This window comes from Camellia sinensis, unplaced genomic scaffold, assembly GCF_055761805.1.
Source record: "Camellia sinensis isolate YWXY unplaced genomic scaffold, ASM5576180v1 Unanchor1, whole genome shotgun sequence".
NCBI classification, from domain to species: domain Eukaryota; kingdom Viridiplantae; phylum Streptophyta; class Magnoliopsida; order Ericales; family Theaceae; genus Camellia; species Camellia sinensis.
The window spans coordinates 12,615,577-12,687,665 of record NW_028128987.1 but is presented as its reverse complement, the minus strand read 5'-3'; the positions used below and the strand labels follow the sequence as shown (position 1 = coordinate 12,687,665).

The window sequence follows — 72,089 nt, the reverse complement described above, 5'->3', positions numbered from 1 at the left end:
ATATTATCATTGTTTTAATAGTAATTATTTGCTCTATTTACATAGATAGTAATATTTGCTCTATTTACATAGATAGTGATCATGGTAATGAGAGTTCGACTATCAATAAAAAGTAAAAAATATGAATAAAAAAATGAAAATATTTTATATATACTTTTAAATATTTTCATAAATTTTTAAATATTTTTATACGTCTATCAAAACTAATAGCATCTTTAATAGTAATTATTGCATATCTCTAGAAAAATATTATGGTGCATTCACTTTAAGTAGTGTGTATCATATATACTTTATAATTAAAAATAAAAATGATAGAATTTCAATTTTCTAAGTTATAACTAAATATATATATATATATCATAACTAAACACAACATGAGACATAACTTAAAAATTCATGAGTCATAATTAAAATAATGTTATAACTAAAAAAGAAAATTAATTATAACTAATAAAAAAATAATATAATTAAAAGTACATATGATATATCTTGTTTAAAAGGGTATATATTAAAAAATTTTATATTTCTAAGGGTAACTTGGCCTTTTTTTTTTTTTCTTTCTTTTCTTTTTTTTCTTCATTTTGATGGAAGAGAGAGTTTGTGAGAAAAGTCTACGACTCCAATCTGACCATCTGTCATGTTATGAACATAGGGACCTCTTCCTCTGTAGACCATCTCTCATAAATAAAAGGAAGTGTTTTGACAAAAGAATTGTGACCCATTCTCATAATTAAATTGATAGTGCTCTTTTGTTTTTTTTTCTTTTCCATCTTTTGTGAGTCTATCTACCACTAAGTGTTGCATGGTAAGGTTTGAAATCTAAAACATTATTCTCATACTTAAATTTTCCAATTCTTTTGATTCTTGTATTAATTTTATGTTAATCTGTGGCATTAAAGATTGAGAATAATTATTTTCTGGTAAATGCTCCTCATCCCTATCCCTCATCCTTCTCCTTAAACTTTTCTCTTGTTATAAAGGCAACTGGGGTGTTTGGCAAGAAAAAAAATAGCCTAGTTTAGGCTAAAACTCACAAAAAGACAATATAGGTTAAAACAGTTAATAAGACGAAATATCACATCAAACTCAAAATCATTTCACTTTTTCTCTCACAAACATCACATCCAACCACAAAAAAATCCAATCATCTTCTCAAACACAAAAATTTTAGCCTACTAAAATAGCCAAAAACTAAAATAGTCTACTAAAATAGCAACTTCCCAAACGAAACCTATGTAGTGGCAAATTATTATTTTCTTACTCTATGAGAATCATTTAAGTGTAAAATTTAAGTAATTGTTGCCTTGTAAGAACAACATATTGAACTAGAATTTTTTTTAAAAAGTGGATGAATAGTTAAAAACATATTTGATTATATACTGAAAAAGTTTAGAGGTCAGCCTATACATATGGGCGGTGATCACTCGTACTTACCACCCTAGTTTCATTTTTAGTAATTTAAGTCAAAAAAATAAGGGGTATTTTTTTTAAGGTCCCTGATATTATGATTTTATAGTAAAAAGGACATCAAATATTTTCATGATGTCTAAGGTCCCTCAACATCAATCCAGAGAAATTTCAGTCCCAGAGAAAATTGGTCCAGAGAAATTCTGGGAAGAATTTCTCTGGACCAACCCAGAGAAAATTTAGTTCAAAAACCAGAGAATTTCTCTGGTTTTAACCCAGAGAAAATTCAGTTAAAAACCAGAGAAATTTGAAAAATCCATAGAATGAGGTTCAAAGCAAATTCAATACATCCAACTCTACAAAGCCCATGAATGTACGTGTTGTATGTTACAATAGTTGGGCAATTAATAGTTCTTCTATGAGTTTGTGATAGATTTTCTTTAAACTTAATGGTATGAATTTCTCTGGGTTGAATCCAGAGAAAATTCAAATTTCTCTGGATCACTTTCTCTGGGTTGAATTTCTCTGGGTTGAATCCAGAGAAAATTCAAATTTCTCTGGATCACTTTCTCTGGGTTGAATTTCTCTTGGTTGAATCCAGAGAAAATTCAAATTTCTCTGGATCACTTTCTCTGGGTTGAATTTCTCTGGGTTGAATCCAGAGAAAATTCAAATTTCTCTGAACCTGAAGATATTATATTCAACACTGGATATATATATATATATATATATATGTGCTGACATTGTATATATATATGTATGTATCATATATATATATATATATATGTATATATATATATACGTTTGCAACCATAGATAAGATAACTAAGAGTGACTGTTTGATTATGGTTGAAAAACCACCACAAAACCCTAGACAACAACAACAATCACATCATCAATGTGGAGACAAGAACCCAAATACCCTGTTCAACAAGTGACGAAGGCACCTTAGATCTGGTTTCGAGAAATTGAAGTCTCCTACTGACTGTTTGTTTCTCGGCGACGCCATTGAAGGCCGGATACGGTGAAGCTGGAGCTCAATCGGTTGGAGAATGAAGTTAGGGGTGAGGAACAAGAGTTGATCTGGACAGGTATGAGAATGGAGAAGTTTAGAGAGAGAGAGAGAGAGATGAGTTTTGATTTGGTAAGGTCAAATTTCTCTGTGATATGTTTAGGGACCTTAGACATTAAAAAATAATTTTGTGGATCTCTTCCATTATGAAAAGTGGGAGAGGGACCCTAGACCAATTTTCCCAAAAAATAATTAATTCAATCATAATCAAATAATTTTATCATTTTTTTAAATGAACAACAAATATGATTTTAAAAATAAATCATTTATTTTCTTTAAAAAAATTGATGAAATTATGTAACTAAAATTATTAAATCAAACCAATGTTTTAAACATGTGAATCCCGTCAAGCATTTCATATTCAACTATGGCATTTACATATTTGGCATGTTGTATAGTCATGTTCTTTATTCTTGTAATTTGATACTAGTGGGTATTTGGGGACAACAAAAGTGACATTTTTTTTTTATAACTTTTTTATCATTTTGACTCTTAAATTTTAAATTTTATTAATTTCATCTCCAAAAATCATGTAAAACTATGTTTTGATTATCAGAAGGGAATGAGAATCTCATTCTAGGAATTTAATACCTAGTAATATTCTAATACCCAAGATAATTCCATCCAAAAATTCCTCATAATTTAAGAGTCATATCTTTTAATTTCTTCTAAAAGAAAAATCTATTCAAGGATTTGGTTTAAACAATTAAAAATAGAAGATGGTACAAATTAAAACTTATTGAAAAGAGTAATGTTAAGGATCATGAAAAAAATATCATGAAAGATTCTCTACCCTTAGATTATAAATACAATAAAATATCATACACTAATCAAAAGATAAAAAAAATTTATGAAACATTTTATAATTTTTTTTCATGATCACTATCTATTTATTTATAATTATGGAACTAGCTAGGGACAAAAATTAAAGAGAAAGACACCTGTGGTATTGCGTTAAGATCCTTTAGAGTGAAAAAGGTAGAGTGATCTCCTACAGTAATTAATGTGGGCGCGACACTTGTCCCAATAATGGAACCAAGGGTTGAGATCAATCCCTCATCAAAACGACGTCGTTTTGATGTGGGCATTAAAAAAAAGAAAAAAAAAATGAATTCTCTCTCTCTCTCTCTCGCTCTCTCTCATGGAGGACTCTGTTGAAGAACAATCTACAGTCACTGGTACCAAAACCTATGCTCTAATCTCTCTCTTTTTCTCTATTTCTCTCTACATATTGATATATGTGTGTATTTCTAATGTTTTTGACCTTGATTTTGCAGCGAACGCAGGGAAATCAAGTTCCAAACTCCGATATCTGCAGCGATCGACGACTAAATCCAAGGAGGAAAAGGTCTAAATCTCCTGTTTTGCAGTTTTTGCAATTTCTATGGGTTTGAGTACTGTAGTACAACTGGTGTGGAGAATAAAAAATTGGAAATTTTAGGTTGTTATGGTCAAAGATTTCCGATTCGGTACGGGTTTTATATTAGATCAGATTATAAATTTTCTTAAAAAGGGGGGAAATGTTGGGAGAATATCATTTAGGTTCCAGGTTTTCAATAAAATTTTCATCAGTCTTGTTAGTAGGACAATGTTGAGTGGGTTTACATTTTCTCCAAATCATTTGAGTAGTGCTTGACACATTTGATCAAGATGCTATCCGTCTTTGATTGTGATGACTTACGGTAATTGATGAGGAAGTAATTAAGGTGTAAAGAAGATGGGTGGGTTTGAGATTGAAACAAACAAATAAATTACACAATATGTGATGTATACAGATGGACTGAAGCCACCGGAGTGAAGGAGAATGCGCCGGAGATGGAGAAGAACTCCGGTTGTGTGTCCTCTCTCTCTCTCTTCGTTTCTCTTATCACGTTTTTTGTTTTTTTTTTTTTAAATTTCCTCACCAAAACGAGGGATTGATCTCAACCCTTGGTTCCATTAGTGAAACAGGTGTCGCGCCCTCATAAATTACTGTAGGAGATCACTCTACCTTTTTCACTCTAGAGGATCTCGACGCTGTGGTATGTGTCTGAAATGGTGTGTCAAGTTGTCAACACCAATTTCTATTTTAATAAAAAATAATAATATCAAAATATATGTAAATAAACAAATTTTTTTTTTTTTTGGGGTATCAATGTTATGTTAAAACCACCAGCGTTGGTGGCCTGGTCGAGAATGCAACACATTCCTCAGCACTGAGCCAGGGTTGATTCTTGGGGGGAAGGGCAATGTGATTTTTGCTAACAGCTTACCCTGTATTCTGCTCGACACCTGTCCTTAAGCTGTGGCATGTAGTTGAGTTCCATTGATGTCTTGATGGTGGGTTCCTTCCTATGGGTTGGGTTAAATCTGGTTGGCAATCGGCTACCCCAGGGCCAGGGCCTGCGGAGGCTGTGATGACATTACAGAGCTTCCTTTTTGTTGTTCAAAAAAAAAAATGTTAAGTTAAAAATAATATGTTTTTTCATATATTAAGGCAACTATATGTAGTGACAAATTATTATTTTCTTACTCTATGAACATCATTTAAAAGAAAAATTTAAGTAATTGTTGCCTTGTAAGAACTACATATTGAACTAGAAATATTAAAATAAGATGATGAATATTTAAAAACACATTTGATTATGTATTGAAAAAGTTTAGAGGTCAGCCTATATATATGGGCAGGGACGGATCTAGGATTACAATTTTGGGAGGTTATTTTATAGTTTAAAAAATTGGAAGGCTACTCTATATAATTTTGAAATTAAAAAAAAAATTAGAAATGCAAATTTTTATAATTTTAAATTATTTTAAAATTTCTAATATAATATATAATATTTTTCAAATTTTTTGGGATGGACCGCCCCCTAACCCATATGGGCGGTGATCACTCCTACTTACAACCCTAGCTTAATTCTTAGTAATCTAAGTAGTTCATTTTAAAAGTTTCATGTATTAATCATCCAAAAAAATAATTAATTCAATCATAACCAAATAATTTTATATTTTTTTTAAATGAACAATAAATTTAATTTTAAAAATAAATCATTTATTTTCTTTAAAAAAAAAATTGATAAGATTATTAAATCAAATTAATTTTTTAAACATGTGAATCCCGTCACCATTTCATATTCAACTACGACATTTACATATTTGGCATGTTGTATAAAAGTGACATTTTTTTATAATTTTTTTTATCATTTTGACTCTTAAATTTTAAATTTTATTAATTTCATCTCCAAATCTTGTAAAACTATGTCTTGATTAACAGATTCTAAAAGGGGATGAGAATCTCATTCTAAGAATTTAATACCTAGGCCAAGTTTGGCGACGATTGAAAAATTCAAAAAGACAAAAAATTAAAAAGTTAATACTATTCACTAAAAAAATATTAAAAAAATAATATACACATATTAATACAAATCAAAAAATAAACTCATGGATTGATACTGACGAGATGGTGAAGTCAGTGACCGGGGGGAGGGGAGGGTGGAAAAAATTATAGTAAAATATTCACTAAATTGGATGGTAGAGCTGGGCCCGTAGGGGCCCACCATGGGTCCTGTTTTGATAATCTGAACCGTCAATAAGTAGAACTCGTCTAATACTATATTCCTGTACAAAATTACGTCTATCGGATATCGCTAAATACATGATCAAATCAGTTTGTACAAAAATTGATGGTGTTATAGTTAACAGATAACAAAAAAAACTAACACGATCAGATAGCTATCAATATACAATCAACGTGATTTTTTACAAGCATATAGTGCTCGACGAGTTCTACATATTGAACGATTCCGATTAGTAAAACGGAACCCGTGGTGGGCCCCCATGGGCCGAACAGAACCGACCAATTTATGCCCGAAAAGTAGAGAATCAATCTCCTACACTGCCCTCTGTCGCGCTGCCCTTTAGGCTTCTATCCGGACGGCCTATTCCATCGCTTTATTCCCCTATACATTTATTTATACAATTTTTTAATACACATTTTTTCATAAAAAGTCAAATAATTAACCCAAACATCCATATTTTTTTTCTCAACTTTTTAGTCTAAAAAGACAAAAAACACACTTATTTAGGACATCCCAAACAATCCGTAATATTCTAATGCCCAAGATAATTCCATCCAAAAATTCCTGATAATTTAAGAGTTATATCTTTTAATTCAAAAATGTTTTGAAGTTCTAATTTGTAACTTCTGATAGCTCTAATGTATATGTGGGATTCATCTGATATGATGTTTTGGCCTTTTTTTTATTATTTTTGACTTTCCACCTCACTAGAGTTACAGGGATATATCATTGTTGCTTTTAATTTCTTCTTAAAGAAAAATCTATTCAAGTACCTGGTTTAAACAATTAAAAATAGAAGATGATACAAATTAAACCTTATTGAAAAGAGTAATGTTAGGAATCATGAAAAAAAATATATAATAAAAGATTTTCCACTCTTGAATTACAACTGCAATAAAACACCATGTACTAAGTAAAAGATAAAAAAAAATTCATGAAACATGTCATAATATTTTTTTATGATCCTTATCTATTTATTTATAATTATGGCACTAGTTAGGGGTAGGGATGGCAATTTAAACATGGCCCGACGAGGACCCGGTCCCCCGACCCTGATGAGAATGGTTTTTTCCCGAAAAATACCCTCGTGGGGACGGGGATGGTATTCAAAATTAAAACCCCGATCAGTTTCGGGGCGGGGACGGTGATCAGTGTACAAGCCCCAGTCCATACCCGTCCCCGGTCCCGAATTTTCCCTGAAGCAAAATTACCATTTTGCCCCTATATATATATATATATAAATCAAACCTTCCACTCACACACACAGGCTGAACCTCACACACTCACTCATCCTCATCGCCTCTCATCTCTCTTGGTCTCCCTCTCTCAATCTCCCACCGCCGATCTCCCTCCTCCCACAGTCGATCTCCATCCTCCCACAACTCCACCGTCTCTCCCACCGCCACCATCACCGACCGAGCTTCGCCGATCCGCCACCATCACCGACCAAGCTTTGCCAACCCGGCACCATCACCGACCAAGCTTCACAGATCTGGAATATTCTCTCTCTCTCTTTCGATTTGTTATATATATATATATATATATATATTATGTTGTTGTTGAATCTGATTTTTGGAACTGATTTGAGCTCAAACTTTGAATCTGATGTTGAATCTGCTGTTGTTGTTGAATCTGATTTTGGAACTGATTTGAGTCAAACTTTGAATTTGATGTTGAATCTGATGTTGTTGTTGAATCTGATTTTTTTTTTCTTTTGGTCGGGGACTTTTCGGGGTCGAGAAAACCCGATCCCCGTTAAGAGACGGGGGCGAGGGCAGTAATGAGCTCCCCGTCGGGGTCGGGACCGGGGACGGGAGGAATTTCCACCATCGGGGATCGGGGACGAGGAGGGTGATCCCCGGCCCCACCCCACCCCGTTGCGATTCCTAGTTAGGGGCAAAATTAAAGAGAAAGACACGTGTGGTATGTGTCTGAGATGGCGTGTCAAGTTGTCAACACCAATTTGGCAAATAATTTACACTTGCAATAAACTTATTGGACTACCACCAACATGGGACCTTTTTATAGCTTGGTTTTGTGTCGTATTGTAAAATATCTTTTCTTAGATTTTCTATCCAGACTAGTTTGTCATTTGCAAACAAGTCACATTCATACATGCGTCGGATTTTTTTTTTTAAATTAAGCGAATTTTTTGAGTTTATAAGGAATATCATGTTATGAATTTTTTATTTTATAAAAAGGTATGACTTCTATCTAGTCCGGGATCAAACTAGATCGTGTTGTTGGGTCCGTGGAGACTCACCACAGGTCTTGTTTCGATAATCTGAACCGTTCAATATGTAGAAATCGTTGAGTAATATATGCCTGTAAAAAATTACGTTGATTGGATATCGACAGCTATGTGATCAAAACAGTTTTTTGTCAACCGTTAATTTATTCACCGTCCAATTTTTTTAATACGAAACTGATTTGATCATATAGCTATCGATATCCGATCAATGTGATTTTTTACAAGCATATAGTACTCGACGAGTTCTGCACATTAAACGGTTCAGATTATCAAAATGGAACCCGTGGTGAGCCCCCACGGGCCCAACAGCACAGTCCAGCCTGATCCCGGACTAGACAGAAGCCATACCCTTTATAAAAAAACTTTTGGACAAAAGTCCTTAAAAAATTTTTTTTTTTCTTAAGGACACATTTCTTGCTTTTTTTTTTTTTTTTTTGGTAGGTAACACATTTCTTGCTTGTGTCATAATTATAGACAATTTTACCCTTTTATATATATTCAATTTCATTTTCTTCACGGGTTGAAACCATTGTGCTTTTTGATATTTTTCATGCTCTGTGAGAGGGTAATTTATGTGAAAATTGGGGCGAACTGGGAAATGGGTCATTATGGCCCACAATACGAAGGGCTGAGTAAAAAGGTCGTAAAGTTACTTCGGCCCGAGAGAGGAACAAAGTTACTCTGGCCCGAGAGAAATGTAATGTTACTCTAGTCCGGAAGCGACCTGGAGTTAGGCTGGTTGGAAGACGCTTTGAAGTTAGATCGGTCTCAGAGTTAGCCCGGTCATGACGTATTGTGGTTAGACCGGTTAGAGCCTTGCTACTCGGTAGCTCGGTCTAACCACGCCATTCTTTGTACATGAGGAACCGAGATAAGGAGTAGTAAAAAGGAGAACCGAACTAAAGACAGTTCGGTCTACTCTGTGGCTCGGCGTGATCATAATTACTTCGGTTATATCGGAGTTCAGCCATGATAAAAACCATCTCACCTGGTTTAAGCAGTGAGAGGGGTGTTGAAGGATAAGTATTGTCTTTCAGGAGTATGAATCCTAAGAGGACTCTGCATGGAGAAGTAAAAGTCCTACTAGGATTGTGCCACACGAAACCTATAAAAGCTCACAAACATCACCTTTGGAGAGGTAACACAACTTTGCTTTCTGAATACACAGAGCTTTTGTTTATTGGTCAAGCTTACTGACTTAGGCATCGGAGAGGTTTCCGGCACACACCCGCCGGCTAGCTCACGTTTGTGTTTTCAAGTGATAAAGCGACGACGTACAGAGAAGTGCAGACTTGATCAACAGGATTATACGAGAAGGTTTATTTCTTTCCCGTACAATTGGCGCCATTTGTGGGAAGTACAGACAGGACAAAACCTCTTGATCAAGCTTTACCTCTTTAGGAACAATGACGCACATTGAAGAATTACCACAGTCCGCCATCGACGGACAAACACCAGATGGGGGTGCAAGGCGTGGGGGATTACCTTCTATCCCTCCCATGGCGGACTTGGAGTCCCAACGACATAACTCCAGAAGAGATACTAGGGGGAGGCGGACTCACAGCCCCGTCACTCTCATTCACAAAGTCCTGACAGGCAAAGGCGGAGGGTTGATCCTCAAGTTTTGGAGGACCACGTGAAGGAGCAAGACGAATTAATAAGGAAAATGGTAGCGGACATGGAAGCCTTAAAACGCCAGATGAAAGGAAAAGGAGTGGCGACAGGAGAGGGGCGCAAAAACAAGACGCCCCCTCGCCACTCAGAAGACCATGGAAAACATTCCACACCATCACAAGCAGAGAGTAGAAGTTTCAGGATAGGTGATACTCAGTCTAGAACCTCCAGAACTCGTTACTTCAGGTCTGAGAGAACGAGATCATTGAGGTCTTACACAGAGGGAAGTACCTACCGACCCTCGCACTTAGGGGTGAGCATGGTTCGGATTGGACCGGATTGGGGTAAAACCAGGACCAATCCGTTATCTACGGTTCCTGAAAAATTGGAACCAATCCAATCCGTTTAAATTATGGAACCAATCCGAACCAATCCATTTAAATACGGATTGGATCGGTTTAGGACCACGGATTCACATAATTAAATAACAAAAAAATATATATAATACTTTAATTTCATAAAAATATAAATATAGCACTATATTAATTTCACAATAGCAACATCTATTTCTATAATAGCAACATACTGTGCTAGAATTTAAACAACCATAAGAAAACGGGTTTCACCATAAGTATTTAGACCATTACAAATTAAAACTAAAAACTAACAAACAAAAGTAATAAAAGAAGATATTATACGGTTTTCGGTTTGAGTTTAGATTTTATATAGAATAAGAGAAGATACTATGAGAGAGGATGTATAATAAAAATATATACTATTTGTATACGGTTCGGATCGGTTCCAATCCGGAACCGTGGGGTTCAATCCGGAACCAATCCGTGTACTACGGATTTTTAATTTTTCAATCCGGAACCGAACCACGGATTCAAAAAACCAATCCAAACCTATCGGATTGGACTAGACTGGATCGGATTACGGATTTCACAGATTCCTTGCTCAGCCCTACTCGCACTCGCACCAAACATCATCCAAACAGACGGAGTTGCCCAGATCATCCGATCTACGGATCATGCTGGAAGAAAAGGCACGATGGAATGAGGACACCAGGGCGCGCAACCCTCGCAGAGTTTCTGCCCTTCAACGATTGGCTCCTCGATCGCATGGAAGCGTCGAGGTTGGAATGCCGTTATCGCGCCCTGCCTACGAACCGACAGACAAAGCATTAGCAAGGCTGCAGACCTCGCCGTTCGTTCCGGCAATTGAAAACGCGCCCCTACCTACAGGCTTCCTTCAGCCCAAATTCACTACGTACGAGGGGAAGACAGACCCCTACATTCACCTAAGCCACTTCCGCCAGGTTATGGCGGTATATCGGCAAAACGAGGCTCTAATGTGCATCCTCTTCCCATCAAGCCTTGGCGATCTAGGCTTGACTTGGTTTGAAAAACTTCCAGAAGGTAGCATAGCCTCCTGGGCGCAATTGACAGAGGCGTTTGTCACAAGATTCAGAACAAACACCAAAACCCCGGTGAAGATTGACTAACTACTCTCCATCGACATGGGCGAAAAGGAGACGCTAAGATCCTACAATAGTCGATACTGGGAGACATTCAACCAGATTGGGGACTGCCCCACCAATCTCGCCATTGCACAGTACAAAAGAGGCCTTCCATTCGGGAATAGACTAAAGGACTCAATCACAATGACGCCACCCCTCACCATGGAAGCCTTGATGGAAAGAGTGCATCAGCACATCAGGGTAGAAGAGGATGGCGCACGTGCCAAAACAAAATCTGGCACGACCACAGTACCAGAAAAGAAGACCTCAGCAAAGGTCAGTGCGGTAGATCGTCAGAACAGAAACGGACGTGGCAGGCGAGACAACGGAGAGGACCCGGATAAAAGATGGTTGAGGGTCCGTATGGCCATAACCACGGTATTCAAGAAACTAATCTACCGAATTCTAAGTGAAATAAGAGATGAGCCTTTCGTCAGATGGCCAGCCAAACTAGGGGAAGCGCAGAAGGACTATGACGAAAGATCACGGTGCACCTTCCATAAAGAAAAGGGGCACCGCACTAAAAATTGCACGCCATTGAGACAGTACCTGGAGGAGTTGGTGGCAGCAGGTCACCTGGATAAATACATTAAATGAGGGGCCCAACCAGCCCCCCAGGACCATAACAACCCCAATGGAATGCCAACCGACGCCCCACCTCAAGGCGTTATCAATGTGATACATGGAGTCTTTGAACCGAAACGTGTATGCGAGCTCAGGGGATCAATCAAAAAGGCTGAACACTTAAGAGAGGTGCTAAGTGCCCAACCTGCCATCAAGAAGGGGAAGACAGAGGCCACAAACGTCATGTCTTTTTCAGATAAAGACTTGGAACGGATATATTGCCCTCACAATGATGCCCTGGTCGTCACTCTCCGAGTCAAGGATTTTGACGTCAAGCGGATTCTGATTGACCAGGGCAGTTCATGTGAAATCATGTACTACAAAACATTTAAACAATTGAAGCTACAAGACAAAGACTTGGCGCCAGCCGTATCTCCCCTAATTGGATTCAACTCCATGCCAGAATGGCCCGTCGGCAAAATAATTCTTCCAGTCAGAGCAGGAAGCGTGACGAAACAAGTAGAGTTCTGGGTATTGAAGGTCCCCTCCACTTATGGGTAGAACATGGCTGCATGCCATGCGATCGGTGGTGTCATCCTACCACCAAGTAATGTGGTTCCCCAACGATACCGGGGTAATTGAAGAATTCTATGGAGATCAGATCATATCGAAGCAATGCTTCGTCACGGTGAATGGCAGCCGTGCTGCCAAAGGATACGTTCATTCGGTAGAAGAACCTGAGAGCAACGAGCTATTCGCAGATGTCGGCAAAACGGCTGATCAGAAAGCAGTGGAGGACTTGGTAGAGGTAAGAATAGATGAAAAGAACTCGGATAAGTTCTTTTTGCTCGGTTCGTCATTGTCCAGCACTGAGAGATTAGAGGTCTTGGAATTCTTAACCTCTAACATCGAAGTGTTCGCCTGGACGCCCTACGACATGCCAGGCATTGATCCAAACTTCATCTGTCACCAATTCAATGTCCACCAATCCGCCAGACCAATCATCCAACGCACACGCAGATCAGCACTCCACCATGCCGAGATAGTGGCAGAAGAAGTAGGTAACCTGCTGGAGGCAGAAGCAATTAGAGAAGTGCACTACCCAAGATGGATCTCCAACACAGTCGTAGTGCCAAAAAAGAATGGCAAGTGGCGTGTCTGCGTCAACTATAAAACAGTCAACAAGGCATGTCCAAAAGACAGCTTTCCTCTACCGCGGATAGATCAACTAGTAGACCTAACGGCGGGGCACAGCCGACTCAGCTTTCTGGATGCATACAGAGGCTACCATCAAATCGCCATGCATGAACCAGACCAAGAGGTCACATCCTTTACAACTCCAAGAGGACTATACTGTTACAAGGTCATGCCCTTTGGCCTAAAGAACGCAGGGGCAACATTCCAACGGATGGTCACCAAGATGTTTGAACCATTGTTAGGCAGAACAATGGAGGCTTACATCGACGACATGGTGGTCAAGAGCAAGGATGAGAATGACCATCTCAAGGACCTAGACGAGATGTTTGAGATCCTGAAGAAGCACAAGTTGCGCCTCAATGCATCCAAGTGTGCATTCGGAGTAAGATCTGGCAAATTCCTAGGCTTCCTTGTGACCAACCGGGGTATAGAAGCGGACCCCTCCCAGATCAAAGCAATTCAGGATTTGGAGAGACCAAACTCAGTGAAAGAAGTACAGCATCTCACCGGCATGCAGCCGCGCTCAATCAGTTCATAAGCCGATCGTCAGACAGACTACGACCATTCTTTCAAGCTTTAAAAGCCAAGTTCGAATGGGACGAAGAATGCGACCAAGCTCTGGAAAGCTTGAAAGAATACATGTCTTCTCCACCATTGCTGGTCACCCCAATACTTGGAGAAGAACTCTTCCTGTACCTGGCAGTCTCTCAGCACGCAACTAGCGCAGTGTTGGTCCGTGTAGAAGGAATTCAACATCTGCCCATCTATTATGTCAGCAAGACATTGCTGGGAGCCGAAACAAGGTATTTGCCACTAGAAAAACTAGCATTAGCCTTAATGATGGCCTCCAGGAAATTGGCACACTACTTTCACGCCCACACCATAGTCATCCTCACAGCTTTCCCACTAAAAGCTTTGTTTGAGAGGGCGAACTTTTCTGGGCGAATCTTGAAGTGGGCAGTAGAGTTGGGACAATTCGATGTCAAGTTCCAACCTAGAACCGCAGTAAAGGCCCAATCTTTGGCAGACTTCGTCGCAGAGCTTACTCCTGGAAGTCATCATATCTGCCCAGTCGACCTAACTGACACAGCCGAACTAGGGATGGAAGTTGACGCCGGAATAGCGCAACCCCTAGCAGAAGGTGCTCAGTCAGACTCCAAGGCAGACCAGACTAAAGACAGCAAGGAAGAAGCAAACCAAGACTCACCAACAAATAAAGACGTGGTACAATCAGATAGCGAGGGGCAGACAGCAAGCATGGACCTCGAAGAAAACACCAGCAACATTTTTGACCCCACGACATCATCCGACCCCTCTACTTGCTGGAAGTTGTTCGTTGGAGAGATGTGGAAGCTCTTTGTGGATGGAGCATCCAACCGACATGGTGCAGGACTTGGCATAGTCCTCATCTCACCAGACGGCCTGGTTGTGGGGCAAACAATCAACCTTGGCTTCCCAGCATCAAACAACGAAGCGGAATATGAAGCACTTCTTGCAAGACTCAAATTAGCATACTATATGAAGGCCACCGAATTAATGGTCTACCGCGACTCACAGCTGGTGGTAAACCAAATTTCTAGCGACTATGAAGCAAAGAATGATAGGATGGCCAAGTACCAAGAATTGGTCAGAACAGAGATCAAGAAATTTGAAGTAGTGAGGATAGAACAGATTGGCAGGGAGGAAAACAGCAGAGCAGACAAACTAGCAAGCTTCGCTTCAATGGCAGATACTTCCATCCCTCATCCGTTGCTCATCGACTTCTTACCAAGACCAAGCATTGAAGACCCCGAAGCAGAAGAGGTATGTTGCGCTGAATTAGGCTCCTCATGGATGGATCCTATTATACTGTTCTTAAAAGACGGCATCTTACCGGAAGAAAAGAAAGAAGCCAACAAAATTCGAGCAAAGTCGTAGCGATTTTGGCTCTCTCCATCCATGGCATTATACAAAAAATTGTTCTCAGGACCCTATCTCAAGTGCGTTCACCCCAGCAAGGTGGAAGCATTCTTGTTTGAAATACATGAAGGGGTATGCGGAAGCCACCAAGGTGGAAGATCGTTAGCTTACAGAGCCATTTCACAAGGATACTGGTGGCCATACATGCAAGCTGACTCAGAGAAGTATGTAAAGAAGTGCGAAAAATGTCAGAAGTTCGCACATCAAATACATCAGCCGGCCAGAGAACTCCTACCATTGACCAGCCCATAGCCCTTTGCAATGTGGGGCTTGGACATAGTAGGACCACTTCCAACGGCACCCGGAAACAGAAAGTTTTTTCTCGCAGCAACAGACTACTTCACAAAGTGGGTGGAAGCAGAAGCATTAGCATCAATCAAGGAAAAAGATGTGAAGAAATTCGTCTGGCAAAATATCATTACATGATTCGGCATACTTAAAGCCCTCATATCAGACAATGGCACTCAGTTCGACGGCAAAATTTTTAGAGGCTTTTGTGAAGAATATAAGATAGAGTTCTACAATTCCACACCGGCGTATCTCCAAGCAAATGGTCAGGAAGAAGCATCAAACAAGGTAGTATTGGATGGACTGAAGAAACGGTTAGAAAAAGCCAAAGGCAAGTGGGCGGAGGAACCCCCTCATGTTTTATGGGCTTACCGCACCACACCACGACGGTCAACAGGAGAAACTCCATTCTCCTTAGCCTATGGTATGGAAGCAGTAATCCCACTCGAAGTTGGCCTCCCCACAATTAGAAGCGAAAATTTTGATCCAGACTTGAATGGAGAAGCCATAGCATTGGAGCTCGACCTTGCGGAAGAAAGAAGAGAAAGAGCACTGGTTCACATTGTCTCATACCAACAAGAGTTATGTAGGAAATACAACAAAACAGTGCATCCAAGACAATTCAAGATCGGAGATTTGGTACTGCGCAAAGTGATGGGAAACACCTTGATACCAGGAGATGGCAAGTTAGGGCCAAATTGGGAAGGACTTTACAAAGTGGTCGGATTAGCTGGCAAAGGGGCATACCACCTGGAAGATAAGGACGACAAAGCCATTCCAAGGCCATGGAACACTGCCAATCTCAAACTATTTTATTTTTAGCTTTTTTTACGAGTATGTGTAATTTTCCTTTCTCTCAATAAAACAAATCAATTCTTTTCAGCATAGTTGTTTGTTGTATGAGATTATATTAGTGAGTTAGGGACATCAAAAGTAAGGTTGGCTGGAAAAACGAATCTATAGGTTGGCTGGAGAAACCAACACCCCTCCTAAGCCCAAGATAAGGATCCAGGCTGCAGGACGTTTGGTCAGAATAACCAAACATTCTATTCTAAGTTGGCCGGAAAAACTAACTTAGAGGTTGGCTAGATTAAACCAACACCCCTCCTAAGCCCAGGATAAGGATCCAGGCTGCAGGACATTTGGTCGGAATAACCAAAAATTTCTTCTAAGTTGGTTGGAAAAACTAACTTAGAAGGTTGGCTGGATTAAAACCAACTCTTATTACTCTTCAGCCGAAGTAAGGGTATGACTGAAGAATGGTTGGCTGGATTAAAACCAACTTTTAATACTCTTTAGCCGAAGTAAGGACATTGGCTAAAAGAGTAGTTGACTGGATTAAACCAACACCCCTCCTAAGCCCAGGATAAGGATCCAGGCTGCAGGACGTTTGGTCGGAATAACCAAAAATTTCTTCTAAGTTGGCTGGAAAAACTAACTTAGAAGGTTGGCTGGATTAAAACCAACTCTTATTACTCTTCAGCCGAAGTAAGGGTATGGCTGAAGAGTGGTTGGCTGGATTAAAACCAACTCTTAGTACTCTTTAGCCGAAGTAAGGACATCGGCTAAAAGAGTGGTTGGCTGGATTGAATTCTTATTACTCTTCAGTCGAAGTAAGGGTATAGGCTGAAGGAAAGTTGACTGGATTAAACCACTCTTGGTACTCTTCAGCCGAAGTACGTATTTCGGCTAAAAAGTGGTTGGCTAGTAAACTCAGTCAGATTGATCAGTTAAAACCAGAATAAAGTATCTCGGCCACACTACTATTAGAAAGCAAGGTCAAACAGGAATTTAAACCGAGATAACAGTTGGAAGTGAAAAGATCATGGAAAAGTCATTACAAGTACAAACATGTAGATCAACCAAAGTAAGAGTTCAAAACAAGAAAATTTTCATTCATCAAAGAGCAAATACAAAGGAGGAGCCGCAGCCCGGTTACAAGTCCAAAACAAAAGGCAAAACAAAAATACAGGAATCAGTTGAACAAATCATCTATCTCGGCATCCAGACCAGCATCACCATCATCTCGGAGCGCGGTCTCTGGCTGGAGCTCGGTCTCGGTCGCAAGTATGGTCTTGGTGGGAAGCACGATCTCGGTTGGTTGCTCAATGATCAGGTCTTCTACCGTGTGCTCCGCCCGAGCTGATTGATTTGTTAGAACATTGCCAACCGAGGTATCAGTTGGCTCTTCTTCATCGTCGTCAGAACTCTCAAGGAACTGCTGCTGAACGGATGCAGCATACTGAGTTAGTGAGGCCGGAATAAAATACTGCAGAGCATTGTAGACCTCGGTTTCGGACCCACAACCGAGCTGCTCCATAGCACTTCTCCAGCCGCACTTGAAAAATAAGTCCTTTGCTGCCTTACATTGTTGGATATAAGCAGCCTCGCCTTCTCTATAGCCCTTTTGCTCGGCGTCATCAGTCTTCTTCTTCAATTCATTTATTTCGGCGTCTTTGGTACTTTCAAGCTTTGCGAGCTCCCACAGATGCTTGTCTTTCATTTTGGTTAGAGCTCTTTGTTTGTCAGAATTAGCCGAGGTAACCAGTCCGGTTAAGCGAGTTACCTCGGTCTCCAGCTCGGCCATCTTTGCTTGTGATTGTTTAAGCTCAGTGGTCTTGGCTTCAGCTTCTGCCATGGCCTCCCTTGTAGTTCTCCTGAGCTCCAACACTCACTTGTGTGCGATGTCGTTTTTCTGAATGGCCTGCAATAGTGTAGAAACTTTCTTTTTTAACCGAACTAAAAGATGGAAAAAATGATAAAGATGAAAAAGCAAAGAAGAGAATTGCCTACCAGGATCATGGATTTTGTTGAAGATCGGATGGCCTTCAACTCGGTGTTCAATTGATTGTGGTGCTCCATGTCTTTTGGAAGGCACACACTTTTGGCAAGGTTGAAAGCCAGTATGTGATCCTTCTCAGCAACCACCGAGTCAGTATCTTGGATATCTCGGTTTTGAAACGTGAGCTTGGGAACCCACTTGGAGGTAGATCGGTCAGATGGCTCCGGTTGAGGGTTTGGTGGGGGGCTTGGCAGAAGGATGGTTTCATCCTCATCTACTAAGCGTGGCTCGGTTTGGTTAGTCCGGGCACGCTTCTTTGACCGAGATGAAGAAGGTTGTTGCGTTGGCAGCGCCACCACGGTCTCTTGGGTTTGGCTCGGTGGCGGTACTTCGGGTCTGTTGGTTTTGGTCAAGAGAGCCCTGACTCTATTTCTCTTGGCCATTTCTTGTTCGGCTGTGAGTGGGATTAGTCTAATTTCTGGCAAGGTTGGGTCCGGTTCTGGGGCCTCCTCTAGCAGAAAGTCGGTCACTCTCGCTTTTCGGCGGCCGCTATATCTATAGGTCGGTTCGAACTTTAGCAGCTTGGCCCAACTACGTTCTGGATACCGTAGTGCGGCGCGTAAGGTCGCTAGATTTGGGTAGCTGTATAGAGACTGGAGGTGGGCAGAATCTACGAAAGAAGACAAATGTTAGTTCGGCTGAAAAATTGAAAACCGAAATATAGTAAAGCACGCAAGAAAACCGAAGTAATTATACCAGGTGTTCCTTTTTTCCAATTAATGCTTCGGCCAGGAATCTGGGCTTGGTGATCCTCAAAGTTCCCAGACACTCAGAAAAAATCGTCGTCATTCAAGTCTTTATCCGGTGTGTTTTTTATTATTTTCTTATGTCGACGGCGTATTCTAAGATAGTACACCCAGCCGTCTTCCTTCGAACCTATGGAATACTGGTGGAAGATTTCAGCTAGACCGTGGTTGATGCCTGCTTGGCGGTTTAGTTCGGCTATACCCATTATTATACGGTAGGAGTTGGTGGAAAGCTAGGTTGGGCATAGTCTGGTTTGCCTAAGGAATTCACAAATAAGGGGTTGGACTGGAAATCTTAGCCCGGTTTCTATTATTGAAAGAAGGGTAAAGGGTACAAAGCCCTGGTTTCCCCAAGGTATGACATCTTTTTCGGCTAAGATTAGGTGGACGTCGTCGGGTATATTGTAATCTTTTCGGAATTTGGCTAGACCACCTGGAGTATTTACTAAAAATCTATACTTTCCTATTTATTTTATAAGTTATGAATAAGTTAGATCGGTGGCAAAATTGTGCTCAGTAGCTCGGTATGGCGCGCAATGGAGTGCTTGGGCAACCTAAGTCTGCAAAGTGGAAAACAATGGGGTTAAGCACAGATCATTGGACCGTGCTACAAAATAAAAGCAAAAATAGGAGTCCTACTTCGGCTATGTGGATGCTACAGGTTCTGTCTCGGTTTCAACAAGATGCTTAGTAGCTCAGATTGAGCAGGGGGTTCGATATCTCGGTCTTGGCAAGCGATTCGTTATCTCGGTTAAATAAAAGGCTCAGTCAGACCAGTTGAGCCTCTAGGGGCAGTTTTCTAAGTTCGGTCTAAAACTTAGAAAGCTGGCTTAGCCCCAAAAGTCCTAGCTCGGTCGAAAGATAAGGTTTCAGTATGCTACGTTGGGACTTAGTTCGGCTCGTTTACCTCGGCTAAGGTCTATCAAAAGTAGCTGACTTATTGAAACTACTGGTACCAACATAGAGTACTAGTTCGGTTAAAGTCTGATAGAAGGACATTGACTACAAACTACTTTCTCGTTCGGTTATATGATAATTATGGATCAAACACTATTTTATAGATTACTTCATGAAGTTCATGAGGTTTTTATGAAGTTTTTCCTAAAAAAACACATGATAGAGCAAGAAAAAGTGTTTTGCAAAAACACCCAAAACAAAGTACGAAAACAAGGAAAGCAAGATAAAGGTGCAGTGCTTACCAGACGAAGAGGCAAGAAATGGAGATGAGAGCAGCAGCAATGGAGAACACGAGCTCAAAGGTTGAAGAAGTAATGGAGGTTCAGAGAGAGAAGTTGAAGAATGAATGGCGTAAGCGATTCTCTAGCCAAGGGTTGTTTTGTGGAAAGAGAAGGGGCAAAAGGCGGGAACTGTTCAAATTGTGCGAAGTACGAGGGCGGCGTAACAGCTGCGATAGGCCAGTAAGGGCGTGCCACGTGTCCTGGGAAGGAGAAACGATTCAGTTGCTATGATTGAAGAGACGTTTTGACCTGACAAGCAGAGCCCGGTGTGAAATTAGCTCGGCTGGAAAGGCTTATGAGTTTTAGCTCAGCTGGAAAGGCTAAAGGGTTTTTAGCTCGGCAGGAAAGGCTTAAAACTTTAAGCTCGGCTGATAGACAGGTAATCCCTACCATCCTGCGCAGATGGAATTAAGGGGCAACTGAGAGGGTAATTTATGTGAAAATTGGGCAGAGTTGGGAAATGGGTCATTATGGCCCACAATACGAAGGGCTGAGTAAAAAGGCCGTAAAGTTACTTCGGTCCGAGAGAGGAACAAAGTTACTCCGGCCCGAGAGAAATGTAATGTTACTCCGGTCCGAAAGCGATCTGGAGTTAGGCCGGTTGGAAGACGCTTTGAAGTTAGATCGGTCTCAGAGTTAGCCCGGTCGTGACGTATTGTGGTTAGACCGGTTAGAGCCTTGCTACTCGGTAGCTCGGTCTAACCACGCCATTCTTTGTACATGAGGAACCGAGATAAGGAGTAGTAAAAAGGAGAACCGAACTAAAGACGGTTCGGTCTACTCTGTGGTTCGGCGTGATCATAATTACTTCGGTTATATCGGAGTTCGGCTATGATAAAGACCATCTCACCTGATTTAAGCAGTGAGGGGGTTGTTGAAGGATAAGCATTGTCCTTCAGGAGTATGAATCCTAGGAGGACTCTGCATGGAGAAGTAAAAGTCCTACTAGGATTGTGCCACACGAAACCTATAAAAGCTCACAAACATCACATTTGGAGAGGTAACACTACTTTGCTTTCTAAATACACAGAGCTTTTGTCTATTGGTCAAGCTTACTGACTTAGGCATCGGAGAGGTTTCCGGCACACACCCGCCGGCTAGTTCACGTTTGTGTTTTCAGGTGATAAAGCGACGACGTACAGAGAAGTGCAGACTTAATCAACAGAATTATACGAGAATGTTTATTTCTTTCCTGTACACTCTGGATCTCAAAACAGAGAAGGTGTTGGGTAATGTGTTTAATGTTGTATCTTGGAGATTAGTAATTGATTCAATAATATAACTCCGTGTTTTGTAATGGACTTCTTTATCAAAAATACTGTGGATAATGTAAATTTATCAAAAAAAATTATTTTAAAAATGAGTGTATGGTGTAAACTTAAAGTTAGAAGGATGTGGGTCACACCCATAATAATGTAGACCATTGATTTCTTTTTTTTTAAAAAAAATATATTTTTTGAGTTTATAGGATTGCTATTTATTTATTAGATTATTACTACCATCCGGTTTGGAGTGCAAAAACATGTGAACGGATGCTAAGGTCTAAAAAAATGCACACGTCAACACAGTGGTGATGTTGGAACTTTATTTTTTAAATATTAAAACTAGATAATTAAGTTTTTTTTTTGTTCAAATTAACATTAACAAACAAAAATTTTGGTGTTAATGCTATTATTTTATTTTATTTCAACAGTGATAGTGACAATGATAAGGAGTGTTGTGGTGGATAGTGGTGATAGTTGAATCTTAGGGCCTGTTTGTTTTGGGGTTAAATAGATAGGAGATGATTAAGATGGAGTTGGAATTATTTAGTGTTAATACTATTATTTTATTTTATTTCAACGGTGATGGGGATAATGATAATTAGTGTTGTGGTGGATAGTGGTGATAGTTGAATCTTAGGGCCTGTTTGTTTGTAGAGTTGGGGAAGGGATTAGGATAGGAGAGGTGAGGTGATATAGATGAAGGTTGAATGGAGATTAAGATGGAAGAGGTGGAGATGGTATTAGAAAAATAGTGAGAGGATTAGAATTTTTTTTATTTTTATATATTAGGAATTTTTTTTAAAATATTAACGTTTAATTTTTTATATTTTTTTATTTGTTTTATTATTTTATATAAAAATAATTTAACAATTCATACACTAACAAGTATCATCAAAACAAATACAATTTTACTTAATCCCCTCACTATCAATCATTTCCATTCTACCTCTGAAAACAAACGGGGCCTTAGGGGTTGTTTGGGGTGTCCTAAATAAGTGCAGTTTTTATCTTTTTAGACTAAAAACTTGAGGGAAAAAAAAAGGATATTTGGGTTAATTTTTGACTTTTTTCGAAAAAAATGTGTACTAAAAAATTTTATAAATAAGTGTATGGGAGAAGTTATTGAGTAGTAGGCAGTGTAGTCGGCTAGTTATTAGATGGAAAATGGTTGCCTCATTTTCAGACTTGAATTGGACGGTGTTGTTCGGCCGTGTAGGCCCACCACGGGTTCTGTTTTTCTAATTGGAACCGTTCAATATGTAGAACTCGTCGAGTGCTATATATTTGTAAAAAAATCACGTTAATTGGATATTGATAGCTATCTGTTCGTGTTAGGTTTTTGTCAACCGTTAACTATAACATCATCTATTTTTTATACAAAATTGATTTAATCATGTAGCTATCCATCTCCGATTAACGTGGTTTTTTTTAGACATATAGTACTCGACGAGTTTTACACATTGAACAGTTCGGATTATCAAAATGGGACCTGTGGTGGGCCCCCACTGGCCCAAATTACCCTCAAATTTAATAAATATATATACCTATTTTTTTTTCCCCGCTTTGACAGCTTTTCCATCAATTCTCAGTACCAGTCACGTCTTTGTATTAAAATATGTAATAAATTAATTTTTTATATTTTTAATTTGTGAATAGTGATACCTTTTTAACTTTTTTAGTAATTTTTTGGCTTTTTAAATTTTTTTAGAGATGCCAAACTAGGCCTTACTTGTTAAATTTAAACGGTAAAATTTTACTGTCAAAGCTAATGTTAACATAGTGAATTTTTAATGTGTTAACATTTATTTCTTTTAATATTTCTATCAGTCACGTTAACTGTAAAGAAAAATTAGTGAAACATCTCTCTTTAACTTTGTGTAATAGGAGAAGTCTTAAATTTTTTAATTAGTTAAGATCCCTCGATAAAATTTCTCCGTGTTAGAGTTGAAATTTCTCTTAATTAAGTCGAAATTTCTCTAAATCAAATTTTCTCTGTAAAAATGTTAAGAGACCCTAATTACTATGAAAATATTTTATATTCTTTATTTTATAAAATTTTAATATCAGGAACCTTAAAAAAATTTCCCTAGGGTATGCCCATTGATTGTACAATTTAGTTTGGAAAATTACAAACTTAGTTTGGGAAATTAAAATAAAAATAAAAATAAATTTGACCTTTGTAACAAAATAAATTTTAAGCTTTTAATTTTATCAATTTAAATCCTAATTTTTTTTTATTTAATTTCAATTTAAACCATCTATCTATTTTTGTTAAGTAAAATTAACCAAAAAAATATATTCTCACCAGTAAACACATTGAAATAAAGATATTTTAGACATCTTATATATATCTCAATTGAGTTTAACAACATATCTTTTTTTCACCGGTTTTACTTAATAAAAAAAAATGATTTAGATTAAAAATAATTGATAAAATAAAAAATTCATAATTTATTTTGTTATATTTTTTGTAATTTTTCCTTCTACTTTTTAAATATTAAAATTGACAGTAAAATTTTAAAATAAACAAATGATATTGTGGTCAAACATATTGGTCCTTTTGGTAATGAACTTTCATAATTGAGGAGTTCTCACCAAATCTCCTTTGGTGGAACCTCATATACTATTTACTAGTTTACTTTCTGTTTTTTTTTTTTTTTTTGGCGTGTGGATTAAAAAAAAAAATGCCAGTGCTGTTTTCAAGCATAAAAATTCATTGACATTGTTTGGCTTCATTAATGAAATTGAGTATGGCTAAGTATTTATAAAATCCGTAAATTAAATTAGTCTAGTTTAATCTGGTAGATTTGGATTGGATTTTTGAATTTGTGGTCTAATTCTAAATTGAAAAATTGAAGAGTTGTTCTACATGGATCGATTCCGAATTTCACTTCACAGTTTCGGATCAAAATCCATCTGAATCATATGTATTACAGTTCTGATACATACTATCCTACCTCTTGTATATAAAACCAAAGCTACTGTTGTATTTTTTCCACTCAAAGTTTGTTTACCTTTCTACTCAAAGCCGCTGTTGTTGTGGAATGATGGACTGTTACTAGAGCTGCAAACGAGTCAAACGAAGCCGAATTTTATTGAGTTTGAGTTTAGCTCGTTCGCTTATTAAGCTCGAGCTTAGCTTGATAAGTATCTGGGTTCAAGTTCGGCTTGGCTTGACTCGATAAGATTTTTTAAAATATTATTTATCTTATTTAAATAAAAATATTATTTAATATATAAATAATATATTTATTATAAAATTTAAATAAAGATAAATGAACCGAGCTTAACGAGTCGAGTTTATTCGAGTTTGAGTTTGGCTCATTTAAATGAACCAACCCGAGTCAAGTTTATTCATAAATAGTAGCTCGATTCATTTGCAACCCTAACTGTTACTATGAAGCTATTTCTGTGAAGTAGTGTTGTTTTTTGTTGCTATTGTTGTGTTATTTTTTAATTTTAGTTTTGGAATGGTATAATGATGGAACCAATTATAGTATTTTTTTTTTTTTGGAATTTGTTAATGGTTGCTGCTATTGTTGCAGTGAAACTAGCTATTACATTTCTTTAAATGAATGGTAGGACAATGTGCACGTTTATATTTTGAAAAATTTTGGACAAATTAATGTAGAAATGAAAACATTATGTGATTTTTTTTATTAATAAATTATGTAAATCCGTGATTTCAAACCATGCCCAACTATATTTAAATGTTTGGTTTGTAATTAATGAATTGAGTTTAATTTTATCCCAAACTAAATTAATTCAGATCATGTTCACCCTAAAATTGATAATTAAATTTTGAGTAGGGTAGCGATTTTTTCCACCAAAAAACTACTAGATTTAAATATCATTGACCGGTCATAAGACCTGCCCGTAACTGTCCCATGATTTAAAACAAACCAAACTTTATCAAATGGGCCTAAAGTGGCCCAAGAATTTTAGCTAATAGGCCCAACATAGTCATGGGCTTTCTTGATTGATAACACTTAGGTTTTTAATTTTTTTGTTTATATTTACAAAAATTTTAAAAATTCAAATAAAAACTTGTTTGGTAAATTTTTGAGTTATAAATCAGTGGTCTCAGTTTATAAATTTGGCCAAAAAATGTAAACTCAAAAAAGGTGTTTCCATTTTGAGTTTTCAGTTTTTTTTTTTTTTTACCATCCAACACTAGCTACCACCCGCCATCATTTTCCACAACCGTCTTTCGCCACCACCACACACCACCCGCCACCCGCCACCACCACCCACCCCTCGCCACCACCACCACCCACCTGTCATCCACCCACCACTACCATCCACCGCCTGCCACTACCACTCACCACCCACCTGCCACCACCATCCACTACCCGCCACCACCACCCATCCGCCACCGTCACCTACCCACCCACCACCACCACTACCCACTACCACTCGCCACCCACCTGCCACCGGCTACCAACACCACCACCACCCACTCGCTACCACCCACCCACCATCCGCCACAGTCACCCACCCACCATCACCACCCGCCGCCACCACCCACCACCACCCGCCACCGTCACCCACCACCACCCGCCATTCGCCACTCACCCGCCACCATCATCCACCACTCGCCACCACCACCACCCACTCCCTACCACCCACTACCCGCCACCGTCACCCACCTACCACCACCCGCTACCCACCACCCACCGTCACCACTTTCCACCACCGTCTTCCGCCACCACTTGCCATTTCTCATTCTTTTTTATATTTTTAAATTTTTTTAAATATTTTGTCAATTACCAAACACGTTTGTAGTTTATGTTTTTTTTAGAAATAAACAAAAATCAATTTATAAAATTTTTATAAATATAAACTGAAAACGTAAACCCTTTACAATCAAGTTTGGATTAGATCCGAAATTTGTGAACTGGAATGAAAAGCCCCATTCGTATAAGGCTGTTTGAGCTTGTTACTAGTTCAGACTGGCCGAGAGCCTAAAAAAAAGTCGGAGAAATTGCAATTCAGTGCAATTTGAAAAAAAAAATTCATAAAATTTTTCATGAATTTACAAATATTTTGAGAAGACACTATTGATTTGCAATTTTTCCAAAAAAAGTCACATTTTTCATTTAGTTTTTTATTTTTAGTAAAATTTGTGTTAGATTTTTTATTTTATTTATTTATTAATTTTTTTTTTAATGTTTTTTTTACATTTCAAGTCTGTTTAGTTTAGAATAATTTAAAAAGTAAGAAAAAAAATTTAAAAATAATATCTACTAAAAGTCAAAAACAAAAAACTATTAAAAAACAACTTTTTTTTGTTTGTAGTGGAAAATTTTCAATATATGTATATATATGTTTTTTAGACTGATTTGAAAAGTAAAAATATTTATAATAAAAAAAATGTTTCTGAAAAGAATTTCTTTTTATGAGTAAAAAATTTCATGTGACATTTTAACCTTTTAAAAAGATTTTTTGGTTAACAAGTAAAATCTCGAGTGTGTATATTGACTCTATAACAATGATACCATTTAAGTCAGAGAGTACAACTGTCAAGATTTGACCCTACATTCAAGCTTTGAATAAGGTTTATCCAACACTTAGACAGCTGTCCTAGAACCATTGCACCAAATCTCAAGGAGTTGGTCATGAAAAGTGTAGAACTTGAGATCTCGGGATTTATGCCCCAAAGCCTTATCAAAGTGCCACAGCTCTTTGAGTTACTTTTTTAAAAGATAATGAACAATACAATGATTTTTTGACTTTTTAATATTTTTAAGCCAAAAAATAACTTTTTACTTGTTTCTCCAAATAACCCTTAAATAGATTTAAAATACATAAATAAATAAAATAAAATGAGTGACTTATAAGTCAGCTAAGAGAGAGAGAGGGATTCAAAACATAAAGTTGAGGGAACATGGATGAGGAGAACAATGAATAAAGCTAAAAAGAAGCTGTAAATAAAAGACAAAAATAAAGAGATAATTTGACCCCAAAAAAATTTAAAAAAATTAAAAAATGTATTACGGTAGGTCATGCCAAACAAACTCACAGTAATAAGTTCAATCAATTTTGGGCAATATGATTTAAATGAAGAAGAAAATTAGAAACGCATTTAGAAATGGAAAAACAAATTTGAAGATTCCTAAACTAGATGCTGCCATGTTCTTCAAAGGGAAATCCTCTAATGGTCTAGTGCTTGGGATTTTTCCTTCCAAATTGGTGTTTGTGACATTCCTGCAATCAAACCCCATTTTGAAAATTTTGGGTAAGTGTATAATGATATAATAATGCATTAATATATACAATACCAAGATCAATTTATTTACAACCTTAATTAAATAAATAAGTAAATAGAGGCACAAGATTAAAAAAAAAAAGTTACAAACTTACAAGATTTTGAGATGGGAAAGGTTTAAAACTTCCTGTGGAATTTTTCCAGATAAATGGTTATCGTTGAGGCGTCTACAAGGCGAAAAACAAAACAAACAAGTGTGAGATAGAATCGCGAATTTATTGTCAATTTTTTTTTTCTTTTTTTTCTTTCACAAATCCCCTTTTAAATCCTTATTAATTCAAAACACAGTTTTAAGTCGTGAAACATAAAAGCAAAACAAAGTATCCGACACAAAAAACACAAGACAGATAGTGATGGATATATAATTAACTAGGTTAGAAACACCTTCAAACCCAAGCTAATTATATATATGCAACCCACCATGTGGAGTCCGCTATAGTTAAATGGTCATATGAGAAACCTTCTATAAAAAGCCAAGCACAAAGTAGACAATACTCGAACCATAAATCTACTCTCTTTACACTTCAATTGTACTAACTTAAGCAACGGAATAGCCTTTGCAGACACCACACCGATACTCACCCAAACTCACTCTTTCTCTCCTCATTAATGGTGAAAAATCATGGAATCAAGTGAATTTCAGCATCATCAAATAGAATTTTACAATTTGTTGGTCCAACCCACTTTTTAAAAATATTGTCTAGCAATATATTTTTTTGTTTTAATTTTGGAAAATTATTCCAAGCCCTAAGGGCACACCACATGGCTTATGCCACCAATCAATCACCAAAAACATAGCTACCTATTGTTTTCCCATGCACTAACAAGCTCCACATTCTCTACCAATTATCAAAGTTTTTGGGCACCACCATACCATGCCTATGGGGCATCAAATAACTTCTCCCTAGTTTATGTGTTTCTAAATTTATTGTGAAACATTGAAAAGTGATGTGTTCAATCATCAAAAATTCAAAATTTTATTTATTTATTTTATTTTATTTTATTTTTTTACAATAGTTAGCGAGGAAATAGGGAACGGGAAGTTGCATACTCCGGCAATAAAACAAGAGCTCAAACATCATACCTGATAAGAAAATACCTCATTTATTGAGCTAACTCTTTAATCTTAAACTCCCATTCAATTAACTCAATTATATGATAGAAACCAAGTATATTTTTTTGTTAGATTGCATATATATATATATATATATGAACTAGAAAATAAATAAATAAACAAAATTCCAAGCCAAAATACCTTCTACTCGTACAAAAGAAATTCACATCTAGGTTTGAGCAAACTCACAAGAACTCAAGGGACTTCAAGTTTCCCAATGAAGGTGGAATTTTTCCTGAGAGATTGTTCTGATACAAGTCCAACTCAATGAGATTCTTCAAATTGCCCAACTCAGCCGGGATACTTCCTTGAATGTTGTTTTGGTGAAGTACCCTACACCATCAACACATAACAAACAAATTGTTGTTTTGTATTTTAAAGAAATAGAACATAAAAAGTTCCACATAACAGAGATAAAAGGTGGAACCTTATCTGTAAAACTTTTCGTATTTTTATTTTTGTGTTACTGAACTTTTTTGAGGAAATTAAGGAGGGAAAGAGCTTACAGATATTGAAGTTGTTAAAGGTTTCCAAGTTCAGGAACCAAATTGCCAGTTAGGTTTTTAGAACCCAAGTCCCTGCTCATATGTGACAAGAAAAATATAATTAATTATTTTCCTTTCTTTTTCCCGGAAAATCAGAAATGAAATGGAAAGAAAAGCTTAAGGTCTCGTTTGACAACTTTCAGTTTTAATCAAAAAATTAAAAAATTATTATAAGTTGTCACATCATTCTCTTTACTTTTTTATACATTTTTCTTAAAAAGTTAAAAAATTATTAAAATAACATATTCTCAAACGAGGCCTAAATGTATGAGAAAGCTTAGAAGAATCAAAAGAGTGCACATATGAAGTGACGAAACATTGGCACATGTATACATCATAGCAAAACATACAATTTTTTAGAAAAATTACATAGAAAATAATTATATATTTATTTATAAAAAAAATTAAAATATTTATTATTAATATTTATAAAGTTCTACTAATCTTTAAGCACAATTCAATTACTTTAAAGTGGAACATCCCACAAAAGGCAAAAGGAAAAGAATAAAGGGGAAAATGGATACTTTACAAAGAAAATAAGAATTTGAATAAAGTTATACGCATCAATTGATATATTAATTAGTGTATCAATAGATGATATAACATAATTTTAGAAACTTTGAGTCTCTATAATTTATATAATAGATAGGATCCATATTTCTAAAGTGATAATGTCATAACATATATTTATATACTATTTGATATATTACTTGATGTGTGTAATGCATAGTAAAAATATACGAGGGAAAAAGAGTAAGGTCAAGTTTGGTAAGTAGAAAAAAAGTTGAAAAGTCAAAAAGTAACTCAAGAAGTTAAAAAGTTATCACTATTCACCATAAGTCAAAAAGTATGACTGCACAATTTCTAATCCTAATTTTCCCCTATACACTAATTTATACAATTTTTTAATACACATTTTTTTATAAAATGTCAAAAAGTTAACTCAAACATCCATATTTTTTCCCTCAACTTTAATCTAAAAAGATAAAAAATACACTTATTTAAGACACTCCAAACAACCTCTACGACTTTGAAAATCAAGACGCCCATTTGGTATCAATTGCAGTGATATTGGGAGTAACAAGTGATGCATATAAAAAAATCGGATTAAAAGCATCGATCATAAAAATTAAAAATAAAATAATAATAATAAAAATAATAATAATAATTAAAAATAAAATAAAATAATAATAATAATAATAATAATAATAAGCCTTCATTTGGTTTTCATTGTGGGCTATATAATCACAAAAGACAAAAAAAAAAGTTATAAAATCACAAAATGACAAAAAAGCTATAAAAGTACCAAATTACCCCATATACAAATAAAAAGTCAAAAAAACATCATTCTATACTGAGGGCAATTTTGTCATTCTAAAGTCAAAAAAGTCAAAAAAATCAAACAAGAATACCAAACGACTAAAAAAGTCTCAAGCTAAAAAAATCCAAAATACCAAAAAACCAACTAAAAAAAACCAAAACCAAATGACACCTAAAACAAGAAACAAAAATAAAAAACTTTGTAACAATTATGATTTGTGAATCGATTATAAATTAATATATATTATGCATTAGTTGATATATATGTGACTTTTACTTTCACCCTATACGGGGAGTGATAGGCCAAAAAAATTACCGATATTTTAAACAGCAGTTCTATCATTTCATAAAAAATTCAAAATTTTGTCCAGAATTTGTAATCAATAGCCAAAATTTATTGAAGCTGTGTGTAGCCCCTCACCTCATCAAGAAGGGTAAACCTAAACCATTGATCAACAAATCTAAATATATTTTTCCAGATATTTATCTAGTCCCTAGACTTTCTCTATATTAAAAAAGAGAGAAAGAGAGAAAGGGGCAATACAATAGAATAACTTGTTGATTCTGATTGCAAATGATGTGAAACCAAGTACAAGGGTTGATAATAGTTGAGTCCCAACTATGTAAGACGTTGTTTGGATCTAACAAGCTAAGCTTGAAGACAACAAGAGCATCTCCTTCATTGTTCCCACAAACCATTATTGAGTTTTCATTCAAAACTATTGTTAAAAAGAAGGTTAGGGCTGCAAAGACGCTCCAAAACCATTTTGGTGCTGCCATGGCTTCTCTCAATTGGTTTGTAAGTACATAGAAAGAAAAAAAACAAAAACAAAAAAATCTAGGGTTTTAAGTGGTTGGAGTTTTGGTGATGAGAGCAAGAGTGATATATATATATATATATATATTGATAAATGAAGAGAGAGAAACGTTGTTGCTCACCATGGTTATTTCTTATTCTTCAATTATTTCCATAAAACAAAGGTTTGTCTTTAGCAGTTATGGAGTTTATTGGAAAATTCTATATATAAATAGATTTTTTACACGATTTATCACTAGTGATAAAAAAACAAAGGATTTTACATGTATTTATTAGGGAAAATTATACCTATGTATATTTTGAGAGAAAATATTATAGGTCTCAAATTTTCTATTAAATAAACGATCAAATGTCTCACACGGGTATGGGATCTACAAACTTCCCACACCGTGTGAGATATTTAGTCATTTATTTAGTAAAAAATTTGGTATCCCTATTTTGAATTTAGATCCTTTCCAGTGTTTTCTACGGGAACGGTCCAGATTGGGTCACGTCCCCCACTTAATGATGGTGGCTCAAATATAGCTCATTACAAAACAATAAAAATAAATAAATTCCAAAATTTTCCCCAAAACATTCCGTTGCCACCCTTGAGTTCTTGACTAGCGACCACTCTCCATGCGAAGCTCTTCGGTGAACATCGACAGCAGCCTCCCTCTCCAAATCCACTCTCGCTAAGTGGCCTGAAATCCTTCTCTCTCTCTCTCTCTCTCTCTCTCCTCCCTCTTCCTCAACACATTATCCTCACTCTCTTCTCCTTCAAAATTTTTCTATGATGACTTTTTTTATAGGTTGCAATCTCATGTTCCTTATTTGAATTGTTTTAATGTAGACTAGTATATGTTGCTTGAATTCATGTTAAAAAAGGACAAGAGAATCTTATTTCATTTTTGCATTGCAATAAATATCTTTTGTAAATGATATGCCCCCTACTTCTATGATAGATTTGGTTGTCAAGCCTCATGAACAGGGAACTGCTTTTATCTAAGTTTCAAAACTTATTTGTCTAAGTTCCAAAACTTCCCAATCAATCTAATTTTTCCCAAATTTTTTAAGCAAGCATGGTAATAAACACATTTATACAAACAATCTCGACACTCATCAACAGGGCAAAATTAGAGCAAAATTCCTTAGTTATTCCATACTCATCAATCTTATTTTTTCCAATTTTTTGAGCTATACATATCACCAGACTGAACTATATCTATTAGGGAAAAATTAGGGCAAAATATATTTATAAAATTAGGGTTCTTTAGATTAATAATGTGTGTAAGATAGAGAGAAAGAGTGAAAAAGATTCGGGAAAATTCTTGGTATCTTTGAGTGTGTGAAAAGAGACCCCCCCTAGTCAAGGAAATGTTGGATCCTATCTCCAACCTAATCTCCGATCATCGTGACTCACCAAACCTCGGCAAATCAACGGAAGAAGAGGACCACCTGATCCGAAATACAAAAAAAGGTTAAAAGTACGAATCAGCAGGAGGGAAAGGAGATTAAGCAAGGAATGGCCATGGAAACTGAAGGTCTTACCGAGCTAGCCAACACACAGGAGGTACCTGTAGTATCTCCCCCTCCCAAATCCTTCAAGGAAGCCCTTACCACAGTGAAGAGTAGTGATTATCTTTTTGATGTTGGAGTTGATACTCTATCGTCTGATGAGGAGGATGACGAACAGAGAGGAATTTCCACCACGGATGAGGTCCTATCCGAACACATGGGAATCTCCATGATTTCTTTGCCTAAAAAACTTTTGGAAAAAATCCGAAAGCCTTGGGAGAATGCATTGATCATCAGGTTACTGGGCAAGAACATAGGCTATAAGATGCTGTGCTCGAGAGTTGTGAAAATTTGGGCACTCCAAGGTGAGTTCAACGCCATTGACCTAGGCAGCAATTATTTCCTTTTAAAATTTTCTGAGAAAGAAGACTATACTAAAGTTTATACAAGAGGACGATGGGTTATCCTGGACCACTACCTAACAGTGAGGAGATAGGAACCAAATTTCAAATCATCGGAAACACTTGAAACCACGACCGCAATATGGGTCCGATTTCCAGAGCTTCCGATCGAATACTACCAAGAGAAAGTCTTATATGCTATTGCAAAATCAATTGGTAAGCCTCAAAATCGACTGGACAACAGCTATGGCAACCAGGGGGAAATTTGCCCGGATTTGTGTCGAGATGGACCTCACCAAACCCCTGAAGCCTAAGTTTATCTTGGAAGGGCGGTATTATAATATAGAATATGAATCCCTACACTCTTTTTGCTTCCTTTGTGGAAGAATTGACCACCGTAAAGAAGCATGTCGGTTCAAGGCACTACCTAGTCCACCGTTGGCAAAGAATCTAGACGTTTCCGGGGAGCAAACTCTGTCCACGGGGACCGCTGTAACTAACGGTAACCTGTACCATAAATAGTCTGAGGAAAAGGCCTTTGGGCCTTGGGTGTTGGCAACCAAAAGAGGAAGAAGACCAACCCAGATTAAAAAAAGCCCCACCCCGCAGCGGAATAGGTTCAAATATTTAGAAGAGGGCCCAGATGGCCACGAGGAAAGTTCTAGGGGAAGAAACGATAAAAGGGCAGGGCTTGAGAAGGCCCAAGGAGAAAGCAACCCATAGATTCACCCACAACATTATGATGATTCCAAAGGCAAAAACAAGGTTGGATTGGCCCAACATACAGATGTTCAACCAGAGTCAAACCAAAAGTAATCAGATCTGGAACCAATGGAGGAGATAATTACGAATCACGCTAGGGAGATCATGTCAGAACCTACAAGCAGCGACCAGCCTATTCTTACCAAGCATAATAATGGCCACCCAACTCTTTCAAACCAATCTGATATAACCTGCTCCTTACCTGCGCCATCAACCTACATTGACTCAACTATAGTCGAGAGTACTCACCTCCAAACCTAGCTAGTACAACAAAACCCTAACATTAGTATAAGCCAAAACACCATAGAGTGTTGGGGGAGAGAACCAACCCCTCCAGACCCTGGTGACTTGAGAAACGAAACAGTAAAAGAAGATGGCCTTCGAGCAACAGACACCAGACGTACAAGAGCATGTGAAGCAGACCGGTGCATTGAGTCTGTTGTTCGAACCAGAGAGCGAAGCAATTCACATCGTCACTTTCGTATGGTCGATAGAACAAATCCGACTGACAATCGAGCCAAACTAGGAGAGCATCCCTGTGAGACCATTCCACTTGGTTCAGACGGCCTCCATGCGATCAGTCGAGGACGATCATTGGAGGATACGCAGCATCATTAAGGACTTGGATTCTGACCCACCTAATTTCTCATCTATGGATCTGCTGAAATTACTCTTTTGGAATTGCCGCGGTGCTGGCAATAAAAACTTTAAGCGCCATCTCACGGAGATTCTCAGGACTCACGAACCGGAAATCTTGATACTCATGAAAACCAAAGTTCAATATAGTAAAATGGGCAACTTCTTCAATCGACTGGGATTCACAGCGTCTACTATAGTGGACCCCGTGGGTAGATTTGGTGGGATCTGGATTATATGGGACACTAGCTATGTCAATGTAAGAGTATCTGCTATAAGTTCCCAAGTCATACATGCAACCGTACATAAGGAGGACTATGAAGAATGTGTTCTTGTCGCTGTTTATGCTAGCCCAAACCCTGTTCTAAGAGAGACCTTATGGAATAATTTGGAAGATGTTGCAGCGAACATGGACAAACCGTGGCTGGTCGCAGGTGATTTTAATGACTATGCAAATCAAAGTGAACGAAGGAGCTTTTCCAACAACCAAAGCACAACCAGACCTCAAAAATTCCTTGATAGAGTCAATAAATGCAACCTGATTGATTTGGGAAGTTCAGGACCCAGAATGACTTGGACTAACAAGAGACATGGGCTGGCTAATACTATAGAAAGGTTAGACAGAGCGATGTGCAATGCAGATTGGCGTACATTGTATCCTGAAGCTAGTGTGAAAGTGCTCCCTCGCACATATTCCGATCACTCTCCTCTCATTGTCTACACTGAAGGTATGCACTCTCTCAATCCCCCAAATAGACCTTTTAGATTTGAGGCGGCTTGGATGTCTCATCCTGGTCTGTTGGATGTCATTAGCTCCTCCTGGACTGATATGAATAACAAACTTCTCGATTCCACTACTGAATTTATAACTAGAGTTAGAAAATGGAATCGAGAAGTCTTTGGCAACATTTTTAAAAAAAAAAAGAAATTTACTGGCCAGAATTGAAGGCATCCAAAAAGCCTTAACGAATCAATTTTCTCATAGTTTGTTCACCCTTGAGAAAACTCTCATTATTCAGTATAATAATGTGTTATTGCAAGAAGAGATGTTATGGTTCCAAAAATCTAGATCAAAAACCATTACCCTTGGAGACCGTAACACTAGATATTTTCACATTTCGACCATCACCAAGAGGAGAAAATTGAAGATTAATGCCCTTAAAGATAACGAAGGTAATTGGATTCTTGAGAAAGCTGATATAATTAAGAACATTATGGATTATTTCAATGATCTTTTTAAAAAAGAGGATGTTCATTCTTTGGAAAATTGGCAAAACATGACCTCAACTTATTTTACTCTGGAGGACAATGCGGGAATGCTAAAACCCATAACTAATTCTGAAGTTTTGAAAGCTGTTAAAGTATTGGTGTTTTTAAAGCACCGGGGAAAGATGGTATTATTCTACCAAAAATACTGGCAAACTGTGGGTCATTCGGTTTATGATTTTATTCATTCCTGTTTCCAAACTGCTAGAGTGCCCGATGTAGTTAATGAGACTTTTATTGCCCTGATCCCAAAAATTGAGAACCCTGACTCAATCAAACAATTTCGTCCCATAAGTCTTTGTAATGTCACTTACAAAATCATAACTAAGATTATAGTGGGTAGAATTAGACCTTTCTTGGATAGGCTCATTAGTCCCAACCAGAGTAGTTTTATTCCTGGGAGACATACCACTGATAATATTATAATCACCCAAAAAATCCTCCATACTCTGAGATACAAGAAAGGAAGAAGTGGGGGTATGATTTTCAAAATTGATCTTGAAAAAGCTTATGATAGATTGTCTTGGGATTTTATCAAAGACATTTTACAGGAATTTAAACTCAATGGAAAATGGATTGATTTGATCATGAACTGTGTCACTAATAAACATTCCTCTATCCTCTGGCATGGGGAAGTTTTTGAGGGTATCCGCAATGAAAGGGGACTTAGACAAGGTGATCCTCTCTCTCCTTACATTTTTGTTCTTTGTATGGAGCATCTATCCAACATGATCATATCGAAAGTGAAAGAGGGATCTTGGAAAGGTTTAAAAGCTTCTAAACATTGTCCAACCTTGTCCCATCTCTTTTTCGCTGATGATCTCATCCTTTTTGCCAAGGCTGACCATCCTACCTGTGAAACCATCACTGGGGTCCTTAATGAATTTTGTGCTGTTTCTGGTCAAAAAATTAACTATTTGAAATCTAAACTTTTTTGTGTCCAACAATATCTCTCCTAATCAAGCTAGAGCCCTAAGCTCCCAGAGTGGCATTCCCCTCACTCAAGACCTTGGCAAATATTTGGGATCTCCTCTCCTTCATAAAAGAGTCAACAAAAATATGTTTAATGAAATCCTTGAAAAGCTGAAAGCCAGACTCTCAAGCTGGAAAACAAGGAATTTATCCTTTGCTGGCAGGGCTACACTCATAAATTCTGTTACCTCTGCTATTCCTAGCTATAATATGCAAGTCATGGAACTCCCTAGACAATTTTGTGATGAGGTTGACAAACTTAATAGAAATTTTCTTTGGGGAGAATTTGATAACAACAGGAGGGTCCACCTTGTTAACTGGAACAGTGTGTGTAGACCTAAGGAGGATGGTGGACTTGGTCTTAGAAGAGCTAGAGACCAAAATGATGCACTGCTCACTAAACTTGGCTGGAGCATGCTAACTGATTCTACCAAACTTTGGTGTAAGGTCCTACAAGCCAAGTATCTACAAAACCACACCCTTTATAATTGGCCTTTGAAAAGGAGAGCCTTCCACATTTGGAAAAGCATATGTAAAAATAAGGACATCCTTAAGAAAGGGGTTAAATGGAATGTGGGTAATGGGGAGACCATATCCCTATGGCATGATTGGTGGTGTGGTCAAAAACCTTTGGATCAAACATATACTTCTCCACAAGTTAATGATGAAGATAAGGTGAGTTTACTCCTTGATGATGAAGGAAATTGGAACCCTGCAGCCATTGTGAATACTGTGTCTCAGCAAGACCTCCAACAAATTCTGCAAATCCATAGACCCAGGTATGTGACTTACACAGATGCCCCTACCTGGTTTGATCCTCTGGAGGAGACTTCTCAACAGCAGCTGCTTATAAGACCATTGTAGGACCTGAGATGGATGGAATTGATTGGAGATGGTTATGGAAGATCAAAACTCCTCAAAAGTTGAAATGCTTTCTCTGGCTTATGCTCAAGGATAGATTGCTAACTAATCAAATGAGGCTTAGAAGATGCATGACAAATTCTGATTTATGCCCTAGATGTGGGGTGTCCAGTGAGGGCACGAACCACCTCCTTAGGGAGTGTATCAATTCCAAAAACATCTGGACTGAAATAAGGAATGCCACATGGTGGGAGGAAGGTTGTAGATTGCCTCTAATTGAATGGGTGTCTTCTAATATGAAAACAAAAACTGTATTTCTTGGGAAAAAATGGTCTCTCTATTTTGTGGTTATTCTATGGCAGATCTGGAAAGACAGAAATCAACTGGTTTTTGAAAATTCTATTCACCCCATTCAAGTTAGTCTCAAGAACATTGGAGACTATGTACTTGAGATTGATGAGGCATTCCAATCTTTTCTCCACCCTAACCATACCTATTCTAATTAACTGGCATTTCCCTCCTGCAGGTAAATTGAAATTAAATACTGATGGCTACTCCAAAGGAGATCCTGGACAGGCAGGCTATGGAGGGCTCTTGAGGGATGAAACAGGCACATGGATATGGGGATACTATGGAAAGCTGGGCCACTGCTCCAGCGTAGAAGCTGAGCTTTGGGCCATTTACAGGGGTCTCACCATTCTTCTTCAGAAAGGCACATTGGATGTAGAGATTGAAACTGATGCCATTCAACCCATCAACCTAATCCAAGATGGACCAAGCCATCACTCTCCCTATAAAGCCCTCATAGAAGATACCAAGTTCTTAATGTCAAGATGCAAGTGTGCACTGAGTCACACACTGAGGGAAGGAAACAGAGTAGCTGATCGTTTGGCAAATATAAGAGTGGCACAAGATGAACATGTAGTGATTCTGGAGGATCTCCCAGAAACTGTAGCAGCTTTGGTCATAGAAGATATGACTGGAGTTCACTTTGAGAGGGACTAGCCCTCCTTTTTTTGTTTGGTTTTGTACTGTGACCTTTCTTGTTTTCTATGTTTTTATCTGAATCAAAAAAAAAAAAAAAAAGATTCGGAGGGAGGGAGAGAGAGAGAGAGACTTCGTTGGCAATTCAACATGCAATTTCACTTAAAATCGCATGTTGAAAATATAATTTTACGATGACATGGATTTCCCTAACATGCGATTTCAAGTGAAATTACATGTTAAAAATGTAATTTTACATGCAATTTTCAATTTAAAATTACATTTTTAAAATGTGGTTTCAAAAAACAAGTTATTTTTCTAAATAATTTAAAAAGTGGGTCAATTCTCTAAATTATTATTTTTTTAGAATTTTTTTAAAAGAACTCCCTAAAGTTGGTGTTAGTTTTGTAGTTGATTTTACCATTTTACCGTTAGTTGACATATGAAATGACAAGACATATATTTAGATCATGAATTTAAATAATAATTTAAAAATAAAAATATAAATGAAATATAAATTAAAATTTTTTTCTATTTTCTTTTTTTGTTTGTTTTTAAATCTCTATCTAAATTCATGATTCCAACACAATTTAAAAGAATTGTATCAAATATGGCAAAGACCACCCTTAGTTAAAAAATAATAAATTCAGAAAATATATTCTTGAAGAAAAAAAATGTTACTATTTTATTTTTTTGAAGAAAAAAAATTTTTATGTGTTAAAAAAATAAAATCTATTTTTATTTTGTTTATATTTTTTTTTTTAAAAAAATATTTGGCTTTCTTTAAGAAATACTAAATTTTGTAGTCTTATTAGAGGACTTGTACATTTTAATGTTGGTCTCTATCGAAAATAGATAAAGGGTAAGGTGAGAATTTTCTTAACAAATTTTGGTTGCCACGTCACTACCAACGTTAAAGGAATATGAAGGAATGTGAAATACTGTTACAAATAAAAGATAATGACAGTGCCATTTCAAAAACTTAGAAAAAATATTTGTAATTGTCACAAATTCTAGAGAAATCAATGTAATTTACACTTTTATTTATCTTAAGATTTGTTCATTTAAAGCATGACTCATTTTCATATCACCATTTTTTATACTTTTTCATACTTAATTTTCTAGACCCCATAATAATAAGTCGAATCGTTTATTTTATAAATCTTACAATAAAGACCATCCGTGCAAAAAAATAATTTCATCAGATTTCGATCAATAAATAAATAATTAATTCACATTTTATTTTATAAAATTGATCATTTGAGTTTAAACTCATCATATTGCCGTTTATTTTAAATATATATATATATATATATAATTTGTTCACATGCTTAGTATTATTCTTGAAATTAACTCATATTTATTGTTAGATTTATAAAATAAAAGATTCAAATGATTATTGTAAATTCGGAATGAAATTAACAAAATTATATTATAAACTTGTTTGGTTATCTCTGTTTTTTTAAAAGAAAAATGCTCCATCCCCCAATTTTTCCTCCCTTAATGATATAGCAAATAATACTAACTAATCAACTCTTTTTAAACTCTTCTCTCTCTTTTCAAAATTGTTTGACATATCATTGGGGGAGGTTGGGAGAGAAATTGGGGGATGGAAGATTGATTATTTATTTATTTATTTATATTTTTCTTATTTTTTTTAGTTTTTTTAATATTTTACACAAATTTTTTATTTTTCAAATACACTTAAAAAATATAATATTTGTGACAAAATTTTTAAAAAATTCGTTAAATATAAAAAATACAAAAAAATAAAAATAAAAATTCAGTATAATTTCGTATTTTGTTGTAATCAATAATTTTTTTTTAAAAAAATTTGTACAAATTTTATACCTTTTAAATATATCAATATTAGGTAAATCTAAAAAATATAAAAAAAAATAATTAAAATATTTTAAAAAATTACTAAAAACATAAAAATACGAATTAAAAATTTTAAAAATTATTTTTAAAACCCCAAAGCAATGCGGTTACAACCATTCTTTTAAGATATGTTTGGTTTGAGATTTAGAAAAAGATCTAGAAAAGGGAAAAAAAAAATCAAAAATCATTCATACCATTAAAATAAAAGATTATTGCTTATTGTCATATTATTAGTGGCTCTATTAAAATATCATTTTTAATACTTTCAACTATTTTTCAAAAAAAATAAATAAAATATAAAAAAAATATTTATATTTCATTTAATTTTACATATTTTTTTCTTTTCATTTTCAAATTGTTTCTTAAATATCTCAAGCAAATCCATTTTTAATTTACAAATTGAGCATCTTAGGAATTGAAGATTCCGATTTGATCAGAGCCTTTATGCCCACATCACACGTGCGCTTCGAAGTGCGAGCAAAACAACCCTAAACTTTACTCTCTCAACCTCTTGAAAGTTTTGCAACGGTTGCGAGTGGGCTTTGCATTTACATTACATTACATTACACACGTCTCATAGAAGAACCGGAAAATTGTATTTTTTAATTAATTATTATTTAATATGTCTTTTATATTTTTTAATTATTTAATACAATATTTTATTTATTTATTATTTTTATTAATTATAATATTATAAAATAACATTTATCTATATTTTGAAATTATTAAATGATTATCCGAAAAACAGAGAGAGATAAAACAAAAAATAATTACATAATTGGATTATAAAATATTAGATAGTAACCTGTCTACCACTCTAGCACAACCTCACTCTCTTCGTCTTCTTCTTCTTAGCGTTGACACAGAAGCACACACTTCGGGTTCTTGCTCTTCACAGGTACTCATATGTGTTCTTTCATATCATGTTTTGATTTTCAGAGTTTAGATCCTACTTTCAAGCCCTGTTATGGGTTTGAAAGGGTTTTTTTTGGGTGATTTATAGAGTTGTTTTTTGTGTTTTTTGCTTGAAATCTCTAAAATGTTGTTGTGCTCTTGCTTTGTAGTGATGTTTTCTTGTTGATCTGTTGGGTTTGAGTTTGATCTCTGTTTATTTGCTTTATTTAATTTTGTTTTTTTGGCTTTTCAGTGTTTTGGGAAAGTTTCCGCTCTGTGTTGTAGCTGTGGCTTCTCTGACATTTAGGCAATTTTCTATTTCTTATAATATGGGGTTTTGTTGACTTGTATGACCCTTTTCTGATCTGATGTGTTCACTTGGGTTTGTTTCTGGAAATTCTTCTGCCATTTCTGTTTGAAAGTAGTCGTCTGGCTGCATTCTTTATTTATTTGTTTTTCTTTTTGGGTTTTTTTTTTTTTTTTTTACTCTCTATTGTGTGTGTGTGTGTGAGAGAGAGAGAGAGAGAGAGAGAGAGAGAGAGAGAGAGAGAGAGAGAGAGAGAGAGAGTTTTGCTCTGCCTTTTCTAGCATTTTGTGCTCTGCATGTCTGCACTGTGGTCTCTGTCAACATATCTTGGTCATTTTGGTTGTGTTTTGGCTCTCTTAATGCCCAGCTAGCTTTGTTTTGGGTCTGTGACATCTAATGTTGTAGACTCCTGAAGTATTTTTTGTGTAACCTTTTTCTATTTTAGCCTCTGAAACATTGCTTCTGGAATTCCTTTTTTCCCTTAACTTCTGTTTTGTTTTTTAATTTTTTAATTTTTTCAAAAAAAAAAAAATTAGCTTTCTTGGAATCTATTTTCTTGGTTTCTTTTCCTAATCTATGGTGAGGTTATGGTCCTTCAGCTTTATTTGCATGCACTACAAGATTAATGATCTAAGCTTTATTTTTGGGGGCTTTAAGGGTTTATGGTTATTCATGACTGTATATGCCCTGTTGTCTGTTAAGAGTGCTCATTTTTTGTGCTAGAGTTTCATGTCTGAAAGCCTCATCAGGAGTTGTAAATGTATTGAGAGTTTCATATGCTAAATCTGCAACTTTTTTTACATTTTAACAACCAATACTATCTTTTTGCTTTGTGGAGTTTGTTTCATATGTATATATATATAGTGCTCTTCGCAGCTCTTCCTTATTGGAGCACCTTCGGTAGCCTAATGATTTCCCGTTCCAGTGTCATCTGTTCCTATGATTTTAATTGTCTATAGTGTGATTTGAGTTTGAACAAATGTTCTGCATTTTTCCTTTTTTTTTTAATTTTTTTTTATGTGTTTTTGTTTTTGTGCTTGTTTCTCCATGCTACTGCTGGTGGCATGTTATGGCTTATCAAGTTATCAAATTTGTTTTTCTTATGCTCATACTCAAGCCGGTCTTTATACATGATGTTTTTATGGTTGCAAGAGCAATATTAGGTAATTGTTACCTAGTAATGTTTCTAATTCTCGGTTATAGAGTCAGAGTGAGGTTCCAATGTGTTTTTTTTAGGAGTTTATAGTTTATGGTAACATATTCTTAAGAGTTGTTGGAACCTGTTATGATGTTGTAGACCACTTAAAGGCTGTGCCTGTCTTTGGAGTTTTGAGACGCATTCACTGTTTAATGCCTCTCTTTTTTCTTTTTTACTTTCTTCCTTTGCTGCCTGGAATCAGCAATCTTGATTTCATGATATTCACGGCTTCCATTTGTTGTCATAGCTTTTCAGTTGCTGTTCTGTTATTGCTTCAGGGTGTTAAAGTTTTCTGATTGGTTCAATAGGTTTCAACTTTGTATTCTTTTCATCTAGTTTGGAAGCATTTACTAGATATGGTTTCATTTCTATGATTTCTGTCAGATATTTTTTACAACTTTAGATGTATTTTGGTTATTTTCAGGTTAGGATCTGGTAATGGATACATTTGAAAAAGATGGAAATGGTACAACAGAATCTTTGCCACCTCCTCCACCTGTTCCCGCAGACGTTGTTCCGATGCGAGCAGAAGCAGATAATGCTCCTGAACCAGTTAAGAATAAGGCTGTGCGTGTCCCAATGGCTAGGCGTGGCGTGGGATCCAAGGGACAAAAAATTCCGATCCTAACTAATCACTTCAAAGTGAATGTAACCAATGTTGATGGGCACTTCTTCCACTATAGTGTATATCTCATACCTATGCCTTGTTAATACTAATTCACCCCTTTTTGTAGAATTTGATGGAACTTAAAAAGTTGTATAATTCATTCATACTCATCTTTGGTTTTTTTGTAAACTCTAAACAGGTTTCAGTTTCTTATGAAGATGGCCGTCCAGTTGATGGCAAAGGTGCTGGAAGAAGAGTGATTGAAAGAGTTCATGAGACTTATGACACGGAGCTGGCAGGAAAGGACTTCGCTTATGATGGTGAGAAGAGCTTGTTCACCATCGGTCCTCTTCCTCGGAACAAACTTGAATTCACTGTTGTGCTTGAGGATGTTTCATCAAATAGGTATAACAAGTCTTCAATTGCTTTGATTTGTGTAAGCTGTTATTGATGTTTTGCCTGTATATCTCAACCTTTTTTTCCCTTTTTTGTTTTGTTCTCAGAAATAATGGAAATCGCAGCCCCGGAAGTCCAAATGGAAATGATCGAAAGAGACAACGAAGGCCATACCAATCTAAAACTTTTAAGGTGGAAATTAGCTTTGCAGCTAAAATTCCTATGCAGGCCATTGCGAATGCATTGCGTGGTCATGAGTCGGAGAACTCTCAGGAAGCCCTAAGAGTTCTGGATATTATTCTGAGACAGCATGCTGCAAAACAGTATGTATCATACTTACATACTTAGAAGTTACAACGCCTGATTTATGTGCTTTCTAACTTAATGAGGTGCATTTCAGGGGTTGCCTCCTTGTTCGTCAATCTTTCTTTCATAACGACCCGAGGAACTTTGCAGATGTGGGGGGTGGTGTGCTTGGCTGCAGGGGATTCCATTCTAGTTTCCGAACTACCCAGGGTGGCTTGTCTCTGAACATAGGTAATAGACATACACACAGGCCGGCACGCTATATGCAGTTGTGTTATGCTGTTCATAATAATTCTGTTACTTTCATTTTTAGATGTATCTACCACCATGATTATCCAGCCCGGGCCAGTTGTGGATTTTCTGATTGCAAACCAAAATGTAAAAGATCCCTTTTCAATTGACTGGGCGAAGGTAGCAAATTTTCCGCCTTAACATTGTTAATTTGATAACATGTTAATATTCATTCATTCATTCATTCTCCTCCTCCTCCTCCTCCCCCCACCCTCCCCTCATGATGTTGAATCTTTCTTACTTGTTTTGATTAGGCCAAACGTACGCTAAAGAATTTGAGGATAAAGACAAGTCCCTCAAATTCTGAGTGCAAAATAACTGGATTGAGTGAGAAGCCCTGCAAAGAGCAAATGTATGCTTCCCTATAGTTCTCTTTTCCTTAGCTCACCCTGAGTGGGCCATAGAGTTCTTATAGAGTTTATGATTATACAGTTCTTACCAAGAATCACTATTATTTCTTCTCTCTCAAGTATATGAATTGTCAGATAATTGAGTTTTAATTTAATGGCTGACTTCTTCTTTCTATGCATGTTATAGGTTTTCTTTAAAGCAAAAGGGAAAGGATGATGATGGCGAAGTTCAAACACTTGAAGTGACTGTCTATGATTATTTTGTGAATTACCGCAACATAGAGTTGCGTTATTCTGCTGATCTACCATGCATTAATGTTGGGAAGCCAAAGCGCCCTACTTACTTCCCTCTTGAGGTGCAATGATGAATTATTGTAGTTCTGTTCAGTTAAAAAGCCGTATACATCCAATTTTTGTATATGAAATTCAATGGTGGCATTGCTTTTCAGCTTTGTTCCTTGGTGTCATTACAACGCTATACAAAAGCACTGTCAACTTTTCAAAGAGCTTCACTAGTGGAGAAATCAAGACAAAAGCCACAAGAAAGGATGAAAGTATTGACTGATGTAGGTGTCTTCCCTGAAAGCTTGGTTCCTATTGTGCCTTGCAATGTCTCAAGTCTTTTTTTGGTTTTGACAGGCTCTTAAAATCAACAATTATGATGCTGAGCCTATGCTGCAGTCTTGTGGAATTTCAATCAGTAGTAACTTCACCCAAGTTGAAGGCCGAGTGCTCCCAGCTCCAAGGGTATTTATCTAATTCTGTTTTCTTTTTGTTATCTGTTTTATTACCATACACCACTATACTGGATTTTAGACTAACTATAGTTTATTCTACAATAGTTGAAAGTGGGAAATGGAGAAGACTTCTTTCCTCGAAATGGCCGGTGGAATTTTAATAATAAGGTGCTCATCATATTTTTCTTTTCACCTTTATTTCCTTTTTTAATTTTCTAATCCTTCTCTTGCTTAGACTGATTCTGTGATTCTTAAAACATTTTATTTGCTGCTGTATAGAAACTGGTGGACCCAACAAAGATAGAGCGCTGGGCTGTTGTAAACTTTTCGGCTCGGTGCGACGTACGTGGCCTTGTTAGAGATATGATCAAATGTGGAGACATGAAAGGAATTGTACGTTCTGTCATTTATGTTTAATGTAGGTTCACTGCTATTTTATTCAAAATACAACAAATAAGTCCCTTTTGTTCTTGTAGCATGTCGAACCTCCATTTGATGTATTTGAAGAGAATGCACAAAATCGACGGGCCCCACCTCTGGTTAGGGTGGAAAAGATGTTTGAACAGATACAATCCAAACTTCCAGGGGCTCCGCAATTTCTTCTTTGTCTTCTTCCGGAGCGGAAGAACTCTGATCTTTATGGTTTGTTTGATATGATTTATTTAATGTTTTGTACACGTCGTTTTCTTTGATAGTGTTTAATGAAGAAAATCATTTAACCTCTTAAGGTCCATGGAAGAAAAAGAATCTTGCTGATTTTGGAATTGTAACTCAATGCATTGCACCAACAAGAGTCAATGACCAATATTTGACAAACGTTCTCCTCAAGATCAATGCAAAGGTGAGATACTCTGTAAATTTGTAATTCCTCAAATGTTCGTCAATAGTGTCTGAAGTTCTGATATTCAAATACAGCACTCTCATCATCTTCTTATTTCTTGCAGCTGGGTGGGTTGAACTCAATGTTAGCTGTTGAACATGCTCCTTCTATTCCCTTGGTATCCAAGGTTCCCACCCTAATTCTTGGTATGGATGTCTCACATGGCTCTCCTGGCCAGTCTGATATACCATCAATTGCTGCGGTAACAAGCTACCTTTTACTCATCTGTGGGTTTTTATATGCCCATATACTCCTGCAAAAAATAAAAAATAAATCCTTTGATGTTTTTTAATACCTAAGAAGCACTTCCAAATGCATACACAAATCCCATGCTTCTTAGTTCTAATGATAACGACTCTCCCCAAATGAAAACAAGAAGAAAAAAGGAAAGATAAATAAATAAATATATATATCAGCTTGACTCTGATTAACTATCATTTAAATTGATTTGTTTTATCTTATTCAAATTCATAGGTAGTGAGCTCGAGGCACTGGCCTCTGATTTCACGATATAGGGCATCAGTCCGCACACAGTCCCCCAAGGTTGAGATGATAGATTCCTTGTATAAGCGTGTTTCTGACACCGAAGATGAAGGCATATTTAGGTGGGAATTTGTTTTTAATATGAATTTGTAGCCATTGTACCTGCTTCCATCCATGCATTCTCTGTTCCTTGTTTACAAATTTTGTTGATTGTTTGATTTAGTAATGCTGCTGATTAAATGCCATTCAAATTATTCATGTAATTTAGTTCTAGTTGTATTCCTATGATTATGATTACGACTTCATTGAGGCAAAGCAAGACTCTCTCTTTCAATTTCAGGGAGCTTTTACTGGATTTCTATGTTAGTTCGGGGAAAAGGAAGCCTGATCAAATTATCTTATTCAGGTAATTATTTCTTCTCCATTTGGCCAATTGCAAGTATGTTTACTGCATCATACCTGGATTATTATCTTCTCTGCTCTCTAATTTTTCTTTAGGAAATAATGGCATGAAAATAAAATCATAGAGCACAATAAAGATACAAAAATAGTTGAGAAGCAACTGATGGAGAAAATGTGAGATGATATTAGCAGAGAACTACCTTTCTATTGAGGGATATTTGAGATTGGAATAAATTAATTTATTATCTTCTTAAATCTATATTGTTATCATCAAAATCAATTATAAACAATGCGTGGGGCTAACGCTATGGCATTCATATTGTATATGTTGAATGATGGGATAAATGGTAACCATTGATCCGGACACTGTTTGTCATGTGTAATTGTTTTATTGGGATAATGGAACGAATTTTGTACATCAGAGTATCACATGCATCTTACATGAACTCTCATAAATTTGTGAAGTACCTGTGTTGGACTTGTGGGTATGGGTGTGAAATATGTGTGGCATGTCTAGTTGGACATGTGCCAAACGGGGATGTTTGTGTTGGAGTTTATCATGCATAAAATGCTGATGTTAGTTTGTAAACATTTCATTTTTAAGAGATGAAAGATGTATTTTAAAAAATGAAATCTAGCAGTTTCTGAGTGTCATTGGGCATGAAATTAAATGAATTTGACACCTAAACACATGCTTCCATTCAACACCTGTATGCAAATCTATGTAACGTAGACCACATGTATCATTCACTACTTAAATTTTGTACGCTATATTGCTCCATACCCTGTTAGATTTGATAAGTCTCTGCATCATAAAAATTTTGGACATGCATGTGTATTTCCTCATTTCTTTTTAGTTGTTCTACTTTCCTTTGTACTATCTAATATATGCTCATCTCATTGTTTTCAGATCCACGTGCATTTCTGTTTTTTACCTTAATTCTTAATCAATAATGTTGGTGAATTTTTCTAGGGATGGAGTGAGTGAATCACAGTTCAATCAAGTTCTAAACATCGAACTCGATCAAATTATCGAGGTTTTCTAGCTAACTAATGCCCTTTGATAATATGCTTAGATGCTGTGTCTCCTTCTCCTGCTTGGTAAAAAGAAAGAGTTGAAAATTTATTGTATTTGTGCAGTCCTGCAAGTTCCTTGATGAGAAGTGGTCGCCCAAGTTTGTCGTGATTGTTGCGCAGAAAAATCACCATACAAAATTTTTCCAGCCAGGATCTCCTGACAATGTTCCCCCAGGTTAGCACTCTTAAAAATCATATAGAAAATCTAATTTTGCATTGAATATAAAACCCATAATAATTTTATATTATATTATGCAGGGACAGTAATAGACAACAAAGTTTGTCATCCACGGAACAATGATTTTTACATGTGTGCACATGCTGGAATGATTGTGAGTATTACCATATACTTCTGGAATTAACTCTTTACTGATCTCACATCATTTTGTTTTGTCAAATACCTATTTTAGTCTTGTGAGATTCAACTGTGGAACACGATAACATCCATGAGCCCCCATAAGCCCTTTGGGCTCATTCTGTCCTTATCTTCTCTTGATAATTTACACTATGTTTGGATTGAGTGATTTGGAGAGAGAAGAAATGGAGAGAGAGATGTATTTTTCTTTTTTGTTTGGATAATTTAAGTGGAGAGAAATGGGAAGAAATGGATAGAAACAGAGAGAAATCCATTTCTCTTATAACTCTCTTTTTCAATCTTCCCAAAAGTGGAGAGATTGGGAGAGAAGAAACCAACGGATTCTTATATTTCATAATACCAATTTTGTCCCTTTAAAAATAAAAGAAATAAAATGATTGACAAAATATAAAAAGGTTAGTTTGGTAATATAATATAAAATAATTTCTTTTCTTTTCTGGTATGAAATCTAACTAGACAAGGAGAGAAATCAGAGTCATTTTTTTTTATTTTTTTTCCTCTTATAACCTAATTAATCATTTCTTTTCTTTTATGTCCTGGTTCCCAAACATAGTGTTAATGTTCTGAACTCATCCATGACCGCTACCCTTCTCTTCTCTCCACTGCCACTGGCTGTTTTAGCCGAAGCAGCTACTACCTTAGCCATTATTAAATCATATAGATGATTAATGTCAGTGGAAATTTGAATCTCTCTCTCTCTCTCCTGCTAGTCGTCTCACTATAAAACGATAGAATTCTCATCTTCTGATTGAATGCTTAAATTCTGGCGGGAGATTGCCACCTTTAGAATACACTTATCTCTTTCTTGTAAGCTTCCTCTAAAATTTGCTAGAGAATTTTATCCCTGGAATCATTAGTTGATTTACAATTTCTATTAAATTACAAGTGTTTAGCAATTTATGAAGGATAATGCAGCAGCAAGTTACAAGTGTTTAGTCGTAGTGTGGCTGTTCTTTTCACTCTTAGACAATGAGAATATATTGAACTTTGGCTATTTGTTTTAACCCATGTTTTTCTTAATAGGGGACTACAAGGCCAACACATTACCACGTCCTGTTAGATGAGGTTGGCTTTTCAGCTGATGACCTCCAGGAACTTGTGCATTCCCTGTCATACGTGTAAGTAGATTCTGAACAAAGCATTCTTTGGAGCCAATTTCACTTTAAGCATATGTCTAGAGCTGTAAACAATATATATCCTTCTAAATTGTTGGTTTTTTGATTTGTTTTAGGTACCAGAGAAGCACTACTGCAATTTCTGTAGGTAATTCTTGTTTCTTAATATAAAAATGCAGCCTCTTATCAGGCAGAAACATCAACAGGCTGTGTTGGTGTTTTGTAATTAGCCTTCTCAATTTCAAGCACAAAACGATATCGCACCTGTGTGTGTCAAACACGGGCTTGGTGACTATAGATACTTTTTTGGTCAAATGCTAATGGTAGTTTAGTTATCACATGTGATGATTCAATCAAGATAGTTGTTGAATTACTCAAATGCATGACATTCTATATGATTCCCATAGAAGAGTAATGGTTCGCCTTCTCTCTCTCTCTCTCTCTCTCTTGCGTGTGTGTGTTTGCAGTCGCTCCAATATGTTATGCCCACTTGGCTGCCACTCAGATGGGGCAGTTTATGAAATTTGAGGACATGTCAGAAACTTCCTCAAGCCACGGTGGAGTGACATCTGCCGGAGCTGTTCCTGTCCCTCAGTTGCCCCGATTGCAAGAGAATGTGTGCAATTCCATGTTCTTCTGTTAAGGCTTGAAAGCCCCATAAGCTTTTCTCTCCTTGTGTAAAAACGGTAGGTTAGATGTATGGTTGTATATAGTAAGTATCTGGCTTGTGGTGTGACTTTTGACCCAAGCAGTAACTTGGATCCTTTTAGTTTCTTTGGTGTGACTGTCCTCTTGACTCAAAACAGCACTTGGATCCTGTTTGTTTCTATGGTGTATCAGTACTCCGTTTCTGTTTTGACACCATGGTTTGTATTTATGTTCTGGCTATGCCTGCTTTGCTCCTTTGTTGCTTGGTTGCAAATTTATGAGTGGCTGGAGAATTGTTATGATGGTTTATTGTTCTATTTGATTCAGCAAAAAAATATTTTTTGAATTTTTTTTGGTTTGACAAAAGCAGATAACAAGCTTGTTTTTGGAACCAACTAAGCCTAGCTTAGTTGGCCGACTATCCTAAGGGTTTAGGGTTCAACTCTACGGAGGGTTAATTAAGCGGGAAAGCCCTCGTTGTTTTGCAAATGGTGGAAAGATCAACTTATTTAATCTAATAATTAACAATTAACTTTTGCGTATCAAAAAATAAAAAAAAAACAAGCTTATTTTTTGGTGGGACACATCTTGTAGTTTTTTGGGACTAGTCTTATCAAGGCCACTGCACCTCAACCACTCCCACCATTACTAGTAATATAATCATTAATACATTAGTTTTACGATCCCAACCAATCTATAAAAAATCGTTCTTGGCCAAAAAATATTGTGCTTTAAACAAATAAAGCATAAATCATTTGGGTCATAAATGCATTTTAGCTGCCAAAACAGAGTTCAACATTCTTCTGTGGGTTACTTTTCTAGTTTCATGTTCTCTTGTCAAAAAATCAAAGCTATTGTAGTGACTTGCAATGCGTGAAGCATAGAAGTCACTGTTACGTGACTGGTGTAGGTGTTTCAATTTAATGATCTGAATGGTTGAGTTTTTAGAATATGTCGTGTGGAATAAACTTATAAATTTTTTTGTTAATTGGACATTATTAGCTTTTTCATCAAATTATATTCATATTTAATTTTATTATGTAAAACAACAGTTATCATTTTTTTTTATACAAATGTGTTTTGATGAAAGAATTATCGATATCTGATTAATTTCATTTTTTATAGACATATATATCCTAAAAATAGAACAATTAGAATAATTAATATGAGTTTCGAAATGGGCCTCATTGCATGGATACACAGGCAAGTGAGCGATCCTTCTAGAGTAACGGTCCTAGGGATGACAATTTGAAACTGACCTAACGGGGACCCAATCCCCCGACTCCGATTTGAACAGTTTTTTCTCGAAAAATACCCCTGATGGGATAGGGATGGTATTTAAAAATCAATCCTCGATCAATTTCAGGCCAGAGATGGTAATAAGTGTCCAGGCCCCCGGTCTCGTTTGTTCCCAAAGTGGTATATATATATATATATATGCACTTTTTGATTGACTATTTCTCTCTCTCTCTCTCTCTCTTCCTCATCGTCTCTCATCTCTCTCTCCCTCTCACTCACTCAGAGAGAGAGAACAACGAATCAGAGTCGTCGCGATGCCAGAGCACCGAATCTGATCTCTCTCTCTCTGCTGCGATGTCAGAGCACCGAATTTGATCTCTCTCTTTGCCACGATGCCAGAGTTGTGGAACCTCCATACTCGGGCATCGGTTCTCTCTGCTACGACAGATCTGAGCAGTTTTCTCTCTCTCTCGCTCTCTACTCAGATCTCTCTCCCTCTCTATGATGTTGATGATGTTGTTTGATGATGTTGAGGATGTTGAATTGTTGTTGCTGTTGCTGTTGCTGTTTGGTTTTTTTTTTTTTTTTTGGTCTGGGGAATTTTCAGGGTCGGTAAAACCTGATCCCCGTTAGAGGGCAGGGACGGGGACGGTGATAGGTTCCTGTCGAGGATCGGGGTTGGAGACGTAGAAATTTTTACCATCAGGGATCAGGGATGGAGAGTGTGATTCCTGACCATGCCCCCACCCCTGCCCCGTAGCCATTCCTAAACAGTTCAACAAATCTAAACCAATATCCTTTCACCTGTAGTTGAGGGTTGGCATGGGGCTATCCTTAGGCCGCAAAATGGTTTTCCTAACTATATTTGGTTCAGATAGAAATTCAAAAGGGAAACGAAAAAAGTAGATAAATGTGAATGTGAATGAAATATAAATATATTTAACTTACATTTCGTATACCTTTTTAAATTTCTTCCCAAATTCATTAACCGAGCATAGCCTAATGTGTTTTCATGACTGTTTTCTTATATAATTATGTTTCACTTAATGTATTGTTTCCTGACTCGTTGGGTTGGGTCATTCGTGGATCAAAACATTAAGTCCAAGCCTTACAAGAGATATTATTTACACTAAAAAAAATATTAAGTACTCTAAATCTCTCAGTACGCTCTGTTTAATTATTTAGAATTTTATGTTACTCTCGATACACCTTGTGACGGTGTTTGGGAACCCAGGTTGGTGCAGATTTTATTCACAACGGAAAAAAATTCAAAAAAGGCGCACTGTAGCCGAGTCAATAAGCTAAGTCCAGCTGTATGGCACTTCGTGCGTAAAATGACGTTTTTACCCTCCATTGCTCTACCTATTTGGCACTATGACATTCATCTCTCATATCTCAAAAAACTCTCACAGAAGCTCTCTACCTGGACGCTTTGACCGAGTCGACTACCTCTCCGGCGGCTCACTCCGGCGGCACTGTTACGGAAGACAAAGTGGCCGATCGTTGAGGACCTACTAAGGTACGGTTGGCAAACGCCATTATCTGAAATTTATCTTCACCGATCTGCAACGTAATTTACAATAGTTCTCCTCTGCAATTTTTTTTTCTCCGTTCGTCGTTCAGTAACCGATCTTCCTACTTATCTTCATCTGCTCGTGTGCAACAGAAATTACATTGCAATGCAACCCATTTTTCCTCTTTACCGTCTTCCTTCATTTTGGGTTTTGTTCAGATTTTCTTCACCAAAATTTTTTTTGACCCTTTTTGCCATCTACATAACAACTACAATATTAAAAAATGAATTTGGCACAGACCATCTAGAAGTTGTCTGCATCGATTTTTTTTTTTTTTTTTTCCAATGAATTTCATTTCCTGTGTAGAGTACAAAACATGGACAAAATTTCTCTAACTTAATTTTTTTTTTCTTTTCCAAAATTATTCCCATATATGAAATTTTGCTTTCATCAAAAAATTAATAAAATTTCTAATTTACATTTGATGAATTTTTAGTTTGGAAAAAAATACATCTTTTCTAATTTCATTGAACCTGTTCTTTGTAGGCCCTAATTTATTGAACAAATAATTTCATGGTTCAGAGTGTTGGGATTTTTGTTATGGAATAGCAGATTCAGCAAATAAATGTTGGAAGTGTCGTCCATAAGATTGGGCAAATACTTTAATGGCTTTTTTTTCTTTTTTTATTTTTTTTTGGAGTTCATGTTTGGAGATTATTGAATTGGGCCGTTTCGTCTATTATTATACTCTTCATTTATTTTTTCATTTTCTAATATGACTTGGTATATGCTAAAGATGAGTCTTGGTATATGCTAAATGTGCCATACTGTTTTGGACCTCCATATTCATTTTGTAATTCTTTTTCTGTTTTTTTTCTTTTTTTTTTCTTTTCCTCCGGAATGTTTTCCAATTTATGGGTTGATTTTATAATTGCGTTGTAACAATTGGTGTATTGGAATTTATGAGTTATGGGACGTTATGAATTTGTTTTGCAATTCTATGAGGTATTGAAATTTGTATTGGAATGTTGTTGGGTATTGGAATGTTGTTGCCTTTTTGGTATCCTTCACCAGGTATAGATTTCATGAATTAGTAATTAATTGATTATAACAAAAAAAAAAAACAGCGTTCGTTTAGGTTTTTCCCAAGGGCACACAAATGTGGTTAACACATGGACACAAAAATCTTTATGTCTACTAATGGACAAGTGTTAACTGTGCATTGCATTTGAAGTGCCCACAGCTGTTCCAGTTTGCTTAAATAACAATTTAGTCAATCTGTTATGCTGTTCACAAAAATGGGATGTATTAAAAATAGATTGCTATTCCTTCATTCTTTTTATGTAATATATTATATGTTACATTAGCTTTGGAATACTTGTATTGCAATGTAGTCATGTGCTTGCTCTGTGTATAGTCATATGGCTTCCTCTTTTTCCATTGCCATGTCGACATGGCCACAGCGCATGTGTTCTTGTGGCTATGGCCATTGTCTTGTGAAGGTATCCAGATCTCACAAAAATCCTGGGCGTGCATATTATGTTTGCCCCCCGGCCCATGGTGAGTTGTACCAAATGATTATTTGTCACTCCAGTTATATGCACACTGTAATTCCCATAATTAATAATTGTTTTACGTTTCTCACTCATCAGCAGTGAGGTAATTGGATTGGTTGGTGTGACGAATCAGGGACACGGATCCTCGACCATGACTCTAGGTCAACCGATGTCATGCAAGTACGAGCTGATGTCGTGAATATTTTCAATACTTTGCGTGTAATGAAAACGGTGATTTGTCTATTGTGCATCATGGTCATCATCTTATTATTGCGAATGTAAACCCCGTAAAAACCCCTTCATCAATATGTATACATTTGTTAGTGTCTTGAAGAAGTACTATGCTGAACAAGTAAATGCATTGTCATCGTTGTTATGTAAACGCTACATGTTGTTAGTAATTATCGTACTACTTTTTATCAAACTATGGAAGTTGTGTTGTACATATTGTTCATAGTTTATGTTTGAAATGTATTAATCAACTGCGTTCTAATGTATACAATATGTCCCCTCACATTAGTGTAATGGTTGCAACACGGTCGTCCCCTCGTACCCCGTCTAAGAATAAAAGGGTTGGCTCATCAGGCACCGAAGGCATTGTTGATGGCTTAGATAATGCACATAAGGCGAACTGGGACAGTGTAGCGACAGAAATCTTCTTACAGTGTGTGTTAGGGACGCAATATTAGCGGGCTGTTGGGTAGGTACAACCATAACCAGAACAGGGTATAACGAAATCGCACTGAAATTCGCTAAGCGCACGGGTAGACGTCATGACATTACACAGTTTAAGAACAAATACAGCAGTTTGAAAAAGGAATGGCAGGCCTGGATCAAGTTGATGGATACCAGTAAGGGTGTGACTGGCATTGGGTTTGACAGGGAAACTTGGTTGTTCACAGCGTCGGAGGAGTGGTGGGACAATCTCAAATCGGTATGCACAAACATATATTTTATTGTGCATAATAAGTAGCCCCTGTAATTTTGTACACACATGTAACTGAAAGTCACTTGTTCGTTGAATGTCCCATGTCACTGTGACGGAAAAATTAAATTGTACTTTCATTTCCCATTTGCAAACAAACAAGATCGCTTACAAGTTCAAGACAAAATCATTAGAGCATGAAGATTTGATACGCGAAGTATTCACCGGTGCAACTGCGACTGGAAAACACCATTGGACGCCGGGGGAGAAGGTTGTGGATGTTGGCGAAGGTAAATCTGACTCAGTGGACTCTCCTGGGTTGGCACCATTTACCGAGCCATACAGACTAGTCGTTAACTCACCTCCAAACTCCCCCACCGTCCACCTTGACGAAGCAGACCCCGGGACAAAGAGGAAAAAAGGAGGCAACACTAGTGGAAAGTCGAACAAGGTCTCTACTGGAGCATCGGTTCTTGTGAATAGTTTTAACCATCTGTCTAAGGCGATTGAAACACAGAAACACATGACGGTCAGGCACGGAACTGGTGCATCGCAGAAGTATGGCCTTGAGCCATGTATACAGTGGCTTATGGCTATCCCGAACTTCATCAGCACCCCACTGTTCCATTTCGCCTGCACTGCGTTAGAGAACGTGGATTACCGGGAAATATTGATGCGCATGCCAGATGATGAGAATGTAGTCGGTTGGCTTCAAGCATTGCAGGTTTCAAAAGGCCTGTGAGTACTTCGGTTTGGTCTTTCACGCAAAAATGGGACATCTTTGGTTTTCATGTACTTTTGTGTTTTTTGTGGACTAGTTCTGTGGGTCTTTTTTTTAAGTTGTTTTATTTTTTTCTATGGTTTCACAGCGATGTAGTTATTGTTACTTTACTTTTGTGGACGGTATGTACTTTTGTCTTACGCAATATGGGATCATGTTGTAACCTTTATTTTTGGGCATAGTTCACTTTAATGGTTGCATGTAACGTAATGGATAGTTGATGTGTTGCAATTTATGGTTGAACGTTACTGGTCCAAATGTGCTTAGTTTACAATTGGATAATTGATTTATGTGTTGTGTGCATTGTAGTAGTCATCAACGAATAATGTGGAAACGTCAAAGCAGCAACTATAGAAATTACGATGATGTAACCATCGAACTCGCAGAGGAAGAAGAAGACCTACAAAAAAGCGTAATCGGTGATGCTGCGCAGCATGCAATGGAATATTACTTGAAGTACATGGAGCAGATCCCGTGCCGAACTTCTATTATGACCGGTCGTGCATGGATTCAAGAATTGTTTGATGGGCACATAGGCAGACGTGAACAAAATTTGCATATGCCGCTGTATGTGTTTCAAGCGTTGTGTGACACATTGCGAAGCGATTTCGGTTTACGAATACCTACAAGACCCCATGGATTACACATTGAAGAAAGTGTTGCGATGTTCATCCATACGTTGGACAGATGCAAAAACTGAAAACTTCAGGAACACTTCCAACACTCGAGAGAAACTGTGTCGCGACATTTCCATGCAGTGTTGGAAGCGATGAAGTTGTTCACAAAGTGCATTGTAAGCCCACCAGAGATCAAAATAATAGGCATCCATATTTGCGATCCAGAGAGAAATACGTGCCTTTCAAGGTTAGCATACTAGTTGCCGTTATCGGTTAATTTTGATTTTATGTGATGTACGTAAACCTCATGTCATGTACGTTATTGGTGCAGCATTGTATAGGAGCGTTGGACGGTACTCATGTAGAAGCCGTGTTGCCTGCCTGTGATGCCGGCACATATTACGGTCACAAAGGATAGCCAACCCAAAACATACTAGCAGTATGTGACTTCGACATGTGCTTCATTTTCATATCTTGTGGTTGGGAAGGAAGCATGCATGACAGTCGCATCTTTAACGAAATAATTGGGAACGAACATGCACCGTTCCCGCACCCCCAAGAAGGTAGCACATTTGAAATTAAGTACTCAATTATTAATTTTGTTGAAAATCTTTAATTGATTGACCAAATGTAGGTAAATATTACCTTGTGGATGCGGGATATGCAAACAAGAAGGGGTATTTGGCACCATACAAAAAATCCCGGTATCATCAAGCAGAATTCCGGGATCGTGGACAACTTGATAACCCAAGAGAATTGTTTAACAAGGCGCACGCGTCATTGAGGAGCGTAGTGGAAAGAACATTTGGAGCGTGGAAATCGCGGTGGAAGTTCCTGAACAACATACCGGACTATGATTTTGCGACGGTGCAGGTGCCATTGGTTGGTGCGTCAATGACCTTACACAATTTCATCCGTAGGCACGAGATAGCTGCTAATGCACACAACGAACATGTCAGCTGTTCCTCTGTTCCAGATGACATGCCCGCTGCGAAAGGCGGACAAAATATGGATGATGGCCTCATGGTTGGAGATACGGATGTAGATATATGGCAAGAGTTTGTGTGCGCATCCGTGACCATTTGTTTCAAATACGGAGTCAAGGACTATTGTGAAATGCTTGTTATCTAGTTTATGTGTTTGTGTAATTTGTAATTTGTATTTCCACATTGCAATGAGATTGTAACAAATTATTTAAATAAGTAATTTGTGTACGGAGAATGAAAGTGTGTTGCAAATTTACATTTTTTTGAAGTACTACATCTTATTCGAATAAAATGAAAAATTAAAATAAATTGTGAAAATTAAATTTTATATGTGAAAATTAAAATAAATGAAAAATTAAAATAAAATAAAATTTTGGGAAATTTATCAGAAAGTCCCATATGATGAAATTGTATTTCATTTGGTCCCATGAATAATTTGTTTGATTGGGCAGTCCATAATAGTAGAGATATCTTACTGATAACTCCTTTTTTAAATTATATTGTTATGTGGGGGACAAATATGCCCTCCCATTATATGTTTCTTCTTCTTCATGCTTTACTTCGTTTAAGCCTACCGATTCTGCCGAGACTCGATCGCTGTTCATCTCCAAGCACTGAACTTCGATAGCCGTGATCTCTGATATGTCCATTGTTTTTTCCCCAATAATCTCAGTTTCTTCTCCATTTTCAATTTCAACAACATTAGTTCCGAACATTTTTACAGTTTCTTTCAGATCACATTCGCCGACTGAGAGAACCGGCGAATCAATCTCAGCGACTTCTCCGACGACGCCTGCCAAAGATTCAAACTTTTCGGCTTCCAATAGGGGAGGAAGCGGAGAATCTAACCATAGGTTTAAGTCAATGTCGAACAAAGCCCTATTATCTTCTTCGCCTCTCAAATCTACAATATTCGATTCCAATAAATCAAACACAGGGCTCGAAGATGGAGATGGATCTTTGGAGGTTTCAGGGGGTGGAAAAGAAGAGATTGTGCGCAGAACTGTGGAACCAGTGTGGAACCACAACTGTCAAACCAAAACTGAGATTGAGATTGAAAACCAGAACTGTGAATCAGTGAGGAACCACAGTACCAGAATCGGTGAGATTGAGAATGAGAATCGGTGGAATCGGTGAGGTTCACGTCGATTCGTCACAAATGGCGATTGGAAAACAAAGGGTCAAACTGATGGGAAGCTGAACTAGTGTGGAACCACAACTGTGGAACCAAAACTGAGATTGAGATTGAGAACCAGAACAGTGAATCGGTGAGGAACCACAGTACCAGAATCGGTGAGATTGAGAATGAGAATCGGTGAGGTTCACGTCGATTCATCACAAATGGTGATTGGAAAACAAAGGGTCAAACTGATGGGAAGCTGAACCAGTGTGGAACCACAACTGTGGAACCAAAACTGAGATTGAGATTGAGAACCAGAACTGTGAATCGGTGAGGAACCACAATACCAGAATCGGTGAGATTGAGAATGAGAATCGGTGGAATCGGTGAGGTTCACGTCGATTCGTCACAAATGGCGATTAGAAAACAAGGGTCAAACTGATGGGAAGTTGAAACGTGACACAATCCACGTCAAAAAAAAAAAAAAAAAAGTGTCAAATTACTTGTGTTCACGTCACAACCCACGTCTCACGTTTTGAGTCTTACACACTTACTAAATTAAAAATAGTATTAGTGTGTTTTTTTGATCAGCGTGACACACAAACACCCATTCACCTTATCCCATACAAACCCACACCAAATGTCAATCAATAATACTAGCAGTGGCAAAACTGTCAACAAACAAATTAAGGGACCATCTAGTCACTAAGAAAACATTTAGGACCTTATGGATTACAAGTCCATAAAATGGGATTTACTGGTCAATTCCCCTAAAATTTTATATGTGAAAATTAAATTTTATATGTGAAAATTAAAATGAATGTTGACAAACAAATTGTTTGGGGCTTTTCCCAAATTAAGCGAAATTAGTAACCTATTTCCCAAACTAGGTCTAGTTTGGACAGAATTTCCAAACTAGACCTAGTTTGGATGGAATTCCCAAACTAGGCCAAAGCGCTATTACAAATCACGCTTTCACTGTTTGGAGTTGAAAATTTTGATGAATAGTGAAAGCGCTATTACAATTCACGCTTTCACTATTTGGAGTTGAAATTTTTGATGAATAGTGAAAGCGCTATTACAAACCACGCTTTTAAAGGTAAGTTTGTTTTCTGAAAAAAACGTGGTTCCAAACCACGCTTTCACTGTGCATATATTTTCTGAAAAAAACGTGGTTCCAAACCACGCTTTCACTGTGTTGTGAAGAAAGCGTGGTTAGACACCACGCTTTCAACACTGTCCCAAACACACAAACACTACACTCACAAACACACACACACACACTCTCTCTCTCTCACTCTGACACAAATACAAACAAACACAAACATGACTCACACACACACTCACACTCAATATATATATATAAATTTTAATATATATTTATAATTTAATATATATATAAATTTTATTTCATAAAATTGAAATCAATATTAAATATATACAATAATTTATAATAACAAATAATAATCAACTATATAAAATGATTACTTTTTTATTTTAATTCTTAATTTTTTTTTATTTTACTGTTTAGGGATAAAATTTATTTTTTTTATTTTAGGGTTTAGGATTTATAAAAAAAAATAAATTTTAAGAATTAAACTATAAATTCTAAACTCTAAATCCTAAACCTTAAAATAAAAATAAATAAATTTTAAGAATTAAACCCTAAAATAAATAAATAAATAAATTTTATCCCTAAACACTAAGGCAGCGTTTGGTAACATTTACGTTTTTTGTTTATATTTATAAAAATTTTATAAACTGGTTTCTATTTATTTTTATTTATTTTTAGAAAAACATAAATTACAAACGTGTTTGGTTTGAATAAAATGTTAAAAAAAAATTTAAACATAAACTAACAAATATGTTTGTTCAAGCCTAAAATATTTATATTTATATTTATTATTTATGACAATGGGATCACACATATTATAAGTGAAAAAAAAAATTAATTAAAAAAAATATTTGAAAAAAATTTAATTGGAAAAAACGTGGTTTGTAAAAATTATTGAAAAAAATATTGAAAAAAAACGTGGTTTATATTTATTATTTATGACAATGGGATCACACATATTATAATTAAAAAAAAATTAATTAAAAAAATAATTGCAAAAAAATTTAATAAAAAAAATTATTGAAAAAAAATATTGAAAAAAAACGTGGTTTATATTTATTATTTATGACAATGGGATCACACATATTATAATTGAAAAAAAATTAATTAAAAAAATAATTGCAAAAAAAATTTATTTGAAAAAAAAAAAATTTCAAAAAAAATTGAAAACTGAAAAGGTAAACTCATTTTTTGAGTTTATGTTTTTTCCTCAAATTTATAAACTAAGACAACCATTTATAACCCAACGATTTTTCTAAAAAAAAATTTCAATAATTTTTACAAACCACGTATTTTCCAATTAAATTTTTTTCAAATATTTTTTTAATTAATTTTTTTTCAATTATAATATGTGTGATCCCATTGTCATAAATAATAAATATAAATATAAATATTTTAGGCTTGAACAAACATATTTTTTAGTTTATGTTTTAAATTTTTTTTAAACGTTTTGTTCAAACCAAACACGTTTGTAGTTTATATTTTTCTAAAAATAAACAGAAACCAGTTTATAAAATTTTTATAAACATAAACCAAAAACGTAAATGTTACCAAACGCTACCTTAGTGTTTAGGGATAAAATTTATTTATATTTTTATTTTAGGGTTTAGGGTTTAATTCTTAAAATTTATTTATTTTTATTTTAGGGTTTAGGATTTAGAGTTTAGAATTTATAGTTTAATTCTTAAAATTTATTTTTTTTATAAATCCTAAACCTTAAATCCTAAACCCTAAAATAAAAAAAATAAATTTTAAGAATTAAACCTTAAACTTAAACCCTAAAATAAAAAAAAATAAATTTTATCTCTAAACAGTAAAATAAAAAAAATTAAGAATTAAAATAAAAAAATAATCATTTTATATAATTGATTATTATTTATTATTATAAATTATTATATATATTTAATATTGATTTTAATTTTATGAAATAAAATTTATATATATATTAAATATATATTGAGTGTGGGTGTGTGTGTGAGTCGTGTGTGTGTGAGTCATGTTTTTGTTTATTTGTATTTGTGTGAGAGTGAGAGAGAGAGAGAGAGTTTGTGAGTGTAGTGTGTGTGTGTGTTTGGGGTAGTGTTGAAAGCGTGGTTTCTAACTACGCTTACTTCACAACACAGTGAAAGTGTGGTTTGGAACTATGTTTTCTTCAGAAAATATATGCACAGTGAAAGCGTGGTTTGAAACCATGCTTTCTTCAGAAAACAAACTTACCTTAAAAGCGTGGTTTGTAACCATGCTTTCTTAATTAAAAGCGTAGTTTGTAATAGCGCTTTCACTATTTATCAAATTTTCAATTCCAAACAGTGAAAGCGTAATTTATAATAACACTTTAGCCTAATTTAAAAATTCTGTCCACACTATACCTAATTTGAGAAATAGGTTACTAATTTCGCTTAACTAGGAAAACGCCCCCAATTGTTTGCACCATGTGATAATTGATTGGTAAATGTGGCCACGTGTCAAAGCAGATTTCAGTTTCTAATGTGGGAGGAATGGTGGCCACGTGGCCATTAACAAATATGTGCAATTAAATAGCAATAGGGGTAATTTGGTCAATTTACATTCCACTATAATTTCAAACATATTTTTCAATACAATAAACTCGAAAAAATCTATCACATCTTCTCAAACACAAAACTAAACTACCCTACTAAAATACTCAAACCACATAAAAATTTCAAAAAAACTCACTTCCAAAACACACTATAATTTTTTCCAAATTACTCTTCAAGGTACACCCAAATAATAAGTAATGAACAAAGTCACCATGTTCAAACTTACAGTACTGAACTATATTGTTTGGTTCGGACTTTTAGATCTGAACATGTTAACTTTGTTCGGCAATGTACTGTCGAATAAAGTGAATTTATTCAAATCTGAAAGACCGAACATCAATGACATTAAATAGGCTAAATATTCGTTTTTACATTAAAAACAAAAAATAAAAAATAAAAAACAAAAATCAAGAATTATATTTTGATATTTATATGAATATTTACCTCATTTTTGATGGGTTGTTTCAAAAAATAGTTTTCATTATTATTCTCATCCATTTTTTGATTTTGTTCAAATTTGCTTCTATTCTCAATGATTAAAAAAAAAAAAAACAATGATAGTGATGATAATGGTGAGTTTTGGTAGGGTGATTTGAAGTTTTGATGCGAAAAAAAAAGAAGTGAAAAGTATCGAAACTTAAGAAAAAAGATAAAGAATCTGTATATAAGATTAGAATGTATCATAAAAAAAATATATTTTTTATTTTAAAATTTAATATATATTATATTTTTTAATAAATTTATATTAAGGTATAGTAGAAATTAAAATTACAAAATTTTAGTTTGACATACTTAATGATTTTTTTTTTTAAGTGTAAATAGAATCCCCAAGACCAACATAACAAGGTTGGCTCAAGTGGGCTAACGGGCTTAGTCTTCCTCTCACAAGCCACAGCCAGATTTCAAACACTATGCACAGGCTCAGCTCAAGCCTCATTTGGCGAATTCTATTTACACCCAAAAAAATATTTAAGTGTGCCTAATTTTTCATAATACCCTATTAAATTATTTATGGTTACAATTTATTGTTAGTACACCTTTTCTTTTTTCTTTTTTTCTTCTCAAATTACCTTTTTGAGGCACACCTAAATAAAATAAATTGAAAAATTCAAATTACTTTTGAAAAATCTTTCTTTTGTTCATATACATACAGGGAACACAACCGATGAAGGCGGTACCAGCGAAGGCAACACCAACAAAGGCAACAATAGTGAAAGAAAACCACGAAGGAGAAAGAGAGAGTGAATTTCGTGTTCAGACTTCCATAACCAAACAAAGTGAATTTGTTTGGACTTCTAGAACTGAATAAATTCACTTTGTTCTGTTGTATATTGCTGAACAAAGTAAATTTGTTTGGTTCTGAAAGTCTGAATAATAATAACGAAAAACATGTTGAATATTTGTTTTTATGTAAAAAAACAACACATAAATCAATAGTTGTACTTTAATATTTATGTGAATACTTATCTTTTCTTTTGATGGGTTGCTTCAAAAAACTGTTTTGATCATTACTCTCATTCAGTGTCTGATTTTGTTCAATTTTTCTTCTATTTATAAGTGACAATATAATAAAAAAACAATGACATTGATAATAATTGTGATGCCTTGAATTGCTTTTTAAGAAATTTGAGTATATTAATTCGAAAATCCTTTTTATCAAGGTCCTTGTTGCTATTGAGCTCTAAGAGTCTCGTGTTGCCACCTATTCTTTTCCTTGTGGTTGTTCATGTACGTCATAATGGGTTCCGAGGTGTCAACTTGTATTTCGAGCGTTGGAGTGAATCTGAGAATGGTGAGAGTGCTCTAAGGTTGCTTTTGTCTCACTTCAAAGTTGAGACCGCTCGAGTGATACTTTTGTCACTCGAGTGGTAAAGTCGTCCTTCCAATTCTTTGTTCTGAAGTCTGTTATACTGGGAGTGTGTTTTCACCACTTGAGCGAATGTTTCACCGCTCAAGTGGTTTGTTCGCAGAAGAGAGAGATTTTATGAGTTTGAATTCACTACTCGAGCGCAAGATTCATCGCTCGAGCGATGTGTCCGCAATCAGCTCTGAAAAATATATCCAATTACTTAAAGATTGAGCGTTATACCCTATTTCCCTCACTTTTCACTTCACTCTCTCTCTCTCTCTCCACATTTTATTTTCCTCTCTTTGCTCTTATCTCTCTCTACAAAACCATCCACCCACCTCATTAATTTCTTGATCTTTCCAAATCCATTGGGACTTTGACCTTAGTGTTTTCATTAAAGTTGGAGAGCTCATCAAGGGTTACTTTGTGTGCGGTGGAGATCGAAGTTTGACACAGTTGATTTTGAGACTTTTCTCATCTTTTCTCTCCAAAACTTGAGGTAAGGAATTTTTTTGAGTTATATATATGGTGTTAGCATGTCTTTACTTATTATGATATGGTTATTAAGTAGAGAGTTTGAGATTTGAAGTGATGGGTTTTGAAAATGTGGAAAAGTGATATTCGCATGATTTTATTCATATTAGTGGTCGGACACGTGCGTTGTACATGACACATAATTTTTCATCAATTGTTAGTAATGCAATTATGCATGTCTCTTAAATTGGTATGTGATATGTATACAAAGTATGAAGATTTGTATAAGTAAATTGATCTATATCTAAAATATAACTAAGCAAGAAATTAATACATATTCGGCTGAAAAATTTGAATGATAAATGAAAAATTTTATAAACTTAAACATTAAATTATAGTTAGATTGTTAAGATGACAATTTTATCTTAAATAATAAAATAATAAACAGGTCCTTTAAATATATAGTATTATACAAATATTTTTCTATTAATTTTTTACTTCAACTTTCCATAATCCATACCCATAATACAATTGAAGGTATGCAATTAATTTCACAATTAGATAATTTTATTTAATAGTTCACTTCATAATACAAATTTATTGAACCCACTATTACATATTGTTTGCATACTATTGGTGTCAGAATGCACTAATATAAGTATGTAATATATTTTTATACATCAAGAGTTGTTGAGTCCCGTTTCCTATACCACGAATATCTTATATGATGAAAAGAATAATACTAGTCAGTATACAATTGCTATACAATTGTCGTAAAAAAAATAAATATAAATAGTACAATTATTGTCGTGATGTAGGTATTTTGTAAAGTCCTAGTTTGTTATTGAAAATATTTGTTATTGACACTTGTTTATATGACATGTATGTATGTATGTATATATATATATTAAACATAAATTGATAGGAAAACAATATGCAATTCCGCAGTTTTTTCCTAAAGCGATACATGTTAGAAAATTAACGTATCCGACGATATAGCATTACAGATTGACAATGTATGAATACAATAATATATATAAATTTACATTTATATTTTTTTTATATGTAGACACTGATATATATATAAGATGTCACAAAAGTAATATGTGAAGTCTTTTGCAACAATATAATAAATGTAATAATGAGAAGTTAACTATTCATAATTAAATAGTTGGACATATCATAATATAGATGTTTAGTATTACATTTTTGTGTGTATGCACCATTTTTTAATTAGATTATTAAATTCACATAAAAATGAAAAGGAATTTGTGAATAATTTATGTAAAATTAGAGATTAGTGAAAAAAAAAAAAATTAAAAAGAGACAAGTTTGCGTTTGGTAACGTTTACGTTTTCAAACTGAGTTTTGTTTATTTTTAGAAAAACAAAAACTACAAACACGTTTGGTTTGAACAAAATGTTTAAAAAATTTTAAAAACATAAACTAAAAAATATATTTGTTTAGGCCTAAAATATTTATTTATTTCTATTATTATTTATGACAATGGGATCATACACGTTATAATTGGAAAAAAAATTATTTGGAAAAAAAAATTAATTGAAAAAAATTTATTTGAAAAAAAAATAATTGAAAAAAAAATTTGTTACTCAAATTTTTAAATTTTTGTTTAAAAACCAACGTAAACTCATTTTTTGAGTTTACGTTTTTTTCTCAAATTTATAAACTGAGACAATCATTTATAAACCAAAAAAATTATCAAACAAGTTTTTAAAACAATTTTTTAAATTTTGGTAAATATAAATTTTTGTTTTTTCAAACTTTTGTTTTGAATTTTTTGATTTTGAATTTTTTTTTTTTTTGGTCTTTGATATTATTTTTTTTAATAATCCTTTTATTTTCTTTTTAAATTCACTTACTTTAATACTTTTTTTATTTTTAGATTTAGATTCACTCAATCTAAATACACTTAGAAAATAATTTGTTGTATATTTTTTTTGGAAAAAAATATTAATATTAAATAACAACAACAACAACAACAACAAAATAGTACATGTTTGAATTTATAAAAAAAATTTATCAATAATTTACTTTTTAATTCTATTTAAATTATTAGATATTAGATTTTCACGTAAACGTATAATTTAAATATAAAATATGAAAAAATTTCACTATCTTTAATCACCAAAACTGAGAAAATATAAAAAATCAAAAATTAAAAAACAAATTTAAAAAATAAAACAAACAAAAGTGGTTCTTATTTAATATTTTGACATCACATCTTGGTTATTAAAGTACCATGTAAAATATTACAATTCATGAAATATAATTTTTTTTTTAAAAGTGTATGAAGATAACCTGTAAATTTTTGACATGTAATATAAATCTCTATTTTAAAAACGCAGGCGCTTTTATCTGTCGATTCGAGCGAATACATACAACTTTAAGATTCAACCAAAATTATTTACAGTGATTTGATCCATGATGGACAATTGTAAATTTTTTGTATATCAGTATAGAAGTAGACACATGGAATAAGAAAGAGTAATTATTTTTTGTTCTTCAATCATCATCAACGTATAAAATAGGGAGACGGTTTTTTTTTTTTTTTTTTGATAAGGGAAACGGTTTGTTTATATTTATATAAGACTCTTGGAAGCAGATATATCACTTTTGAGTGTTCAACTCCAAAAATAAAGAGATAGTTGATTTATATAAGACTCATTAAAAAAATATAGCAAGTTTGAAAGGTAAAATTAGAATTTACAAAGAGTAAAAAGCAGGATAGATTCTTCATACTTTTATAATAGTAATAGATAAATTTGTCTTGTGAACTTATGAGTTGATTAGGAGTGCATGGAGGAAAAAATATTTTGAAAATGAGAAAAACCCTTTCTATGATCAAACCCTAGATTTTCAAAAATTGAGAAAAAAAGTGGATTTTGTGAAAATATTTATGCAATTAATGGAAAATTCTTTGAGAAAACGATGAATTTTCACATATTTTGTTGATTGGGATATCCATGGATGGATGAGTTTTGTATTGAAAAATTTACATGGATAACATGATTCTATATGTATGCTTGGATTATGAAAGGAAAATAAATTTTGATTTTAAATATGGAATGGTATCATACGTCACATGGATATGGATTTTTGATATGATTTGAGAAATATTAAATATTGCATTAACCTTGAGCAAATGTTGAGTATTGTGAAAAATTGTACAACGAAGCTATCTAGTTGCATCTCACTTTATTTATTTGCATAGTTTTGAATATTGCTTATTATGGCTACATTTTGGGAATTGATGTATTGCTCTGAGAGAATAATTGTTGATCTTGAAATGTTTTTGGGTAAATACGTTTGGTAAGTTCGAATAAGAGGTATGGTTGGTATTGTTTAAATTGGCTTGAGTGTCTAGGGTGAAAGACCGAAAACATACACGGAGTAGGTACGACATGTCTTCCGGTTAAGAGTCGGTAAAGTGAGAATTTGTTGTGCTTGATATACCTACTTGCACACACCAATTTAGAAATTACCTGAGTCGTATTTACCACCACGTATGTTATATTTGAAAATCATTGAAATAATCATGTGATTTTTCAAGAGAATTGAACTTGTTAATTTAGAGAATGTCATGACATTGCATTCATAAATAAGACTATTTAAACATATATACTTTGTCAAGATTTCTCTATTGGGTTTTGTGCTTACCCGTATTAGAATTATACAAGAAATGATGTGACGATCCTGCCTAGCAAAAAGTGTGGAAAGTGTTTTGAGAGCATGAGACTCTTTCATTTTTTTATTTTTCCTTATATATTTTTGACAAATCAAGGGCTTTACATATATGGGTTTGATATCTTTTGTGTAACCGAGCCTAAGCTTTGGAATTTGTAACTTTGGGACATTCTTTTGTGTTATTTCTTTGTACTAATCATCTCACATACTATGGATTCAAATTTTGAGAAGATTGAATATATATTGCATATGGACTCCTTTTATAAATCTCTCACATGATATGGAATATAAAAATAGAGATTTGACCAATTGAATTGAATTTTTTTTTGATTGAACGGAATATCCAAGATTATTATCATGTCTTTTATTTTGGGGCATTACAACAATCGTGAGTTTTGGTGAGTGGATTGGAGTTTTAGAGTAAGAAGAAGAAGAAGATGAGAAAATAATTGTAACTTAGGAAAAAAGATGAAGAGACTTAAATAAGAGGAATACGTATAATTGATTAGGGTGTTCCAAAAGAAAAAATATATATTTTATTTTAAGATTTAATATGTGTTATTTTTATTAGTAAATTCACATTAAAATATAATAAGAATTAAAAATTAAAAATCTGAATTGGACACATTGAGACAATTTTTGAGTTCAAATTTAGGTCAGTTGCTCTGATTAGGCAGGGGCTTGGGCCGAGTAAAAGCCTCACGAGCCAAGCTACGGGCTTTTGGCAAATTCAAAACAAATAAATAAAAACAAGAATTATTCCTAGTTTTTGTTTAAACATATGGATAAATTTGAAAAATTTTCAACAAAATTAAAAAAAAAAAATGACATTCTTGTTACTATATATGATAAGTAGTAAATTTTATTTAAAGCTCACATTTACATAGTACAATATGAAAAAAGGCATTCTTCTATTTAACAATATAGATCCTTCTATAATACACACCCCTAAAAGGTGGCATCCATTTCAATTGCAAATCACCGAACCATTATGCACTGTGTTTGGTTAGGAGATTTGTGAAGGGATTTATAAAAAAAAATAAAAGATATGTGAAATATGAATAAAATATACTTACATTTCATATAGTTTCACACATTTTTTTTCTTTCTCTTTCCAAATTTCTCAATCAAACACAACATTAGAGTTACGATATAATATCTCTATATCAGTAGATTTTACCTAAAATACTACCATCTCCTTCTTCTTAAATTGTGGATACAAATGTATGTTGCAGCCATGGAAACAACAATTAAAAAGGCAATCCAACGAGTCAAACCAGGCGGAGAATCATCTGTTTGGGGATCAGAAGAAGGTTGTGGATATGGTGGGATGTTTTGGATTTGGACAGAGAGAGAAAGCTTCATTCCATGAATGCAATAATCTTTGGCTGTGATGAAGTAGTAAGGTCTTGCCTCCATAAGCTTGACTATCTCCAATTCATTACTTTTTTTCATCTTCTTCTCATCAGTTATGCAATTTTTGTAATTAGTCTTACTCACCTCCAATACTTTGTAGTTGCTGTTGTTGGATACAAAATCTATGGGGGGGGGGGGGGGGGGGGGGGGGGGGGGAGAGAGAGAGAGAGCAATGAAGAAGGTTAATACATGCAATATGAGACCTCCAAATATAAAACCTAAAGATAATGAAATCAATCTGTTGACAAACACAACACAATATTTTTTCTTTTTTCTTTTTTCTTTTTCTGTTTTTGAGGATGAGATAATTGGCAAAAAAAAAAAGGAAATTGATGACTTCATTTGTAATTGCTTTTTTTTTTTTTTAAATATATATAATTTTGAAAAAATTACAAATCAATAGTCTCTTCACAAAATATTTACAGATTCATGAAAAGATTTATAATTTTAATTATTAAAATTGATAAAGTATACTACTAATTTGTATATTTAAAAAAATAAAATAAAAAACATGCACTGAAGTGCAATTTTTTCTATAATTTTAAGGTCACAGATAAACTTAAATAGAGTAAAAATTTTCATCTTAGAAACACGAGAAAGGAAAATTTAGATATATGAGTATTTTCTGATAAGTAACTAAGAACACCATCATTTACAAAGATTCATTATTGTTAATACTTGTACTTGCTTTGCTATTTGTCGAAACTTGGATGAGGAAGAGTTATGTGGGCATAAAACAAAAAAAAATGCGTTCATGGGGCATACTATTCTACCATTAACGGATAAACACATTAATAATTATAAAAAATATATATTTAAAAATATTTTCTTCTCTTCTTTTTTTTTCAAATTTTTTTTATTTATGCTAGTACTATTTTTAGAGTCCAAAGTGTATTTGGGGATCTTCATTGGCAACAAAAGAGTACTAAGAAAAGAATCCAGATTTTCTATAATGTATTGTCTATAGTGATTTTAGTAGTGTCGCACAACGTCGTTTTGGGGCAAAATTTACATTAAAAAATAAAAAATCTCCTTTTTGCTTTTCTTTCTCTCGCCATAGAACGGTGTCATTTTGAAACAGTACAAACAATTCACTATAGAAGATCCAGAAAGTAATTGAAAAAAAGGTCAAAAAATAATCCTAATCATTATTACATTGTTGTAATATTTTATTTTATTTTAATTAAAAAAAATCTTTTGCCAATCCAAAAAAAAAAAAAAAAATATTGAACTGAAAAACTCAATTGTCACCCCAATAATAAAGTAGGGTATGAACTCCTAGAATTTAGTACAAACTAGAAAGGGCCGAGTTAAACTAATGA

At 35.2% G+C, this 72,089-nt stretch overlaps 2 protein-coding genes and 1 pseudogene across 6 annotated transcripts; 2 read left to right on the top strand and 1 right to left on the bottom strand.

The window, feature by feature from the left end:
- Positions 1–27,430: 27,430 nt before the first annotated feature.
- On the bottom strand, positions 27,431–31,546 carry LOC114304182 (uncharacterized; annotated as a pseudogene).
- Positions 31,547–41,599: 10,053 nt separating this feature from the next.
- On the top strand, positions 41,600–51,165 carry LOC114304184 (protein argonaute 4). Of its 2 annotated transcripts, none has more exons than XM_082910789.1 (23): positions 41,600–41,741; positions 43,667–43,926; positions 44,049–44,254; positions 44,353–44,568; positions 44,646–44,782; positions 44,865–44,962; positions 45,097–45,194; positions 45,380–45,548; positions 45,642–45,758; positions 45,832–45,939; positions 46,035–46,097; positions 46,209–46,322; positions 46,406–46,571; positions 46,658–46,770; positions 46,874–47,011; positions 47,284–47,414; positions 47,633–47,698; positions 48,668–48,731; positions 48,835–48,946; positions 49,030–49,103; positions 50,171–50,265; positions 50,379–50,410; positions 50,730–51,165. In XM_082910789.1, exons 2-23 carry the CDS (start codon positions 43,681–43,683, stop codon positions 50,903–50,905), a joined length of 2,739 nt encoding a protein of 912 aa, XP_082766915.1. In that variant the 5' UTR covers positions 41,600–41,741; positions 43,667–43,680; the 3' UTR covers positions 50,906–51,165. The 2 variants fall into 2 exon arrangements, with proteins under 2 accessions (XP_082766915.1, XP_082766916.1); XM_082910790.1 differs by lacking the exon at positions 41,600–41,741 and adding an exon at positions 41,996–42,044.
- A 2,376-nt stretch (positions 51,166–53,541) lies between these two features.
- Positions 53,542–58,763, top strand: LOC114304179 (uncharacterized). Of its 4 annotated transcripts, XR_014357564.1 has the most exons (6): positions 53,542–53,668; positions 55,058–55,223; positions 55,316–55,399; positions 57,235–57,789; positions 57,874–58,105; positions 58,177–58,763. XR_014357564.1 is itself a non-coding variant. In XM_082910787.1 (5 exons), the coding sequence occupies exons 2-3, from the start codon at positions 56,242–56,244 to the stop codon at positions 57,623–57,625; spliced, it is 1,032 nt and encodes a 343-aa protein (XP_082766913.1). In that variant the 5' UTR covers positions 53,548–53,668; positions 55,805–56,241; the 3' UTR covers positions 57,626–57,789; positions 57,874–58,105; positions 58,177–58,763. The 4 variants fall into 4 exon arrangements, 3 of the variants coding, with proteins under 3 accessions (XP_082766913.1, XP_082766912.1, XP_082766911.1); XM_082910787.1 differs by lacking the exons at positions 55,058–55,223; positions 55,316–55,399 and adding an exon at positions 55,805–56,882 and having other exon boundaries at positions 53,548–53,668; XM_082910786.1 differs by lacking the exon at positions 53,542–53,668 and adding an exon at positions 55,740–56,882 and having other exon boundaries at positions 55,058–55,399; positions 57,884–58,105.
- The last annotated feature ends 13,326 nt before the right edge of the window (positions 58,764–72,089 follow it).

Coding starts and splice junctions, on each gene's coding strand:
- LOC114304184 (XM_082910789.1), top strand. CDS start 43,681: ATGGATACATTTGAAAAAGATGGAAATGGTACAACAGAATCTTTGCCA. Junction 49,104..50,170: donor GTGCACATGCTGGAATGATT/GTGAGTATTACC, acceptor TTTTCTTAATAG/GGGACTACAAGGCCAACACA. Junction 50,411..50,729: donor CACTACTGCAATTTCTGTAG/GTAATTCTTGTT, acceptor GTGTGTTTGCAG/TCGCTCCAATATGTTATGCC.
- LOC114304179 (XM_082910787.1), top strand. CDS start 56,242: ATGTCCCATGTCACTGTGACGGAAAAATTAAATTGTACTTTCATTTCC. Junction 56,883..57,234: donor TTGCAGGTTTCAAAAGGCCT/GTGAGTACTTCG, acceptor TGTGCATTGTAG/TAGTCATCAACGAATAATGT.